The sequence below is a fragment of the Protomyctophum bolini genome (genome assembly GCF_963924005.1).
Source record: "Protomyctophum bolini genome assembly, chromosome: 10".
In the NCBI taxonomy this organism is placed as follows: domain Eukaryota; kingdom Metazoa; phylum Chordata; class Actinopteri; order Myctophiformes; family Myctophidae; genus Protomyctophum; species Protomyctophum bolini.
The window spans coordinates 18814654-18886742 of NC_137871.1; the positions used below are offsets into that span (position 1 = coordinate 18814654).

Genomic DNA, 72089 nt, shown 5'->3' on the forward strand with positions numbered 1-72089 from the left:
CGTCACTGTATTCATTCAGTCATGAACGAGCACCACCGCTATCGAGTATGACCAGCTCCATATGGTATTGTATCGATCGTTCATATGTCTGGCCCCAGCTGCAGTAGTAGCAGTCGATTTGGCTTCAATTGTTCCTCTTGGTTCTGCTTGGGGGCTTGTTGTGAACGCGTGGCCTGATATGGGCCTTGATCTGCCCCAACAAGATGATCATGTTTCATGTTGAAAACGAGAAAGGTCAAGGTCACAATCAAGGTTGTAGTCAAAATTACATAATATGTGCGTCTTTCTCTCCCTGACTTTCCAAACTTTTCAACCTACTGTAAGTCTCTCTCTCTCTCTCTCTCTCTCTCTCTTTCAGTGTTGAGGTGGTGGTGTGGTATCATCCATCATTGATGTGGTCCTGGAGAAAGAGAGATTCAAAGAGCAGTGAATCAAAACGAGAGAGAGAGACTGTTCACTCCTTCCAGAGAGAGAGAGAGACAGAGAGAGACAGACAGATTGTGGGGGATATTGTGTTCTGGACAGAGACAGAAGACAAATGTCAATCAGAGAAGTGGAGTGAAGCAGAGTAAATATTAAGAACATAAGAAGGAGGGAATAGAGAGAGAGAGGTACGTGGCAGGGTGGAGTAATTGAAAAAAGAGGAGCGAGGGAGACAGAGCAAGAAAGGCAATGAAGGGAGATGGATGACTGCAATAGCATGCATGAAGGCCAGGAAGACCACATGACACACTGATAGAGGGAGGGAAGGAAGGAAGGGAGGGAGGGAGGGAGGGAGGGAGGAAGGAAGGAAGGAAGGAAGGAAGGAAGGAAGGAGGAAGGAAGGAAGGAAGGAAGGAGGGAGGGAGGGAGGGAGGGGGGAGGGAGGGAGGGAGGGAGGGAGGGAGGGAGGGAGGGAGGAAGGAAGGGATTGAGAGGAAGAAATTAAAATTAAGTAAAGGTTTGAAATGGAAAAGGAAAACCAGGAGGGAGCTAGTAAGGAAGGAAGGAAAGAAAGAACTTAATAAGATAGATAGACCTTTAACAACTGGGGTGAAATCCAGTCACTGCAGCAGTTCAGATACAGAGTAAGGAAACATACTGTAAGATGCAGGAATAATGTCACAAAAAGCAATAGTGAGTATGCACATGTATATAGTGAGCAAAGTGAGTTTAACGTCGCCACTCAGTATAGTAGGCGTTCCCGCATAACTTCTGGGTTTGATGATGATGTCACGTACCCTCTAATATGCAGTAGCCTAGTACACAGACACCTGTAATGTAAATGTACACTTGTACAATAGCCTGCACTATGCAGTAGTATAAAGCTGTAGTGTCCACCTGTACAATAAGAACATTTTGAGAGTTTCAGATGGGGTCCATTGCCAAGTGCATATTATTTTGGGGGTCCTTGGCATGAAAAAGTTTGAGAACCATTGCAGTGTAGCAGACATGGTACTTTTACTATCCACTCATTTCTCATCTCATCTCCCTCCCTCCTTCACCTGCCTTTATTTCCCATCCATTGTGACCTGTCACTCTGTGTGACCACCTACAATTAAACTCACAAGAGAGAGAGGGAAAGAAAGGATGAGTTCAAAGGCGGTCATATTGAATCCATCTCCCCCCTCCCCTGTGGAGGTGGTGGACAAGTGTGATGGGCTTCTATTCCCCCTATATGGACAAGTGCTCCTGTATGTGTGTGTATGTGTGTTTGCGAGGGTGTATGTGTGCATGTGCGTGCATGAGTGCAGAGATGGCTCACCCACACACGCTCCATTAGCATTGACAGGCCATCCTCAGAAGGACGCTTCAACCATTTTTCAAGCCATTTATTTGTCATAGTGAGCAGTTGTCGATAATGCAGACCCATACTTGAATGTCTTGTCTCTGTATCGCGGTGAAAAATACATAATTTATAGACTCACTCTGGACTCACAGTGATGCATTTGGACGTTGCTGCTGGAGCATGGAGAGGACTGCAAATGCAGCTTGGGCCAGTGCTTACTTGCTTGTCTGTCTGTCTGTCTGTCTGTCAAAAAGGAGGCTAGCAACAAATCCATGTACTTCATGTAAGGCATGTCTGTTTGTTTGATTGATTGATTGAATACTTTATTGGTAGAAATGTATTGTAAACAGTACAGAGTACCCGCGGCGACGACTACGGGGGTGCCTGGTAGCTGGAGCACCCCTGAAGAAAATAGGAACCCAAAATAGCACCCCTGAGCTTCCCTCCCCACATGACTGTGGTTTTGTCACGTAGTCACACAGAACAGGTATTCAAATGCTAATATGGTGGTAAACTGTACGTGAATAAGCGACCGCCACAAATATGCTACAATAAACATTAATTCATTCTTTACTGTTGATCATGCTGAAATGTTGAAACAAGTCATGAGTGAATCATGTGTTCGTTGTGAACTGAAATCGTACCACTGAGTGTATCAGCAAACTGTAAATAAAGGAGTGCAGTACTTAGTTTAGACAGTACTTGGTTTAGACTAGTCATTGGTTAGACAAGTCATTAGTCCTACAACTACAACCTATCTCAAACACTCACCCTAACCCTAAACTCCCACTGGGCAGCACACCTAAACCTAACCTTAACCCATGTCTAACCAATGACTAGTCTAAACTAAGTATGCACCCCAAATAGAGTACCACCCCTGACAGGTACAGTATAAGAACTATTCGCCCCTGCAGAGTACGGTCAAACACACATCCAAAGGGATCACTGGGGAAAAAAAGTCCTGTTTCCATTCAGGTCCCATGGGTATTCAATTCATAATCATGACATGAAAAATAACAAATGTACATGACTTGGGTGCTATACTTGCTGCCTGAGGACACTCTACAGTAGTTGTGTATACTGTTACCGGTGCTGCTGCCTGAGGACACTATACAGTATTGTGTATACTGTTACCGGTGCGTGACAGTGAATAAAGGTTGATTTTTACAACTTAAGCCCTATAATCTATCTATAGGGCTCTAGCCCTGTCAGAATCCCCCAGGAGGCTATACTACTGTATAACCCCCCTCCTTTTCCCCCTCCTTTTCCCAACTCTCTTCATGTTATGATGTGTTTATGAGCTTGTAGATTGGCTATTTTCACCCCAGAATCGGGACGGTATATGGGTTCATGTGGTAACTGTATAACCATGTCATTGTTTGAGCTCTGTGCTGGATTTCGATCAGTGGGTGTGTACAGTATGTGTGTGGTGTAAAGAAAACTCTATTTATCTCTAAGTATAAGAATCTCTACTTTACTGGAGTGTTTCCAAATTGCAATACTTTTACTTCTACTACATTGCATTTGATCTCAGAGGCAAATACGCCATTGAAATTATTTGAAAACTTGAGTTACTAGTTACTTTGTAGGTTTTTATTATCAAAACATACATAACCACTTAAACAATAGCAGATCTACAAGCTATTAGCAGTAGATCTGCTATTTTCAAAGCATGTACATTTGCAAACTTGTGAAATGGGGACGTTCTGCAAAATTAGTAGCCTATTTTTACTTTCAATGAATTCAATTTTCATCCGAATACTTTTTAACTTTTACTCAAGTACATTTCGAATAACGGACTTTTATTATTATAGTATTAGTATATTTAATATGTCTACATTGTGGTATTGGCACTGGCGACGACAGAGCGCCTGTTTTTCTCTGTCAGTGGGATTCACGGAGGTGGTTGACTTTTCAATTGATTGCACACCACCAGCAGTGACCGGGCACCTACTTCACTGGCGCTCAAGTGTCCCTTTTAATGGGGGCGCCCATGTTTTCCATGCTCGTTGTCCAGGTACACCCCTCCACAACCCCCCACTCACCCCACCCCTCGCCAACGGATAATGAACGAGCGAGCCGGGCCAGCCTTATTGCAAAATAAACCAGACACAAAGTGGAGGGCTCTCAAATAACACTGAAGGGGCTTATTTGGCAATAATGACTGGCTCACTGTCCGTTATCTCGCTTTACTGGAAATGGTTGCTAAATAGCACTCAAAGTAGTTGTTTGGATTGTAATCATAGGGAAACTTCTTTCTGTGCTATATTGAACCTATCCGTGCTATCACGTTTAAAGTTGCTGTATAGCACCATTATGTTTGCACGGATGAGGCCGCAATCATTACCGACCCTGGAATGATATTTCCTTAGACATAAGAAACGTGTGAAATAAATACAGTATGTTGGGGGTTGCCATGAATTAGAAATACATGAAATGTAACATGTTAGACAACTAAAATAGCAAATTTCAACATGGGACACTCTAAATGAAACCTGCTACAAGTACTGTCAATGTCACAGAATGTTGTGTCATTGATTGTACCTGCATGGGGACAGGGACTCGGGGAGAGAGAAAACGTGTGGGAAGAAAACTCACCTAATGACAAACTAGTGTCATTGTCCTAACATTTGCTAGCCTGGAAACCAGACTGACTCAGTCTAGATTCCAGATATGCAGTCATCTGACAATGACTGGTGTGTGGTGTGTGGCGTGTGTGTGTGTGCGTGTGCGTGTGGTAAATAGTGTGGATGGAGGAGCCATTTCATGGCTGAATAAATGTTGTCATTCTGTCATCAGATTCCGCCCTCCTCTGTGTCGGGTGCAGAGCTGCATAGTAAAAACAGAGACAGATCAACCCGAACACTGTATACCTCCAAAAATCGTACAAGAGACTGGCCAAAAAATACTTCATGGTCTGCAGTTCTGGCTTGATCAGTGCCAGCAGCGATCGGAGTCGCAACATTTAAGATGGAGTAGAACAAGTAATAGACGTGGATATGTCGGTGTGCTGTCCTTTGACATAAAAGCTGAATGTGAGAAGAAGGCCAAGGAAGAAACATTGGCCTATTCTAGTGCCCCCATCTCCAGAACCCCCTGGGGGTCCCCAGAACCCACTGTGAGAAGAACCACCGTTCCAGAGATGGTTGAACACCATGACCGGGGGAATGCCAGTCTTTTACCCCGGCATGTTAAATATAAACTGGAGATCAGGGCCCGCCGCGTAGGGGGGTATGGCTGGGGTTAGTAATTATTTAGGTATACAAACGTGTTTGTGTGTTTGTGTGAGAGGTCTGACACGGCTTTAAATGGATGTGCTGGGAGCTATAATAGATGGCTAGGAGAGGTGCATGCAAATGAGCCGACCGGCTTATAAAACCCACTCCCCACTTAGTAGTTGGATGGGTGGTACAACATGTTTTATTCATGACTCTCTCTCTCTCTCTCTCTCTCTCCTTCACTGGAAGGTCCTCTTTTTTGACTCTCCCTCTTTGTCTCTCTGGGGCGAGAACATTAACATCTCTCTCTAGAAAACTGCTTTCTTTTAACCCATTCTGACCTGAGATCAGATTCATACGAGGTTTCCACGGGACACACACTGGTCTGATTAACCCATTCTGACCTGAGATCAGATTCTAAAAATGTCAGTCGTTCTTCGAATTTTTCAAAAATAGCAGACCTACAAGCTCGTATCGCGCCACTCGGTGGCGCGATATGAGCTTGTAGATCTGCTATTTTTCAATAGCTAAAGCATAACATGATGCCAACACCAAAATGGGTGCCCGGTCAGAATGGGTTAAAAGTGCCTCTTCTTGTGACACACACACACACACACACACACACACACACACACACACACACACACACACACTAGTCCATCTGCCTCCCACTCTCCTAAATTATATCTGTATGTCTCTCTCTGTTATTTAGGTGTGTGTGTGTGTGTGTGTGTGTGTGTGTGTGTGTGTGTGTGTGTGTGTGTGTGTGTGTGTGTGTGTGTGCATGTGCGTGTGCATGTGCGTGTGCGTGTGTTAGCATGTTCAATGGAATCCACAGATGACCTTGTCTCTTATCATGCGTTGCAGAAACTGAGCATGTACTGTCGAGCATGTGAATGTGAACAGGTATGTCTGGACTACTCTGTGTCTCTCTCTCCTCTTAGACCTGATGTGCTCCGCTGTTACTCTGCTGTCTCACTCTCTCCTCTTACCCTCCGCGACTCTCTCTCTTTCCTTTCATCGACCCCCCCCCCCCACCCTTCCTCCCTCACTCCGTCTCTCCCACGCAGTTTTTCTTTCCCGCTCTTAATCAATTCCCTTACACCTCTTCTTTTCTCTCATCCTTTAGCAGCTCCATCTTGTTCCCTCTCTATCACACACTCACTATGGTGTTTCGCTCCCCTTCGTGTTTCATCTTTCTCACCCCGCATGCCTGCAGACATACTGTCTTTCTGTATCTGTATGGCTGTCCTCTCCTCTCCTCTCCTCTCCTCTCCTCTCCTCTCCTCTCCTCTCCTCTCCTCTCCTCTCCTCTCCTCTCCTCTCCTCTCCTCTGCAGAGAAGATAATTCTGCTGTAGCCGTTTTTTACTGAATTCTGTTGATAATGTGTATGTGAACCACTCTTAGTGGCGGGAAAAAAATAATATATATATGTATATACCGGTATATATATGTGTATAGGGCGCTGCAGGCTGGGAGCGGATCTGGTCGAAGATGTGGCCACAGACCGACAACATTGTGTGGACTTACTTTCCACATCACCTGCACGGTGGTTAAATCAGTGGAGCGCTCGGCATGGATTTTTATTTATATTTGTTCGCTTCTTCCAGTGATCAATGGATACAGTGTCATCACTATGTGGTCCGGAATCTGTCTTTAAGTTAAGCAACTTGCCACTCTGCTTCTTCAATGCAAAAGTCCAACATGGATCATATATGAATAGGATCTATTGGAATCCCCACAAGGAACCATGCGAGTCCCCATGGATCCCACTTTGAGCCGTAATTAGCATAATGTGTAAGACCTTTGTAGAGGGTTATATGCGCATGACATACGCATCATACACAGAAGTTATGCAGCCTTCCGAGTGGCAAAAAAAAATACTTTCTGGCCTTGACCGCCCATGCAGCCCAATGGAAAAGTATTTTCTGATAGCATTAAACAACGTTAAACTCACTGTATGTATGCGCTTACCCTCTATATGGCTTCTGTGCATAGTGTCCTATAACAGAAGTATGCTGTGGTCCTTCTATAGGGGCCTCCCCTCAGGACCCCAAATTAAACATTCATAGATAATAGTAAAACGGAATAACATCCAATCAAAAGGGGCCTGGAGCCAGAAGCTTACAAGTTGCAACCTCAACAGTGTTCTCTCTCTCTCTCTCTCTCTCTCTCTCTCTCTCTCTCTCTCTCTCTCTCTCGTTCTTACAGAACAAAACTGACAATATGCTGAGCCAGCAGGTGGCTAGATTATGAATCCATTCTGATTATCCCATTAAAAATACATGCGCCGCCGTGGTCTTGAGTGTGTGTGTGTGTGTGTGTGTGTGTGTGTGTGTGTGTGTGTGTGTTGTAGAGGTCATGCTGTCCGCCACATTCAGGCGGAGCCTTTGCAAAGATGCTTCCAGTGAGAATATTTTCTGAGGTGGTACTTCAGTATAAAAAGGTTATAAAACCAATGCATGATTACACTACAGCATCAAAAGTAGCAGATCCACAAGCTCAAAATGTGGTCCAAAGCGTCATATTTGGCAAATATACTCTTGACATTTTTTTATTTGAATCCTGACAAGTAATAGACCCGACAAAGAAGAAATGCTGCATTTCAAACATTGGATATACCGTATAGTTCCAACACTAGTATAGGCCAAGCTTGTTGTTAAGCGCATGCCCATTTTACCATGTACAGAGAATTAGTGTGAATTAACTGTTGGTGTATTCCATGCACGTGTGGACTTTCTATTCAATGGAAGGTTTTCCGTAGATCAAGGACAGCGTGTGGGTGTGTGTTTGTGAATGTGTCGTGACCCGGCGGTTAAACTGTCCTGACAGTGTTAAGATGAAGCTGCTGTGCTGCAAATACAGTCTGAAATGCTTTCATAAACAACTCTCGCTCTCTGTCTCTATCGCATACACATGCACACGCATGCACGCACGCGCGCACACACACACACACACACACACACACACACACACACACACACACACACACACACACACACACACACACAGATTTGTTCATTTTGCCAAGAAACAAGCGTTGTGCGATGGATTATAAATATTAGTGTATACATCAAACCTAATCCATTGATTGGAATCTGTAAAATCAACATTTGAAGAACCATTTTAATAATAACCTTGGACAAGACAATAACTTTTTATTGCCCATAAACAGTGTGTTTAGCCTGGAGGTGAGACTCCACGACACCTGTATGTCTCCATGACAACTTTTTTCTCCCCAATGTACGTAGTCCTAATTTATTTCTCCCCACAGACATTATAATTATATTTTTTTGTCATTGCTAACAACTTTGGAAGACTTTGTGTTGGGGTGACGGTTGGTCCCTGGGGCCCCCTGCACCTCCAGGGGGTCTTCAAAAAGCAGTGAAATGTGCAAAAGATTCACGGGGGTCCCTGGCTAATGCAGGGGCCCACCAGAGCACAATGTCACAAGCGTTGTGTTATTAGAACATTGCGTAATGTCATCATCAGTATTCTTCTTTTAAGGGGCCCGGTACTGTAGGGGCCTATTATTTTCATGGGGCGCAGCATTCCCTGCAAAGGGCGTGTGCGTGTACTTGTGCGTGCGTGCGTATACTGTCACACTTAAAGCCAAAATACGTTTCAGTTGGGGGAGAGCATACATTCTCCCCCTATACCTTCACCAATCACCACCAAAGCAAGTGTGGATTTAAAACAAACTTGCGCCTATATGATTACATCTACGGTGTATTGCAGTATACGTACAACATGTACATTCTCCCTTTCCCTCTCTGCTGGGTGTAAGCACTTGTCCTCATGACAGTGTGTTGCATTGGGGTCAAGGGGGTTGGTGGGGGGATAGTGTATCATTTTCCTCCCACACATACAGGATACAAGAAAACAAAACTCAGAAGAATAAAAGATGTATTCTTTTATCCCCCCTTCTTTTCTCCCTGTCGTTTGTCACTGGCAGTATTTATGGTGTGTCACAAATGCATGCACGCACACCTGCATGTGCGCACGCCGCGCACACACACACACACACACACACACACACACACACACACACACACACACACACACACACACACACACACACACACACACACACACACACGCACTGAGAAGCACCAGTAGCTGTTCAGAAAGTTGCAGCATGCACCTTGAATGAACATCTTAATTACAGTATCCACTTGAACTATGGCGACCCTGATTTGCAATGAATAGTCAGCATATATTTCCGATATATGTACAAGCGCCGACAGGGCTTGCAGCAGTGTCGGTGAAGACCTTTGGTGAAGAGGGGCAAAAAGACCAGAAGTAGGGATAAAACACCCCCCAACCAGTCATGATAAACCGGAAATACCAGAGCGTGGGGGGGGGGGGGGGTATCAAAAGGTTGGCTGGTTAAGACATAGTGTGTCAGCATGACCTGAGGAAACCAATGGAAGCCGCCACATCTGGGCCCTTATCCCAACGTACAAATCAGAGAAGTCAAACAACTTAACATAACAGTGGAGAGAGACTCGCGGTGCCAAAGCTTCCGCGCGAAAGCGCCCCGCCCGCCGAGTCTTTCACTCCAGTCACTGGTATACGACCTCAATCACCACAAATATGGCACGGCGAGATAAGCCAGAGCCTCGTCTAGCCTCCGATTGACAGGTCCCCCCCGCAGGGAGGGGTTGGGGGGGGAGGCATACGCAGATCAGCGATAATAAGACGTCAGTCAGTCAGAGAGAGAGAGAGAGTGTCGCGTCAAAAGAAAAATCAAAGGACAATGTGGTCAGGACACAAGCACAAGATTTGCTCTCACTTGCATCATATTGGTCTAGACGTGTGTGTGTGTGTGCGTGTGTGTGCGTGTCTAAGAGAGAGAGAGAGAGAGACAGGGAGTTTGCACGACACACATAATGACATGGCACTCGGCCTGCCCGTGGCAGTGTGTGGGTCATGTGGCTATCCTCTTCGTGGTGCTGCAAACCTGTCAGAAGTTGCATCAGTTTGACTGTGGAGGCGTGTCATGATGAGTGAGGTGACACATAATATGCACACAGTTTAATTTCCTCTCCCTGTCACCTTGTTGCCTGCATGTGGGAACTGGGTTATTTACCCTCTGTGTGGCTGCCTTCCCGTTACCGCAGCCCTGAGCTCTCTCCCCACCGTCTCCAGTGTCAACAAAGAGGTGTGTGTGTGTGCGTGTGCGTGTGCGTGTGTGTGTGTGTGTGTGTGTGTGTGTGTGTGTGTGTGTGTGTGTGTGTGTGTGTGCGTGTGCGCATGCATAGCACTTGGCATAGTAATGACAGCTGTGCACGCATGGTTTTGCTCTCATGTTTTTGTTACTTAGTCTTTCTTGTTGTCTTTCCTCAATGTTGAAATTTAGATAGCAGAATTCTAGGTTCGTCGTCATAGTATAGGCTATAATATATAACAGATGGCTAATATGATAGTATATTGTTTAGACTGCATGATGCTAGCTTCTTGTTTTACCTGTGATCCTATAGTTTAAAGTCAGGGTGGCCTTTTATGTCCTTTTATTTTAAAGTCTGAAACGGAAGCCTGTGTGTTTCTGAACCAATCATAGCGTTGCATCCCTTCAGGCTATGGGATGTAGCTCCACAACATCTGCGACGCGTGGAGCTTGTTTGTTTACAAATGAGATCAAATACGGAGCCACTAAACAACATGACGTGCACACAGTGGCCACGCCAATAGTGATTAGTGAGTGTTAGTGTGGTACGAGGTGTATTTCCGTAGGATTTTTTTGCTAAAAGTGATTTTTTTGCTTTTTTGGCTTTCATATGGACCAAACTGTCAGAAAATGATGGGGTTCAAATTTTCCCGACCCCCACCCCTTATTTGGGGGGTCATATATTTTGGGACCTCCCATAATATTACGCCAGACAATTAATGTCCGATTTTCATAATATTAGGGTTGTTTTATAGGTTTTTAAATATTCTGAGTTGATTTATTATTATTACACTTTGAAAGTAGCCAGAATAATCTTTTCTGACTTTAGGTTGGGGTCTTTCTTCACCGGGACCCCCCGGACTCATCTCAGTACTCATTACATTCCTCGCTCTGCTCCTGTTCCAGAACAATGTCAAATTAGATAATACTTAAAGCATTAAAAGCTTTTGTAGCTGGGCACTGATTACAAAAATAGTAGTAGTTAATACAGGGGGTCTTCCACAGGGGGCCGGGACTAGTTTTTCCCCTATTCTTGCACCCATATATACAGATTTGCAAGTATTTCGAATAGTATTAGAATATCTTGCGTTTATGTAAAGTACTTTGATAGTTTATTAGTATTCTACCATTATTGTTGACAGATGTTACTGCAGGTAATAAAGGTATTGCAACTTCTCACTTTGGGCACGCAGAATGTGTCCATTTATTTCACACACTGCACTCACACTAACAACACCACACACACACACACACACACACACACACACACACACACACACACACACACACACACACACATACACATACACATACACATACACATACACATACACACACACACACACACACACACCTATCCTCTTAAAGAGTCCATGGTCAATTATGCCTACAATACATTATTTGCAGGATCTATTCATCTTCGTCATCATCATCTTGAATGTCCTCCCTAATAGTGTTGGGACCGTACCCAAGTTCCCTCAGCCCTATGTTCCCTCAGGCCTATGTTCCCTCAGCCCTATATGTTCCCTCATCCCTATATGTTCCCTCAGCCCTATGGCCCTCATTTATCAACCGTGCGTACGCCAAAATATGGGTGCACGCCGAAATTGCCGACATTTTTGACATTTACCATTTCCGCCAACGCTTGAAATTGAACGTGACAACGTTCAAAATCCACGTTTGCTCCTCAGCTGGCGTACGCATTTTTTTCTGTCTTACACAAGCGGAGCAGCATTGTCTGAACTGCTGACACTGTCACAGGCATCTAAACATATGTTTTCACTCCTAAAATGTTAATATAAAACGGTATGTGTATGTAAAAAACAAAAGAGAGATTTCCAACTTTACAAGTAATTAAAATCGCGCAATTAAAAACAATATAACATGTTTACAATGTATTAGTTTGTGCTTAATCAAACACTTGTTATGCAAGCGCACTTGTGAGATGATTTTGGAGCGCATGCGGACGCGGTGATGCGGCATATGCGATTAACCGATTATGATATTATTATTTTTTGGCATTTTAATAAAGGCATGAATGGACTGCACGCCTTTATTTCCAAGTGACAATGACAAGCATACAATACAGCTTGCCTATTTGTAGTAAGTACTAGCAGGCTATAGGCGTAAGGGGCTTAATCATTCACCATTTATAAGTGCTTAGACAGTTTTGACAGTTCAGATAAAAGCGAGATCATTTTCGGGGGTCGGGAGGACGGGACCGCGGCGTGCGTCGCCAACACATACCAGCGCAAGCGGCAAGCCTTCATCCATATGTTTATGATTCGTTCATCAATGATCAAATCACTACATAAACGTTGATTGTGAGCTGCCTTGACGACATGATAGCCTATCTCTCATGCAGGCATGTCACCCACAGGACTTTAATATCACAGCAGTGCGCAGTATCACGCCTTCGCCGTGCACTGCGCACGAATGGGTAAAATTAATATAGGCCAGCCTACAAACTAATTCCATTCATGGCGATGCGATGTCGATGTGTCATGTATATGCGTGCATGCGTGGACATGACAGCAAAGCAAGCGAGGTGAGAGGAAAACAGACAGGGTAGGCCTACAACTTTATTTAATTCATGCAGGTGTTCGTTCTTTATTTAACAAGACACCAGTGGGCTTGCAAGTTGCGTGTGCTTCTGCGTGTGTGTGTGTGTGTGTGTGTGTGTGTGTGTGTGTGTGTGTGAGAGAGAGGTGCGTGAGGCGGGCAAGGCACGGGAGAAACCTTTTTTCCATGGTTTCCATGGTTCCCACAGGTCGTAAACATGTGTTCAGTCGCAAAAACGAGGGCGAGGCTTGATTTCATAGGGCGTGCCAGATAGATTTCAGCCGTCACATTTATTAACGTCAGAACGAAATTAAGGAAGGATCAGCTGTTTGCGATCACTTTATAAATGCCGTGGCGACGTGGGTGTACTACGAAACCTGCACTCGAATCTGTGGCAGATTTTACACTCGATTGATAAATGAGGGCCTATGTTCCCTCATTCCAAAACAGAGGGGGGGGGGGGGGGGCTGTAAGGCATCGATTATACTATAATGCTACCCATACAGTAGTTCACCCTGCAGCAACAGAACACATTACAGATACCAAGTTACAGCAATGACACTACATGGGGTCTAGTCTATCTACTTTGTTATAGCAAATGCTCCACAACAACACAGTGAAACAGTGAACAGTGAAACATTCCTTAAACAGTACTTAATTATCTGTTTTGAATCTCAGGTATGTTTCCATTGCATAGTTGTCTCATCAACCTAGAGTACACACCTTAATGAACTGACACCAACTATTTAAGCTACGTTGACAAACACAAAACTAGTTTAGCTTGTAGAACATCCTGTCTCCTCATGTCCCCAAGTAACACTGTCCTCTGAAAGGCCATCTGCAATAACCTAATATTAAGTATACTGCGCACCCATTCACCTTTGCAGCTAAGTGTCCCTTTCTCGGACTGCAACTGTAGCCTACTTACTGTATAAGACGGAAGACCCATTTATTGAAATCCCAAACATGGAATATACTTGGACCATGCATTATGCCACATATAATGCCTGTCTGGACGGCCACCTGCCAGTATACAGTGGATAACTTCCCAGTCTTTCTGGGTAAGTTGGGTGACTATATAGCTATTTTGACCCTGAAATCCCAATTTTGGGCCTGTCATTATAGGCTAAGAAGAAAGGACAATTGCTGATCTACAAGGTCACAACATGCCGTAATGTGTAGATCGGCTTGTAGATCGGCTTTTCCCCAAAAATAAGTTTTGATAAATGACTTATTTTAAAATGTGTAGCGCAGTGGAATAGAGTAGACACTATGACACGTCAAGAGTCAATTAGTACTATAGGCTATACATTTGTGTTCTGGTAATATCATTGATCACTTGTTTTGCATGTCCGTGGCAAAAATAAAATATTAATGGAAATGTCCATCACATTCACAAGCTGGCAAAGTGATTTCCCCGGGTGCAGATAGCTGCTGTACTATCATGGTTATTGGTGGTGGTGGCGGCAATATTAATAATTTTAGTCTGAATATATCAAATCCTGTTTTGAGGATCACACAAGAATAGCATCACTTTATGGACAAAATAACACCCAAAATGGTTCATAATTTCAGTCTGCTTGAGGTGTAATGCAGCTTTAAACAAAATAGCAGACAGTGGCACTGGTACATATCTGAACTCATCTTCTCACAGTGCGTGTCAACCACATAGCCGACATTTCTCAGCTTCAATGATGTTTTTCATACCAATCGTTGCATATAAGCATCATGGTTTTGTTATGCGTACACACCCATGGTACTGTGCCAAGAGAACTCACAAATCAAACGCACGTACAGTACACGCAGTCAAGTTGTCTACATTCTACCGATGTTAACCATCTCAAACCCACACCCTAACCTCCCACGGGGAAGCACACCTAAACTGCGGTCATCCTGTTCAAGAGCGTTCATTTGGGCAAGATAGTCGAGCATATTTAAGGAGATCACGAGCAAAGAAATACTTGATGAGTTCCTCTAAGGATGACAAGTAGCCCTCCCAGTCACCTGACCGACAACAGAAAGACAAAGAGAAAAGAGAAAGACAGCAGCAGCCTGGCTGATCTTGGCTGATCTTTATTTAGCAGCAATATTTGCTACACTTGGGTCTGAGGCACCTTACTTTGAAAATAGCTGATCTACAAGCTCAAACTACAACCTTGTAGATCAGCTATTGTTGGCTAAAGTTCTCCTTGGAAAAGGGATGCTATGGTTCAAGTGGTTTAATGTAAAAAAAAGAAAAAATGATTTGGTGGGCCCCTGTATAGTAACTCTGAGGACCCCCTAGGGGTCATGGGCCCCCTGTGGAAGACCCCTGGTATTGGCTACTACCATTCTTTTTATATCAGAGCCCAGCTACAAATACTTTTATGCTTCATTTATGATCTAATTTGACAATATTCTGGAGCAGGAGCAGAGCGAGGAATGTAATGAGAACTGGAATAGGCCCAGGGGTCAGTCCGGGAGGTCCCAGGTGAGGAAACACCCCTACCAAAAGTAAAAAAAAGATTCTTCTGATCACTTTAAAAGTTTAAGAAATCAACTCAGAATGTTTTAAAACATACAAAATAATTCTAATATTATGAAAATCGGACATTAACTGGCTGGCATACTGTTCTGGGAGGTCCCAAATAGATGACCCCCCCAGAAACGGGGTGGGGGTCGGGAAAAGTTGAACCCCATCATTTTCTCATAGTTTGGACTCTATAGAACCAAGATCTGTAAAAAAATCAATTTTAGCACAAAAATCCTACGGGAGCTGTTTTTTTGACGCCTCGTACCACACTATGTGTGCGTGCGTGCCCATGCATGTGTGCGCGCACGCAGCTACTTCAACATGTCACTCTTTTTGATACAGAGACAGTCATGGCGGCAAGTTTTCTGTAGGACATTACTCTATAAGTAATCTCCAAAACTGGTGGTTCAAACTGAACAACCAATATTTCAATTTGAAGCTATGATTCCCTGCTTTCACATAACATAAAAGAATGACTATGCCAAGCTTGGTCAGAAACTGTCACTGGCCTGACCCTCAGGCCTGGATGTTACACATACATTTTTACTCATCTTGAGTGAAATTGACACTTTACTTTAGTGTATACTCACATTAACCATTAGTGTATCCCAGTTATAAGGTTCTTATAATCACACACAGAGCCCTCCAGTGTCCAGTCCATGGTCAGGCAGCCTTACAGTACCTTAAGTTCCCAGGAGGTCTCTGAGTTCCTCATCCCAGGGCCTGCTGACTGTGCCTCCCACGAGACTTATAAGACCAAAGGTGATGGCGCCTTTGCAAGCTTTGCCCCTAGGCTCTGGAATACTCTCCCCCTGGACCTCAGAACTGTGGCCTCTTCAAAAGACTGTTAAAGACCCACCTGTTCAAACAGGCTTTCACATAGCTCCTTTGTGATTACAGCTCTGTGTGTTGAGACATCTTCCTTATTCTGAGTTTGTTTGTGTTATTTGACTCAGAACCGGCTAGCTATGTTCTGATGATGATTCAGATTTTGGGGGCAAGGGACAATGTGACAAAGTGGGTGAAGTCTCACCATTTGTGTCACATATGGTTTCAACTTCCGTTCCTACAACATATTGTGAACCATAATGTATTGTAAACTAAACTCGCTGTGCAGTACACATGCATGGTTTGTTTTTCTTTTGCTTGGTCAATGCATAGCCTCACATATTGTTTGTTTGTATTGAGAGTGACATTTGACCACTTTAACCAATTAGTATTAGTTGAAAAACAAACAAACACATACACATTGGTTTCATTAAAGATGGAGTGCCGTTCTTTTTTTCCACCCTAAAACAAATATTGTTTTATAAGGAGGTATAACTTATACAGTATTTGTTAAAATGTTGTTTTTATGTGGGCACGCCCACCAGTTCATTAAGTATGCCTGGTTTGCCTGGTAGGTGGTGATGAGTGGTGAAAACTGGTGATGCACCTGAACTGAAGTCATCATATACATTATGTGTGTGCATTGCACGTGTGTGCGTGTAAACGTGTGTGTATGTCACACACAGCTGTAGTTGTATGATAAAGGGGGAGGGGTTAGGGGAGGGGCTGATAGTGTGATGTCACTATATTACTGTTTATTTCATTGGCCCGTGACTGTCAAGGGTTCAGCCATTTCCTGATAGACTCAACCAGTCAATCCGGTACACTTAGCTTCCCTTGAAATTTGAACTCCCTTTCTGTGGAAGTTCTTAACAATGACATCCGACTTCCCAGTAACTGACAACATTGTTGTCATCAATCATACACCACCAGGTCATTTAGTAACTGACAACATTGTTGTCATCAATCATACACCACCAGGTCATTTAGTAACTGACAACATTGTTGTCATCAATCATACACCACCAGGTCATTTAGTAACTGACAACATTGATGTCATCAATCATACACCACCAGGTCATTTAGTAACTGACAACATTGTTGTCATCAATCATACACCACCAGGTCATTTAGTAACTGACAACATTGTTGTCATCAATCATACACCACCAGGTCATTTAGTAACTGACAACATTGTTGTCATCAATCATACACCACCAGGTCATTTAGTAACTGACAACATTGATGTCATCTATCATACACCACCAGGTCATTTAGTAACTGACAACATTGATGTCATCAATCATACACCACCAGGTCATTTAGTAACTGACAACATTGTTGTCATCAATCATACACCACCAGGTCATTTAGTAACTGACAACATTGTTGTCATCAATCATACACCACCAGGTCATTTAGTAACTGACAACATTGTTGTCATCAATCATACACCACCAGGTCATTTAGTAACTGACAACATTGTTGTCATCAATCATACACCACCAGGTCATTTAGTAACTGACAACATTGATGTCATCTATCATACACCACCAGGTCATTTAGTAACTGACAACATTGTTGTCATCAATCATACACCACCAGGTCATTTAGTAACTGACAACATTGTTGTCATCAATCATACACCACCAGGTCATTTAGTAACTGACAACATTGTTGTCATCAATCATACACCACCAGGTCATTTAGTAACTGACAACATTGATGTCATCTATCATACACCACCAGGTCATTTAGTAACTGACAACATTGATGTCATCAATCATACACCACCAGGTCATTTTGACTTCCCAGTAACTGACAACATTGATGTCATCAATCATACACCACCAGGTCATTTTGACTTCCCAGTAACTGACAACATTGATGTCATCTATCATACACCACCAGGTCATTTTGACTTCCCAGTAACTGACAACATTGATGTCATCAATCATACACCACCAGGTCATTTAGTCAAGTAGTTATTTTCCCAACTATTGATGATCGATAAAAACCATACTAAATGTATGGTCAGGGACCACAGGCAATACCTTCACGGACCACCAGTGGTCCACGGACCACCAGTTGAAAACCTCTGCCTTAGAGGCCGTGCTGCTTAAACATGTGCCATTTTAGTGTGGTACGAGGTGTATTTCCGTAGGATTTTTTTGCTAAAAGTGTTTTTTTTGCTTTTTTGGCTTTCATAGGGACCAAACTGTCAGAAAATGATGGGGTTCAAGTTTTCCCGACCCCCACCCCTTATTTGGGGGGTCATATATTTTGGGACCTCCCATAATATTACGCCAGACAATTAATGTCCGATTTTCATAATATTAGGGTTGTTTTATAGGTTTTTAAATATTCTGAGTTGATTTATTATTATTACACTTTGAAAGTAGCCAGAATAATCTTTTCTGACTTTAGGTTGGGGTCTTTCTTCACCGGGACCCCCCGGACTCATCTCAGTACTCATTACATTCCTCGCTCTGCTCCTGTTCCAGAACAATGTCAAATTAGATAATACTTAAAGCATTAAAAGCTTTTGTAGCTGGGCACTGATTACAAAAATGAGTAGTAGTTAATAGTAGTAGTCTTCCACAGGGGGCCGGGACTAGTTTTTCCCCTATTCTTGCACCCATATATACAGATTTGCAAGTATTTCGAATAGTATTAGAATATCTTGCGTTTATGTAAAGTACTTTGATAGTTTATTAGTATTCTACCATTATTGTTGACAGATGTTACTGCAGGTAATAAAGGTATTGCAACTTCTCACTTTGGGCACGCAGAATGTGTCCATTTATTTCACACACTGCACTCACACTAACAACACACACACACACACACACACACACACACACACACACACACACACACACACACACACACACACACCTATCCTCTTAAAGAGCCCATGGTCAATTATGCCTACAATACATTATTTGCAGGATCTATTCTGTTCCCTCAGCCCTATGTTCCCTCCGGCCTATGTTCCCTCAGGCCTATGTTCCCTCAGCCCTATATGTTCCCTCAGCCCTATGTTCCCTCATTCCAAAACAGAGGGGGGGGGGGGGGCTGTAAGGCATCGATTATACTATAATGCTACCCATACAGTAGTTCACCCTGCAGCAACAGAACACATTACAGATACCAAGTTACAGCAATGACACTACTGCATGGGATCTAGTCTATCTACTTTGTTATAGCAAATGCTCCACAACAACACAGTGAAACAGTGAACAGTGAAACATTCCTTAAACAGTACTTAATTATCTGTTTTGAATCTCAGGTATGTTTCCATTGCATAGTTGTCTCATCAACCTAGAGTACACACCTTAATGAACTGACACCAACTATTTAAGCTACGTTGACAAACACAAAACTAGTTTAGCTTGTAGAACATCCTGTCTCCTCATGTCCCCAAGTAACACTGTCCTCTGAAAGGCCATCTGCAATAACCTAATATTATTAAGTATACTGCGCACCCATTCACCTTTGCAGCTAAGTGTCCCTTTCTCGGACTGCAACTGTAGCCTACTTACTGTATAAGACGGAAGACCCATTTATTGAAATCCCAAACATGGAATATACTTGGACCATGCATTATGCCACATATAATGCCTGTCTGGACGGCCACCTGCCAGTATACAGTGGATAACTTCCCAGTCTTTCTGGGTAAGTTGGGTGACTATATAGCTATTTTTACCCTGAAATCCCAATTTTGGGCCTGTCATTATAGGCTAAGAAGAAAGGACAATTGCTGATCTACAAGGTCACAACATGCCGTAATGTGTTGTGAGCTTGTAGATCGGCTTTTCCCCAAAAATAAGTTTTGATAAATGACTTATTTTAAAATGTGTAGCGCAGTGGAATAGAGTAGACACTATGACACGTCAAGAGTCAATTAGTACTGTAGGCTATACATTTGTGTTCTGGTAATATCATTGATCACTTGTTTTGCATGTCAGTGGCAAAAATAAAATATTAATGGAAATGTCCATCACATTCACAAGCTGGCAAAGTGATTTCCCCGGGTGCAGATAGCTGCTGTATTATCATGGTTATTGGTGGTGGTGGCAATATTAATAATTTTAGTCTGAATATATCAAATCCTGTTTTGAGGATCACACAAGAATAGCATCACTTTATGGACAAAATAACACCCAAAAGGGTTCATAATTTCAGTCTGCTTGAGGTGTAATGCAGCTTTAAACAAAATAGCAGACAGTGGCACTGGTACATATCTGAACTCATCTTCTCACAGTGCGTGTCAACCACATAGCCGACATTTCTCAGCTTCAATGATGTTTTTCATACCAATCGTTGCATATAAGCATCATGGTTTTGTTATGTGTACACACCCATGGTACTGTGCCAAGAGAACTCACAAATTAAACGCACGTACAGTACACGCAGTCAAGTTGTCTACAGTCTACCGATGTTAACCATCTCAAACCCACACCCTAACCTCCCACGGGGAAGCACACCTAAACTGCGGTCATCCTGTTCAAGAGCGTTCATTTGGGCAAGATAGTCGAGCATATTTAAGGAGATCACGAGCAAAGAAATACTTGATGAGTTCCTCTAAGGATGACAAGTAGCCCTCCCAGTCACCTGACCAACAACAGAAAGACAAAGAGAAAAGAGAAAGACAGCAGCAGCCTGGCTGATCTTGGCTGATCTTTATTTAGCAGCAATATTTGCTACACTTGGGTCTGAGGCACCTTACTTTGAAAATAGCTGATCTACAAGCTCAAACTACAACCTTGTAGATTGGCTAAAGTTCTCCTTGGAAAAGGGATGCTATGGTTCAAGTGGTTTAATGTAAAAAAAAAGAAAAAATGATTTGGTGGGCCCCTGTATAGTAACTCTGAGGACCCCCTAGGGGTCATGGGCCCCCTGTGGAAGACCCCTGGTATTGGCTACTACCATTTTTTTTATATCAGAGCCCAGCTACAAATACTTTTATGCTTCATTTATGATCTAATTTGACAATATTCTGGAGCAGGAGCAGAGCGAGGAATGTAATGAGAACTGGAATAGGCCCAGGGGTCAGTCCGGGAGGTCCCAGGTGAGGAAACACCCCTACCAAAAGTAAAAAAAGATTCTTCTGATCACTTTAAAAGTTTTTAGAAATCAACTCAGAATGTTTTAAAACATACAAAATAATTATAATATTATGAAAATCGGACATTAACTGGCTGGCATACTGTTCTGGGAGGTCCCAAATAGATGACCCCCCCAGAAACGGGGTGGGGGTCGGGAAAATTTGAACCCCATCATTTTCTCATAGTTTGGACTCTATAGAACCAAGATCTGTAAAAAAATCAATTTTAGCACAAAAATCCTACGGGAGCTGTTTTTTTGACGCCTCGTACCACACTATTTGTTTTGTCAGTTGATGCTTTCTCATCATTGTGTTTGGGCCGAAACTGAAAATTAAAGGACCTCTCTTTGGCGTCCTACAATGCATTCCGAGTCTGCCTTCCTATCACCTTAATTCCTAATAGACTGTTAGTGTTACTTAACGATTTACAATGTAGGCATTTAGCAGACACTTCCTAACAGACTGTTACTAAGCATTTCCACACAATGTGTCTGAGCTTCCAGCACATACAGTATCTGGTCCTCTACCATGCGTCTGCCATTGTTTACAGTTCGATTAGCAACTTGAGGTGCAACAAAATAATTCTAGGAGGTTTCGAATCAAATTGTTCGCTCTCCAAATGGATAGTTTACCTGGATGATAACCTTTCGTCACCAGAGCCCACTCAAACGTGATTGGTCGGACTACAGACTACATGTAACCCAGAACTCTTTAGACAACCAATGTGTGAAAAATAGTATTCCATGCCTATACAGATTGTGCATTTGTATGCAGATGTTTATAGAGATCCACTGTGGCATGACCCCAACATGGGATGTTTTTTCTCGCACTGTATAAAGTGACAATAACAATGAATTAACATTGAGACTGCAAGCTGTTTCTCCAGGTTGTATGCCTGCCAACAGTGCAATGAGCACATGCATGCCAGCGTGTTCTAAAAGCCTAGTGTAGGCTACTGGAATAGGTTTGGCTTTCTGCCCAGAAAGTAATACCCACCCTTAACTGGGCACAAAACATACCTGATAAGTATCTCAGCCATGCTGTGCCAGGCCATGATGGCTGTGCTCATTCCTAATCCCAGTTGAACATGGCTACAGGCTACAGCAGTGGTTTTCAAACTTTTGCTAAAGGCACACAAAAGGGCAAGTAAGGAAAAATCTCCTATAGTACACTGATGTGACTTTTTTCTTCACACTATAATGTATGTGAAATAAAGAAATGAGCAAAGAACTGTCTTTCTGTGAAGTTTATAGCTTGTACTGTACTGTACTGCGTGGCCTAGTGCACAACACAGATATCCACAGCATGAAACAAAACGTGAAAGAGAGAGACAGGGAAAGAGTGGGAGAGATAGACAGGAGGGCAGATGGAGGAGTAGGGGGGGGGGTGCAGTGAGCCAAAACTCATTTTCTCGATGTAAAATAATAACAATGAGCAAGAAGCTAAGCAAAGCCTGGAATCTCCTCACTCCATAGGTCAAAATAACCCCTTGAGGCCTTCTTTACGCGAGTTATTTGTATAAAGTGAAACAAATCAGGGTTTAGATTTTCATACAACCGTCTCTACATTAAAGTCCTGTTAAAAGTCTGAGTCCGTCCACATTTGGGTCCAAAACCAATCCAACAATGCCAACATATCAATTATGTTGTATGAGATCTTATTCATGGCAAAAAAGCATTTGTGACCATGACTACGAAATTACACACTCAAGGCTACAGTAGGCATGTAGATGTGAATAAAATCTGATAAGATGTTCAAACATAGATTGTATTTGTTGCTGGGCTTTTCAGGCGAAATGTTAAAGTTACAGGTGATGATATAGTTGAACCAAATGAAAGAAAAGCTTTCTTTCATTCCTCAAATCTCAGATTTTGCCCGTGGATACACATTAACCTCATTGACTGACAGTTTCTCTACACACACTGTCTCCACACACTGCCAGCATTGTTGAGTGCTTTTTTTTACTAATCTTTCAAAACCCACAAAATATTCCGTTCTATGACTATGTGCTGTAACACCAATTATCTAAAAAGAAGGAAAAGAAGAGTCTCAGAGAAGAAAACGTGTCACAGCGATGTTCCTTCCTTTCTTTAGTTCTTATTATTATTGGCACCAAAAATGCTCTCCGATAATATTAGATTATTAGATCACGTTATTTCCGGGTGTCCTAAAATATTATATTCAGCAGCCACATGAATACTATATAAAAAATATATTTTTAAATATATCTGCCTCAGGTCTTAATGTTTAGGGTTAAGCATGCGCAAATGAACAATGTAGAGATATCTCTACAATGATGTAGAGATCATTTTACTGTATATAAAACACATTTAGCCACAGTGGAGACTAATATACACTACACTACACGGCCAAGTCACTGATGCAAAAAGGCCATGTGGGGTCAGGGAATTTCCTTCCAGGAACATATTGGACATTGCAAATGTCAATTTGTGTAAATGTTTGGTAAATGTTCCTTTATTTTTTCTTTCAGCAATTGCAGAAATTCCATTGAAAACTCAAACATCCTTGTTTGTCTAATGTTGGTCTTTTTTATGGTTTCCCCTCTTCTTTCGCTGTCAAGAGTCACTATAATCAACTGTATTTGGAAGTCAGCTATATTGCTCAGTGGCTTTCTAATCAAACTGCTAGTGCAGTAGCTCTCGCCTACTGTCTTCAGAAGTATTCCGAACATTTGAGTATGTGTAGCTAGTGCATTAAAAATGCTTTTCAGGAAATGGAAAAAAGATGCTCTGTTGAAATGGATCCAGTGTAGTTGAGTGAGCTTGTAGATCTGCTATGTCCCCTACTTCTGTGTGACACTGTGATAAAGTAGGCTATTAAATATACATAACGTATACATAATACTAAAAAAGTTGAAATATGGAGGTTAGTATACTGTATAAGGTTTCTGCCCAACAGTAACGATATCTAAAGGGGCGTGTTCTGAAATACCGCACCGGAGCGCACTCTATTAGTTTGCATTGCACAGTGCGCTCAGTGTGCTATTTTCCGAACGCGGCATCAGTCGTGTGCCTCTCTCAAGATGCAGTGATGCAGCTCACCTTGTCTCCTGACTACTTCTATTCATGCTTTGATGTCATATGGTGAACTTAAAAGGGGATTGAGGGCATGAAAACCACAGAGGAAAGATTTGAACGTTAGTGTGGCTGTGACTACTGGTCGTAATTCTGTGATGTCTCTTGCCTGGGTGTTGGCCTCTCGCAAGTCCCGGATAAGGCCCCAATAAACACCATTGTCTAGGGGAGGTGGTGTGACAGTGGTTCTCGCCAGACATTTAAGTGGCCTGCTGAAGACTCTACTTACAGAAGGTCTTGCTAGTGCTGCAGACACATGGCCGATCGGACCGCTTAGTGGAAAGACTGCCTTTGTGCATACAGTACAAGCAAACTTAAACACAGACACACATGTGAGCATTCATGACTCCCCACACGTGTTCGAAATACAGCGTCATGTGATATTGACGTGTTTTTTGTTGTGAGAGTCACTGTACTGTGTTCTTGTTTTTCATTTCATGGTGACTGAGGACATATACTGTACAAACTATTTCCAAACATGATACCTCCAATCAGCTGTGCGTCTATGACTATCGATGTGGAACATCAATGTGATTCTGAATCACGACACATGAGTTTCCGGTTCCAAGATAGTACAAAGATAGTACAGGGAAGAACATTACACAATTGGAACACACCCTCCCCATGCTGGTGAGCTGGCAGTCTTGGGCTGCAAACACCCTCAGGTGACAGAGGTGTACTCAGTGCGCTCACACACACACACACACACACACACACACACACACACACACACACACACACACAAAGCGTCATTATCAGTGCCAGGCGCATGGGAGCAAGTTTAAACACATCTGTTTGTAAACGCTAGCTGGGTAATTACAATAATTCGGCTGGAGAGAGAGAGAGAGGGAGGGAGGGGGAGAGAGAGAGGGGGAAAAGTGTATAGTGGTCAGTAGTGCGTGTGCACACGCGGCTGCATACTTTCGTGTATGCTTGTGTGTGTGTGAGAGAGTGAGTGAGTCAGCTAGAGAGTCAGACTGAGATGAACTCAGCAGAAACTTCAAAGTGAGACGTGTCAATGACGCAAAGGCAAACAGGGAAACAAGTTTGGCTGAAACATGCAACAGAACAGCGGAGCGTTGCACTGGAGCAGCAACAAGGAGGGAGGAAGAGTGCATGAATGAAGCAGGGCCAGCAAGTGGCAGGTAGGAAGAAAAGGGTGGACATAGCGGGAGAGGGAGGGAAGGAGGGAGAGAGGAGGGGGGGGAGTTTTAAGAGAACAGAAAGGGGGAAGAGACAGCGGGGGAGGGAAGGATTTCCCAGGGATTTGTAGCAACTCTGTGAAGTTTAGTAAGTGAGGCATATAGCAGTCTGTCACACAGGCTGAGTGGGTTGAAGCTTTTCCCAGAGGGACGTATGTAGCTCCGGCTGGCGGAGTGTCTCTGCAAGAGGGTTCACCCTGTCGTACCCAGCGGGTACCCTCCTGGACGTGCATGTGTCACTGCTGTGTGAGTGTTGGTCATTGACACTCAGCGTTGGACTTGGCGCACATGTGTGAAATAGAGACAGAAGCCCAGTTCTTCTAGAAGAGAGACAGTGAGCCCGCGCGCACGTGTGTGTGTGTGTGTGTGTGTGTGTGCGTGCGTGCGTGCGTGTTTGCGTGCGCCCGCGTGTGTGTGCATCCGTGCATGCATGTGCATTGTGCATGTTATAGGAAGTCTGAAAGAAAATGAAAAAGACATTGTTCCCGTCGGGAGGCGATGGAGTCGCGTCCAACGGACAGTCGTGTCCCCAAAATGGAACAGAAGCCGCCGCCGCTAACGGCAAACTGCTGGAGGACGACGGCGCCCCAAAGGCCAAGGTGGAACTGCGCAAGAAGGTGACGCTGCTCCGCGGCATCTCCATCATCATAGGGACCATCATCGGCGCGGGCATCTTCATCTCGCCCAAGGGCATCCTGGCCAACACAGGCAGCGTGGGCATGTCCCTGGTGGTGTGGATCCTGTGTGGCATCCTGTCGCTCTTCGGTGAGTCCTTGTGGGCATGTCCCTGGTGGTGTGGATCCTGTGTGGCATCCTGTCGCTCTTCGGTGAGTCCTTGTGGGCATGTCCCTGGTGGTGTGGATCCTGTGTGGCATCCTGTCGCTCTTCGGTGAGTCCTTGTGGGCATGTCCCTGGTGGTGTGGATCCTGTGTGTCATCCTGTCGCTCTTCGGTGAGTCCTTGTGGGCATGTCCCTGGTGGTGTGGATCCTGTGTGGCATCCTGTCGCTCTTCGGTGAGTCCTTGTGGGCATGTCCCTGGTGGTGTGGATCCTGTGTGGCATCCTGTCGCTCTTCGGTGAGTCCTTGCTGAGCAGAGAGAGCGTGGGATGGTTGCCGAGGCAACCCATGCTTTGATTCAGTGAGAGTTATCTATCTATCTATCTAGTTGCCGTCTGTCTGGTAGAAACCTCTTTGGTCGCTTATTTTAACGTTTTATATATTTGTAAATGATTGCCCTACTACATCATACTACAGTGTCATGCAGAAGTTGCAAAAATAGCCGCTCTACAAGCTTAAATCGCGATTTTTTTCTGGAAATGAGAGAAAGAAAAGGTTTTTAATCAAAGTTAGATGGTGACATTATACATTGTCATGTACATTTATACACGTGTCCTTAAAATATCATCACTTTACCCAAATCAAAGAGTTTTTAGAAGTGTTTTGACCATTCATGTGGAGATAGATGTCTGTCTACTCACTCTGTCTCAGTGGAGGGCAGTGGACAGTTCAGAAAGTAAACCAGGAAGAGAAAGGTTCAGGATTCCAATAGCTTGGGATCCCCATTGATGATTTCATTGCGAGGAAGGTTTTTGAACTGCATTAGTGAGGACCAAATTATATGAACATGAGGTTGAAAATGGATGAAAGTGCTCCTTTTGAAGTTTACCATTGTACAGCATAATAACGATAATAACCCAAAGCTATGAGAGGTTTTTGTTTGCAACCAGAATGTTGTTGCTAAAAGCAGACACCGTGCTATTAAAGCAATAATACACCCAAGGCTGCGATAATAATCACAGTACTCTGCTATCACACCAGACTGAGTACACATGCAGCCTCATTGTTCAATGTGTGTGAGCTGGTTAACAGCAGTTTCTCTAGCAACCAATACTTTGCTGCAATTTTTAGATATATACCATGTGCTGTATATATATACACCCGTATATTGAATAGCAACATCTACAAGCTGACAATGTGTCACAGATCTGCTATTTTCGCTGCTTTTGCATTTTTTGGAAATAATAATAATTTATAATTAAATCAGCATTTTTTTCTCACTTCCTGAAAAGCTATTTGTTGATAACTGACATTGTCATCATCTGTTTGAAATACACACAGATGATCATAAACACATTGCAAATCTGCACAACATTATTTCTTTACATAGTAAAATTGCATCAGCCCTTCACCAGCCACAGTTTACTTCCCTTTTACAGTTTACTTCCCTACTCAGTGCAACGTTTTCACACTGTTCCCATGTCCTAGACTACTAATGGCACTTCTATTCAGGGTTTCTATGCAACATGCTGCTTTCTAGAACAAAGGAATGAGTTCCATGAATTCATATTCAAACAAGAGTGAGCAGGTTACTCCTGTTTATTGAGAAAACGGGACCTTAGGGATTCTTAGGGACTGGATGAAATGAACCCATTAAGACCTGAGAGCGATTCTATTCTACAAATGTCATTCTAAATCCTAACACTTTACTGAAAACAGTATGTTGCTATATCATGGTGCTCAAACCTTTTCATGTCAAGGACCCCCACAATGATATAGTACGTGTATTTGGCCGACCCGAACCTGAAAATATTTAGTGCCATGGACCCCCAGAAGCAAAGATTTGAGTTCAAAATGTTTGCTTAAAAACTAGCCTATCTACAAGCTCACAACTCTATGCAACCTGACGTGTTGTGAGCTTGTAGATCGGCTATTTTTGTATAATTCTAACTGCAGAATAGGTATGTTAGCTATCAAGCAACCCATAAATAAAATAAAAAAATCCTTAGAATTTGCCTGTGGTTCAGCCCTCCTCTTCCGGTGGTGCATCTTTGTTTTCATTCCTACTAACAACAAACTATACGCGTTGTAACTGGAGTTGCCGTTGATAGATTCATAAATCTGTATGTCTGATTCTTCTTATATCATTGTTGAACAAGTTGAACAAGGCCTGGACACTGCCAAATTGTTGAACAAGGCCTGGACACTGCCAGTCAGTCACCATCAGGCTGGCCTGAACACTTCAAGGTTCAAGGTTAGCTTTATTGTCCCTTGCGGGAAATTGGTTTGCCAGATCATAGTAAAAAAAGCACACAACAACAACATTCAATACAAGACTAAGATCTAAGAACAGGGCACTAGAGTCTAGAGACAGAGAATTCATGACAGTAGCAAAGTCAGCAAAAGTGCATTAGTGGGCAATATGTGCAAAGAGGCAAGAATAAAGTGCTATCTGCTGTTCAGCAGTTGAACAGCAGCACTGTCCTCCATTGCGGACTATTTTCCTTTGTGTATGTGCCACATGATTAGTTTTTAGTGACCTTTTAGCCTTATGGACATACCTGATGCTATGTGGATCTCCCTTATGTCTAACCTCATGTACATATACCTGATGCTACAGTATATATGTGGATCTACCATATTGTCATTATGCTGCTATGTGGATCTACTGCTGTGTTGCCACTCTTTTGCACCTCATGTCTAACCTCATGTACATGCTGCTTTTTAAGTGGTGCAACCACTTAAATGTCCGTCCCTGGCTGTGTCCCTAATGTTTAGGGTACCAACAGGGGCTGATGTTGCACCACTTACTTCAGACAGGTCTGATTTTTATGCTTATGCGTAAATATAAGTCTTGGAGTTTCTTTTTCCGTTTTTTTCCTCCTTGCTCTCCCTCTCTCTGACCCCCCTCTTTTCTGTCTTTCCTGAAAACAACAAAAAAATGGAGCTCGCTCGCAAACTAATTTCACCCACTGATTTAAACCTGTACACACATGCGATGATGTGACAATGAGACTGATTGTCCCCTCCCTGTGTCCCTCCATGCAGGGGCCCTGTCCTATGCTGAGCTGGGGACATGCATCACCAAGTCAGGGGGACATTATACTTACATACTGGAAGCGTTTGGACCTCAGATGGCCTTCATACGGCTGTGGGCTGACCTCATCGCTATACGGTACAATAATAATCTGTTGGTCTTCCTGCTGTGTGTGTGTGTGTGTGTGTGTGTGTGTGTGTGTGTGTGTGTGTGTGTGTGTGTGTGTGTGTGTGTGTGTGTGTGTGTGTGTGTGTGTGTGTGTGTGTGTGTGAGTGTGAGTGTGTGTGTGTGTGTGTGTGTGTGAGGCGCCTGCCGGTTTATGCAACTGCTACTACTCCGTTTCAGTGTAACTATAACTGTCTGTGTGTTTGCACGCTCACTTTGTATTTTCTGAATGCATCTGGGGGAGTGCATGCTTTTGCACATGCACGCGTGTGACATGAATGTCTGTGTTTTGAATAAAGCTTAGACAGGCACGTCGTGGCCTTGGTCTGAGCCCACCACACAGTCAACTCTTTAGTGTTGTAAACCCACATTGTCCACTCTCAGAGCTACAGACCCATAAGTGTCCATTTGGTTCCAATTGTGCACTCTCAGAGAATTGTGCACTCTCAGAGAGAACCATAAGGGACCCCCCTTCAAGGACTCCCTTGGTGGGGGAAAGGGTAGGTTTGTGCACCCTTAAGAGTTGACGAGTGCTCAGGATTTTACGGCGTAGAGGGCAGTGGGCTGAGAGAATGCTCACTGAGTCGGTGGGTGCCGTGTGTACACAGCCATGGCCCTGGTAGTAAAAACAGTCTGCTGGCTATCCTCAGATCTCTGTGCATCCCCGCCTCAGGCTACTGGGAACTCTCACTGGGAAGTTGTGGGAACTCTCACTGGGAACCATGGAGGAAAGGAACAGGCCAGGGAGAGTGGGGCTGAGAAAGAAGTGAGGGAAAGAGAAGGTGGGAACCAGAATTAATGACAGGCAGAAAGAGAAAAAGACATGTTGGACACTGTGTTTGTCTTGCTCTCTGTGATCAGTGGATATAGACCTTTTTGTTCAAACACAAACAGCTGTGTAACCTCTCTGGGGCTGCTAAGCTTCTGAAAATGTGCAAAACCCAAACATAAATGGAAGCCGCGTTCCCGATTAGCAATACGCCTAGAGGTCCTTTCAGATGGGTGACGACTGGCGCGCCCAGTAATTCATTTTCAATGAGAGGCCGTGCATTTATTTTGGACGCGCGGAGAAGTTGAGGGGCGAGAGAGTCCCTGAGAATGAGCGAGCACAGTTTGCGCCCGTCGGGTCACGGTGCCAGTGAGCACCGCTGTGGGAACACTAAACAGAATGAGAAGCAGAGTGATACAGCAGGGCAGAGAGCTCTAGCGCGCTGAGACAGAGAGCATCACATAAGACTACAGGTCACCTCAGCTGCCGTGGCTCAGTGGTGGAAATGAAGACGGATATCATGATGAGCTGTGGATGAGCTCCCAGTGCGGACGGTCTTATTTGATTCTTATCGGAACCAGCCCCGTGGAAAACCCACCCTGGATCCCCTCAGCACTGCCGCATAAGGATGTGATTACAGTTATGCTTTGCTCAGACTGTTTGCCATCAGATAACGCATGCACGCACACATACACACACACACACACACACACACACACACACACACACACACACACACACACACACACGCTGAGTGACTAACTTAATACCTGAGTCAATAGGACTGACATAAAGCCTGTACGATGTTGAAAACAAGTGGGCTTATTGTGGTTGGGACAATTGTGCCAATATTCTGATAGTAAATCCAGCTGTTTAATTTTCAGGTGGGTTGCCAATTTTTGACAATCAGGAGAAAGTGCCCATTCATCAGCTTCAATTTATAGTGTTCCGGTTCCAATTTTGTCTGCCAGCTGCGTTATCACTTATCACATCCAATTTCACTTGTGTATCCTGTATGAGTTCTCTCTCCTTATTGGATGAAATTGGTATCCTCAATAGTGCACCGAAGTCACTTCAGCACCCCCCATCCCCAATTGGTAAGCAATTTGAGGCAATTTGAGGCCAAAAATATCACTTACCCTACCTTTAAAGATGGAGTGATGTGGGAGGGGTTAGGGTTATGATGTCACTAAAATGGTGTAATTTCGATTGGGCCTTTTGACTCAAAGGCTTTCAGGAAGAAAACAAAAATACACAGGGAAGACATATTTGAATATTCTATATTCACCACACTTGGGGGTCTATTAGAGTAATGTTAACTCCGTAGACACATGCAAAATAGAAAAAGTACAACAATCACGGCATTCCAATTTTAAAATAAGTGTGTGTGTATGTGTGTGTGTGTGTGTGTGTGTGTGTGTGTGTGTGTGTGTGCGTGCGCGTGCGTGTGTGCGTGCGTGCGTGTGCTCCTCTCTCCCCATACAGGCCAGCAGGATTAGCAGTGATCTCTCTAGCGTTCGGTCAGTACATCCTGCAGCCTCTCTTCATGCCGTGCGGAGTCCCTCTCATCGCCATCAAGCTGGCTACCGCTATAGGCATCAGTACGTATGGATTGCACAGTAAAAACCCCTCACGGCTACAGGCATCAGTATGTGTCGAGTACACATGTTACATGAACCCTAGTGCAGACTGGGCAGTGGTTCTCAAAGTATGGTCCCCCAGGGGTCCTTGAGGGGGTTCAAGACGGTCCCAGGTTAAACGATTGACAGGAAATAACTGTACACTTACTGGTCCATTTGGTTCCATTTGTTTCCCGAGCACCGCCAACTCAGTGTATGAGTAGTATACCGACAAGAAGCCTCTCCCGACCTACTTATATTTCTTGAAATGAAAAGTTTTTAGAACCACTGCCCTATAGCGTCTCCAACCCAACAACTCATTGCAACCTGGCACAATGTTAGCTTTTATGATTTTATTGGTGAAAGGATTTGGTGTCAAGTGGTCAGTGTACAAGTAGAACCAAATTGTGCCGTAAGGGTACATTTGGTTCTGTACTTCCATGTACACTCGCAAAGTTACAATTAGAGGCAGGCAGGCATATACTCTATGAATAAACAATAACACTTATAACACATATCATTTTGTTTCTGTTGTTAGACGATTGCACAACTATAAAAAAACTTTGTTCCACAGTCTGGATTCTAGAATCACAATACAATAGTAATATGTGTTAATTAAATGTCCCCTGAAAGATGCTTTCTCATAGAAGCAGTGTGCATTTCCAGGTAGAACATTGCCACTGTCATTCATTTATTTATGTTATCTCTTGAGTGTGGGTACCCATGGTCTATAGCAGAGGCCCCCAACCACCGGTCCGTGGGACTTGTACCAGAGTGTGGGTACCCATGGTCTATAGCAGAGGCCCCCAACCACCGGTCCATGGGACATGTACCAGAGAGTGGGTACCCATGGTCTATAGCAGAGGCCCCCAACCACCGGTCCGTGGGACTTGTACCAGAGAGTGGGTACCCATGGTCTATAGCAGAGGCCCCCAACCACCGGTCCGTGGGACTTGTACCAGAGAGTGGGTACCCATGGTCTATAGCAGAGGCCCCCAACCACCGGTCGGTGGGACTTGTACCAGAGAGTGGGTACCCATGGTCTATAGCAGAGGCCCCCAACCACCGGTCCGTGGGACTTGTACCAGAAGGCAAATACTAGCAGACCTAGTAGCCTATATTGTCCTGGGAGGCGACAGTCAACTACGTATATTGTATATTGTCGGGTCGAAACCTTGTAATAATAATAATAATAATGGATTTTATTACCATCTAAGAAAAGGGAACACATCAATTTAAAACAAAAGGGCATGCTATAAAAATGCTTTGTTAAATGAGTCAACCGACTGTGGTGCTCTCAGGTGGGCGGGGAGGGAGATCCACAGTTCGGGGGCGGCCGAGCAGAAGGCCCGGTCGCCCATGGTGTGCAGGTTGGTTTTGACGGGTTTGAGGCGGTTTGTGTTTGAGGAGCGGAGGGAGCGAGTGGAGGGTTGGGGGGTGACAAGTTCCTTGAGGTAGGAGGGAGCGTTGCCGTGGATGCACTGGTGGGTGAGCAGGGAGATCTTGTATTCGGTGCGAAATGATAGGAGCCAGTGGAGTGAGCGGAGGATGGGTGTGATGTGCTTGTATTTGCGCACTCTCATCAGGATCCTAGCAGCACTGTTTTGGATGTATTGGAGCCTTTGGAGGCTCTTGCTAGGGATCCTGATGAGAAGTGCGTTGCAGTAGTCCAACCTGGAGGAGACAAAGGCGTGGACTAGCTTTTCGGCGTCGGGTAGAGTGAGGGTGGGACGCAGTTTTGCAATTTCCAAAAGGCTATTTCTAAAACAGTTCCTTTTTTGGTATTATATAATTTCGTAGTGAAAATAGCCTAATCTACAAGCTTTGGGCATTGGTATTTTTTTCCCATTACTTTTGCGTGCTGATGCAATAGGGCAGTCAATTATGACACATTTTTTAAATAGTTGTAATATGGAGATACAAGGTTTTGGCCAGACATCTACGAGATAGGGTTCAAGTGGTTTAACATGATTTGTAGTGTATTTTTTAATGATATCAATCTGTCTTAACTTTGAGAGTAAATTAATGTGATAGAATCAAGCGTGGGAGACTCAACGCTTCACCAATTATCTTCCTCTATTACTGGAGATGTCCACCCACATCTGATATGGAATTCATTATCATTTCACTAAACCTCATTATATAAAATGAGCTATTGATTGATTTAGTCGATTGATTCTATACATCAGTTATTTATTATTTGTTTCTAGACATAGATGTAATATAGAACAGTAGTTCTCAAAATGGGGTTCAGGGACCCCCAGGGGTCCTTCATTGGGTATCAGTTGGTCCCATGTAAAATTAATTAATATAGCATCAAAATCCGTTTAATCACTTGGACAGTGTACATCATCTATTTAAAAAAAAGTGAAAATGTGGAATATCTTTTAAACATCTTAACACAAATCTTGTATGGGTTGGGGACAAAATATTTTCAGTGGAAGTCCACAGCCAAGTGCACAATAATTTATAATTTGGGGGTCCTTGACATGAAGAAACATTTAAAAGTTTTAGAGGAAAAACATAAAAAAACATAAAAAAAAACAATCCAGACAGACTAATCCCCGAGCAGGGATCATCCAGTATGGCAGAGGGATCTCTCCTACTGCGTCCGTTCAGACAACTAAAACAACCATTAAAAGACGGTTTGTATTTGGCACCGGGGGAAAGATGAAAGGAACACTGATCGTATTGGCGAAAAAACAAGTTAAAAAGAAAGAAACAAACAAACAAAACATGAACCTGAATGTCATGAAAAAAAACCTAAAACAATCTGTCCGAAAGCATTATCACAGAATGGATTCTGTCTACTTATGTATGTGTCTCTTGCCCTCGCGCCCATTCCGCTGTCTGTGTTTTGTCGTATCTGTGTTAATCTGTTGTTGTCCCTGTAGCTTGTGTTTTGTACCTGAACAGCATGAGTATTTATGTGGTTCTGTGTTATCTGTTTTTGTCGCTCTCCACGTAGCTTCTTCTCGCAGTTGGGCAGAAACCTTGTATGTCCAAAACAATTACTTTTCAGGATAAATAAATAAATTACTGAATTAATAATAACAGTTCTGTACAATGCATTATGTGTTGTGAAGGTGGTCTGTTTTGTGTTTGTCTTTATGATGCCGCAAGCCATGCACTTGTAGGCCTCACTCACACGTAAGACACAAGCAAGACACATTGGGCTCCATTTTTGTCTCATCTTTCTAAAGCCACTATTTGGGGATTTAGGAGTGGGGAAAGGGTGTTCCCCCACTAAAGTTGATATTTTGGTTACCTGTCTAAATCCCTTAAACACCTCCGTTACCCGTTATATTATGCATTGGTGTGGTTTGGGCGTTACAATAATTAAACCAAATTTAACCAATCACCAGTCCACGTGCCATTGCCTTTAATAGATCCCTTATCCGTTTCCCGTTAGTGCTATATTGCTTCATAGCCTTACGGTCTATAGCCCATGGAAGAATGTTGCGTACTTGCGTTGCTGGCATCCCCCCCCCGCCCCTCCCACATGTCGTTCTTTTTTCTTCTCCAACCCGCACAGAGCCAAGAACACTCGTCTTTTCATTGAGTCACAACTCGCTCAAATTCAAAGTACTATGTAAACTACGAAATTCGGGCTTTCATTTGGTATATAGATCGAGCGTGTAGGCCGTCTCTACGAAACGGTATCAAGCGGAAAGGAAAGGTTGGTCAATTGGATTAAACGCCATTTGCTGCGCTATGGGATGATGAACGAACAAATGGGTGGAATCGCACATAGTCTTTGACTATACAATTATAAACACAATGGACACAAGGAAGGCACTCACTTCTGCTGATTATAGGAAAATTACAAAGACAATAAGGAGAGATGACGCAGCCTTACTCCAAGGATATCTCCATGCAGGCGCGCAGCCCACGTCGCTCTACCAAACTAATAAGTTACGGGTGGTTTTAAACTCCACTATCGTCTTCCCAAATGTGTGTGACCAAAATAGCAATTTAGAGGAAAGCGTGCCAACACGCCCATGACCACACCTCTAGGCGCAATTACCGGTGTCAGCAAAAAAGATAGTGGGTGACGCTGGACGAAAATACCATTATCCCCCATTTAGACATTCACTTTGAATTGGATCTTGGATGTTGCGAGTGTCATGGCCGCCTCAATGCATTTCCAATGGGAGTCACTTGGTTTGAAGACACAACCTTGTTACATGGGGGGGAGGGCAGAAGACAGCCATGCAACAGCCATGTTGCCAGTCATGAAACCATGTGACTCCCATTGGAAATGCATTGAGGTGGCCATAACACACAGAAGACACAGGACACAAGTGTGTCTTGCGTGTGTCTTACATGTGAGTGAGGCCGTAGACAACTCCTCCACCTCTTGTGAAATCTGAGAACTCATCGGCACAAAAAAAAAGGAAAAACACCGCCCTCTGTTGTCACCTCTGGGGGCGGCGCCCAGTAGTATGCGGATAACAGGATGTCGTCCCGTTTGGTCCCTCCTCTTCCGGTCGCACGTGTCGTTGTTTTCATTCCTAACATCTGCTGCGGAGCTCTAGCTCCGTCTTCATGAATTGCATTTTCATAGTGCTCAAATCGCTTTACAGTTTACAATGGTTCATTCACTCGTACATTGGTAGGTGAAGCGGAGAACAGTCGACGTCAACTCCCATATTCACACACCAATGGTACATTGCCTCCAATGAGTCGGTCGGTGTGAGCTTGCCACCATTGGTGTGTGAATGTGGGAAGTGAGGACGCTGGCGTCGACTGTTCTCCGCGTCACCTCCCAACGTATGAATGAATGAACCATTGTAAAGCGATTTGAGCACTTGGAAAAGCGCTATGAAAATGCAATTCATTAAAAATGCAATTCATTGCCCGGGATTCGAACCACCGATCCACGGATCATTGGACGACCTGCTCTACGTCCTGAGCATAGCCGCCCCAAGCCGCCCGTCTTGAGAGATTACCTCTTAACTCTCTTATTGTAGGGGTGGCGGGACTCGAGTCAGTTTGGAGGCGTTGCTGAAAATAGATCTAAAATATTTTCTGCTACTTTTGCGCAACAAAGTAGTAGGGCATTAATGTACAAACAAAACTAAAACAATAGTGTGGTTCAAATACGGAGATACAATGTTTTTGCCTGCCAGTGGTATTCTGTTATGTATCTTAACAGCAAGAGCATTTATGTCTTATCTGTTGTCTCTCTCCGTGTCTTCTGTTATGTTTGAAACAGCATGAGTATTTATATGTGATACTGTGTTATCTGTATTCTGTCTCTACGCTATACTTTTTGTACTTTTACTCAAATTTGAATATGGGACTTTTACTTGTAACGGTAGTTTGCTTTTATGTCGTCTCTGTCGGGTGGAAACCACATACTGTATGTTCAAACGTGTTACTTTACACGATTCAAATTAAAAAAGAGTCAATCAACAATAGCAGATCGACAAGCACAAAACCCGCCAATTCACACTGTGTTTCGAGCTTTCAGATCTGCTATTTTTGCAAGGTCTGTGTGACGCGCTCGCTCTAGTATCACGTCGCAGCCTCGCAGGGCATTCATTTACAAAAAAAACACAAAGATAAAATATAGAGATAAGATGTTTCTGCCCGACAGCAACAATAATATACTGTTATGTTGTGCTTTTCCTTAAGTAAAACAAGTCTGAGTAGTTCTTCCACCACTGGCTATGTACCTGAACAGCAGTATTTCGGGTATTCAGTCTTATCTGTTGTGGTCTCCGCGTAGCTTCTGTTATGAACAGCATGAGTGTTTAACGCATTTAGACCTGAGGACCTGATTCTACAAATGTCTAATAATGTCATGACAGTTTGAGTGTGAGTTGGACGGCCAGGATCCAGATCTTCCTCACCTTCTCTAAGCTGCTGGCCATCGCCATCATCATAGTGCCTGGACTCTATCAGCTCTTCAAAGGTATACCAACGCTCCCCGCAGGACAGGACAGACAGCACACAGAATGTCCCATTTCACAATTTACTCAAATTTAAATAGCAGATCTACGATTACAAGCTCACAATGCACGTGGCCGCATTACGTTTTATATATCTGCAGTATAAAGTGTTGAATATGTTTTGTAATAGTAATCAAAATCTGCAAAGTTCTGGATGTTAAACGGACTGAATGTTTTACAACATGCACTACATTCACAGTTCACACATTAACACACAGATGGCAGATGGCAGGGGAAACCATGCAAGGCACCAACCTGCTCATCAGGAGCAGTTGGGCCGGGGTTCAGTGTCTTGCTCAAGGACAAGCCAGAGAGGCGTTCAGGCGTTCCATGGGGTGTCCCCTGCTAAAGAATTGATAGATCCAAATGGACCCTATGGGTCTGTAACTCTCTGGGGCCTATACATTCCATCTGGTGGAAGGTATAGGGCAGCACAATTGTCATTGCTATCTTCTGACCAACACAGTTTTACACCCCTGCTGTCTAAATAACAAATTATCTTGTGCCTCTTTAGCGCCCATGGGCATATTGGTCTTAAAATTAGCTTTGGTTTGCACTTTGCGTTTACACCAGTTTAGTTATAGTCTCATCTCCAGAGCAGATCAGGTGGTTCGCAATCACAATGCATGCACACTGATTGCAATCAAAATCCATTCGATTTCAACACCCACGTTCAACATGAGACAAACATCGTGCTCAAATTGGAGATGAACTATTTTCAAGCACTTGATTCTTATTCATTAATCCTGTTAATAAGAATTAGACAAGCGGTGCCGGTGAGGAGAGAAAGGGAGAGAGGAAGGAGATGCATTCATTTCAGTAAACAGCTCTAAGCCATCGGTACTTAATTACTAGTGGTAGACGACAGGTTTTGTTCATAGAAATATGTAGAAATTCCTGAGTTGGACAATAGGAGACATTAGACAGTGCACCCACGGCCCAATTAATGAAAATTACTTTTTAAATAATATTCTGCAAACTGGTGCAGCATATAAGAACTTAACTGATTATCATACATCACATTACTGCATTTTAACCATGACTTATTAGTTGCATTAAATGAATAGAGGGAATATCCAATCAACAAGCTCACAATGTGCCACTTTGCATCATCAGAGCTTGTAGATCAGAATTTTTGCTGCGGCTTTATGAGAAAATAAGGCAATTCTATAAATTAAAAATACAATTCCTTTGCACTCCACCAGGGGGTGGGGTGACCCGCGGTTTGAACACCACTACACTAAGGAATCCAGTATGCAATAACACCCTGACATCGTTGTTGCCTTATTTGGTCTGTAATAATCCATCATTCCACAGCTTGTGATGAATCTATCAATCTAGTTTTCTCACTCTCCTGCTTTTGTTAGGCTATATTGTTATATTATCAATGAAATCACACCCATGTGAAGTGAGCGGCACTCTTATCATCTTATACATCATCAAACATTATCTCATTCTGGCCAATCACAATTTGCGTCCTCACTTTTGTCTTCAATGTTTGTGAAAATCGCTGTTATATGCTGTCGTTAATGACTTTATGTGTGGGAATTGTTAAGTCGTGAGTTTAATGTGAGGATGATTTAATGGCAGCCTTGGCTGGCAGCTTCTGTCTCCTGTTCAGCAATACGTAGGCCACTGTACAACAGTCCAGTTGATCTGTTTTATGGTTATGGGTATTTTTACGATTGTTTTATTTAAGATAGCCTTTGATGTTGTTGAAACTGCACAAGAAGTATTGATGCCCACTCTTGCAATTGGTGTCCTTGTCCTTGTGTGTGTGTGTGTGTGTGTGTGTGTGTGTGTGTGTGTGTGTGTGTGTGTGTGTGTGTGTGTGTGTGTGTGTTTACCTAGGGGAAACCAGTAACTTTGAGAATGCCTTTGATATGAGCAAGGTGAAGTTGAGTGGCCTTCCCTTGGCCTTCTACTCAGGGATGTATGCATACGCTGGGTGGTAGGTACACACACACACACACACACACACACACACACACACACACACACACACACACACACACACGAGGCCTTGCTTCTTTCTCTCTACACATAATTGTACAAAACAAAGGAAGAGATAATAGAATAAATATGCAGTTCATGATATTCTTATCGTCCAGTGTAAATGATATGTCTTTCATTTCCTTTACCAGGTTCTATCTGAACTTTGTGACTGAAGAGGTGGACAACCCTGAAAGGTGAGAGAGAGACAGAGAGAGAGAGAGAGAGAGAGAGAGAGAAAACCAATCTACAATGTCACAATGCGTATTAGACCTTGTAGATGTTTTTGGATAGATTTGGTGTATCTATAATACAGACCCCAGTCAGGTATATCCCATGGGAGACCCCATCAGTCAACAAAGTAAACTATACGGCGTCGGTTTTAAATTATTTGATTTTGGAATTGTTTTTAATTGATAAAAAGTTTTTACTTTAAACTAAGTTTAAAGTAAAAACTTATATATATATATATATATATATATATATATATATATATATATATATATATATATATATATATATATGTTTTTCTGTATGAAACGGGTTTGGTCCGCGACCCGAACATGGGTCCCAACCCACTGTTTGTGAAACAGTGATGCAGAGGGTTTCAGTTGTTAAACCAGTAACACGGTAGTGTCTGTGTCTCCGCCCCTCAGGACCGTGCCGTTGGCCATCTGCATCTCCATGGCCATCGTCACCTCCTGCTACGTGTTGACCAACGTAGCATACTACGCCGTCATGTCCGCTGAGGAGCTGCTGGCTTCACCGGCTGTCGCTGTGGTAACAATTCATTTTACTACTACTACTACATAGAGGGTATGCGCGTGGCATCATCTTCATACCTGGAAGTTATGTGGGAACGCCTACTGAGTTGCAAAAACTATATACTTTCTGTTTCTGGCCTTGACAGCCCATACATCCAAACAGAATAGTCCTATCTGATTGCATTAAACGAAGTTAAACTCACTTTGACACTGGATTTGCCACTCACTTTAGGCATGTGCATACCCAGTCTATAGCAACTAGTCCATAGTCTCCATACCCGTCATTTCCAAAGGGTCCCCCCATCTGGAAATATGTGACCATTTCTGACAGACACTATAAGTCATTGAATTACTATTCATTTTAGTTTTTTCATGTCATATGAAAGCTCAAATTGCTCAAATTGACATATTGGTTGTGCAGTTTGAGAGTTGAGAAAACAGGCTTGAAAGGTTCACTTCTGTGGACTCTAACATTACACCTGGCTACATGTTTAAGCATTTAACATGTCGATTTCAGCTCTGACACTTATTTCAGACATGCTCTAGTATGGGAAGAGTCTGCCTGTGCTATTAACTCATTTAAAATGAGAATTTGCGTGATGGCATGCTCTCAGTCAAATCTGGTCACAAATAGTAAGAATAAGATTCAGTTTTGTGATCTGTGACTTCAGGGGGCGCTGTTTTCCCTTAATTCCTCCAGCAGTCCACCAGCAGTGTTGCCATGTCTGCTTATTATTATTATTATTATCTGGGCTTCATGGGACCAAAAAAAAGAACAGGTTTTTAGCTGTCCTGAACAGTAAGTCTCCCTCTGATGTATCTGGGTCAACCAGGGACACATATTTTGTGCCAGGGACATGATTTGTGTTTGTGTTGTTAAACTCAATTGAGTCTCCTACTGGCTAGTCATCAAATGATTGGCTCAGGAACGCAACAACAACAACAACAAAGCATCTCCATGAATTCAAGGCTTCATGGGGTGTGTAATGGATAGAAAATAAGTCTTTTTTGTGGTGAACTACACCTTTAACCACCCAGTCAGTGTAAACAGGGCCTAGACATCACCTCGCCCACACTTTACGATACTTATGAAGGTTGTATTATCCACATTATAGCTCCATTGAGCCCTATTTGGCCGTCCACTTGTCTTGAACGGAACCCGATGCTTCAAAACACACGTCTGGACTCCCACTTATTAGCACTGTTTACTCCTCAAGGAAGGAGGGAAGGTGCTACCACCGCCTTCCTGCACTTAAGGTGTCATCATCAGTGGACGGCGCCCGACACCTCCACTTCCCATCACAAAATAATAAAAGCAGCTATAATGTAATTGTCAGCGCATCCCTGCTAATGCTAATCAGATCACACACGCACACACATTCCCTAATAACAGAACCTTGGCCTATTAGACAGAGGGGGGAGTGCTATGACTGCTACTGTACAAGCCTGCAGGGTTGGTGTGCTAGACCGGTTCACTAAAGAACCCCCCAACACACCCCTCCCCCCCTGGATCGAATCACAGACGTTCTTGTCCTCTAACGCGGTTAGCTTTATTGCGCTGTATGTGGTGAGTGATAAGATCTGCCTTAAGAGAGGCGTTAAGAGCATTTATCAGTCCTTTTATCAGGGAGGAGATTGGAGGGCATTGCTGCATGCTGGTGCTCTTCTCTCGTGTATATAATACATAGGCAGGGAATAAAAGTCAGCCTCTCAAACTGGTTCTGGATTGCAAGAACTTGATTTGAACTGTGAAAGAAGAAAGAAGAACAAAGATGCACATAGAAGGCGTTGGCAAACTTTGGGGGCTGCTGCTGCTCATTATAAAGCAATATGGAAGCATCGTTAGGACACGGAGATACATTATGAATGCATTATACTTGAACATGATGAGATGCAAAAACTTTCACATTATGCAGGCTCCGTGTATAACTAATAACACTATATCACAGGAACGGCAGCCTCACAATGCATACCATTATTGACTTGTAATGGCATTTAGTTCCCTATGTGATATTTGAACTAAAGAAATGCATATTGCATACGCACGCACGCACGCACGCACGCACGCACGCACGCACGCACGCACGGTGCAATTTTGGCCAATGAGTTTGGATAGTGTATGTACCTTAACCACTGGGCCATTGGGCACTCGCTCGACTAGATCATTGGACATTGTCAAATCTGCTTCTGCCGCCGTTCTTGCCTAGTTTTTTTTTACTGGCACGTCTACGCATTCCGATTTTGTGAGAACGTGACGTGACGCGACGTGACATGTGACTACCGGTAACATTGAAAATGTGACTACAAAATGGAAATGTTCTTAATTTCAATACAGCAATGCATTGATATATATATAGAAAATAGAACATTTGACTTTCGTAATTTGCACTGCGTTACTATGTACAGTACTTTGTCCACCACTGGTTTCAGCTGAACTCTGAAACATTGTGTTTACGTCTCTCTCTCTCTCTCTCTCTCTCTCTCTCTCTCTCTCTCTGTGATTTCATTGTCTCTCTCTCCTCACAGACGTTTGCAGAGAAGGTGTTGGGGAACTTCTCCTACGCTGTGCCCGTCTTCGTGGCCATGTCGTGTTACGGCTCCATGAACGGAGGTCTCTTCGCCTTCTCCAGGTCAGTGCTTCTGAAACAGACCCCAGGTCAGTGCTTCTGAAACAGACCCCAGGTCAGTTCTTCTGAAACATTCTCCAGGTCAGTGCTTCTGAAACATTGTCACGTCAAGGACCCTCCATATTGCTATGCATTTGGCCCACGGACGCCCATCTGAATAGACACCAAAACTTTGTATATTCTAAAATATTCTTTCACAGATTAAAAACAGAAACGAGCGAGATTTAAGAAACAATTATAGAGTAATTAAACTAAACAGGCAACATGAAGCAATTAAACGGATGCGACAAATGAGAATTCAAAGGACTAAAAACAACTGTGAGAAACACGAAATAGCTTGCTGGAAAGAAAAGCACATGACATAATAGTTAAAGAAGTACAAGTGATTTAACTCCCTGTACTGCAAAGCAATAACGCTAAGCCTTCTGTTGACAATCCCATATATTATGAGATTAATTTCCAGCAGGCAGGGTGGTGGTAATAACTCTGTTTCAATCATACAGGTTAAGGATGAAGGAACCTAATAGTGTAGCATATTCATTTTCATGTTCATTCGCTTGCGCCTCACTCACTTATTTGTGTGTGTGTGTGTGTGTGTGTGTGTGTGTGTGTGTGTGTGTGTGTGTGTCTCCTGGCAGAATGTTCTTTGTGGCATCACGAGAGGGCCATCTACCCGAGGTTCTGTCCATGATTCATGTTCGCAGAAACACTCCACTGCCGGCTGTCATCGTCCTGGTCAGTATTTGGCAAACACACACACACACACACACACACACACACACACACACACACACACACACACACACACAAAGGTGTAAAGTACATACTCAAGTACAACTCTGAGTTACTTTTACTGTACTTGAGTATTATTGTGTGTGTGTGTGTGTGTGTCTGTCTGTGTGTCATCATTGCCTGCACCAATCACTCCCACTTTTCACACAGGCATTGACCATATGAATATGGAGGTCTTAACGGAGCCCTTTTTTCGATTTGACACATTAATGATTAATAATGAATTTATTAGTGAATTAAAATGCACCCGGGAGCAGTACCCCCCGTGGCCACAAATATCTCACAACGGGTAAGGGCTAGTAATAATAATTGTAATAATAATGGATTGCATTTTTATAGCGCTTTTCTATGCACTACGTGCTTACTCAAAGCTCTTACAATGGTCCATTCATTCATACTGTATGTAATAACTTTTGTACTTTTGAATAAATTAATGCAGGAGTTTGACTTGAAACAGTATTTCTACATTGCGGTATTTATTGACACTTGTACTTGTACTAAGTCAATAAATGTAGTACTTTTTACACCACTGCACGCACTGCAGCACCATGCAACCAATATCAGACTTATAGTTGCTAATCCTGTACCACCAGCCTTGACATTAGGATATGATGGGTCGTGTCACCATGTGTGAAATGCTGGAGAGCTTTTCAGCTTTTCAAGAATCTTAAGAATCAAGAAGGGTATTATTTGTCACATAAACTGTTGGTGGGTCTTTGTTCCGCTTCCACAGAACCGTGCTAACATAATAACACACTGCACGGTAACAGTAATACAAATATAAGTAAGAATGTAAAAAAAACAATAGACAGACAGACAGACAAATAGCTGCTCTGGTTATTGTATTATCTTAACTGTGTGTGTGTGTGTGTGTGTGTGTGTGTGTGTGTGTGTGTGTGTGTGTGTGTGTGTGTGTGTGTGTGTGTGTGTGTGTGTGTGTGTGTGTGTGTGTGTGTGTGTGTGTGTGTGTGTGTGTGTGTGTGTGTGTGTGTGCGTGCGCGTGCGTGTGTGTGTGTGTGTGTGTGTGCACGTGCGTGCATGTGTGCGTGTGTACAGTACCCTATGACGATACTACAGGTTTTCGTGGGGGACATCTACAGCTTGTTGAACTTCATGAGCTTCCTGCGCTGGCTGTTCATCGGCGTGGCCGTGATGGGACTCATGTACCTACGCTACACCCAGCCTGACCTGCACCGCCCCTTTAAGGTCAGCATACACCCAGCCTGACCTGCACCGCCCCTTTAAGGTCAGCATACACCCAGCCTGACCTGCACCGCCCCTTTAAGGTCAGCATACACCCAGCCTGACCTGCACCGCCCCTTTAAGGTCAGCATACACCCAGCCTGACCTGCACCGCCCCTTTAAGGTCAGCATACACCCAGCCTGACTTGCACCGCCCCTTTAAGGTCAGCATACACCCAGCCTGACCTGCACCGCCCCTTTAAGGTCAGCATACACCCAGCCTGACCTGCACCGCCCCTTTAAGGTCAGTTTACACCCAGCCTGACCTGCACCGCCCCTTTAAGGTCAGTTTACACCCAGCCTGACCTGTACCGCCCCTTTAAGGTGTGCACGAAAAAGGCAGTGAAGAAGACCTGTGAACAGGCTGCATTAATCAGAAGTAGTAATGAATTCGTGCCACCATGGATCACCTAATCTAACTAGAAACGCTAATATGCTAACCGGGAAGTCGCGATCATTTTTTATTAAGGTCAGTATACACCACACCTACACCAGCCTGACCAGCACCGCTCCTTTAAGGTCATTAACACCATAGACATAAAAAGGTAGATAAAATTTGTCATAAAAAGTCCATAGACTTGGCCACACACATGACACAGGCGGAACACACAAAGCCAGATGTTGGAGGGGCCCTATAACCCCTCAAATAATGTGACACCAGCGTTGTATGATATGTAAAATATGACTAAACCATTTTATTATGCACTATCAATAAAGGCATAAAAAGCCACAAATTAAATCTAAAAAATTCCGTATCGATTTGTTGCAGCCCTAACTGTCTGTCTGTCTGTCTGTCTGTCTGTCTGTCTGTCTGTCTGTCTGTCTGTCTGTCTGTCTGTCTGTCTGTCTGTCTGTCTGTCTGTCTGTCTGTCTGTCTGCCTGCCTGCTTGCCTGCCTGCTTGCCTGCCTGCCTGTCTGCCTGCCTGCCTGCCTGCCTGCCTGCCTGCCTGCCTGCCTGCCTGCCTGCCTGCCTGCCTGTCTGCCTGCCTGCTGCCTGCCTGCCTGCCTGCCTGCCTGCCTGCCTGCCTGCCTGCCTGCCTGCGCCTGCCTGTGCCTGCCTGCCTGCCTGCCTGCCTGCCTGCCTCCTTCGTCCACAGGTACCGCTCTTTGTCCCGGCCATATTCTCTCTCACCTGCTTCTTCATGGTCTTCCTGTCGCTCTACTCGGACCCGGTCAACACGGGCATCGGGTTCGCTATCTCCCTGACGGGCGTTCCGGCCTACTACATCTTCATTGTGTTCGACCGCAGGCCCAAGTGTGTTCAGAGAGCTTTAGGTGAGTACTTCTCAAATGTCTTCATGTTAAGGACACTCACATGTATTTGGCCACGGACCTCCATTATTTTGCAAAATTGTGTGCTCATTTTGTGACCCCCATTTGGAGCTGTGTTTTTAGTATGTGGGTGCATTCCCACTGGAAAAATGACTGAAGATAGTTGTAGGTTAAGATCAAGGTCAAGTTTATTTATATGTCCCAAGCTGGGCAATTCAATTTACAACCTGCCTTGTTGTAAATAGTGTTTTCCATCCTCAGATTCCATCAACAGATTCTTGCAGATCTTACTGGAGGTGGTTCCAGCTGAACATTAACACCCGTCATCCCTTCCTGTTCCTCCAACCATGCGTCAGATGATATTTAATGAGATTTTGCTCTCACAGACAAAAGATTATGCTCACTTTCAGAATACAAAAAATAAGAGCTGTCGCTTATTTATCATTATGAGTATGAGTATGACTCCAGACCGCCTCGGACCCATCCAGTGCAGCACGGAGACGCAGACATCCTGACGGTGTGTGTTTCCCAATTGTGTTAAACTGCCTGTCATTAACCACATACAGTATGTTGGAGTCCCTCAGGGCTCTATACTAGTGTGTTTTCTGTTTTCCATCCACAGTAAATATCTTCGATGTAAATAGCCAATCTACAAACTCACAATGCGTTAAGTTGCGTCACTTTGTGAGCTTGTAGATTGGCTACATTACAACTGGTGTTTAAGTGGTTAAATGCAGTTAAACCCTGTGCACTTCATTGACTGGAGTCCACCATGGATGGTTCTATCCTTGGACCACTGCGTTCCCCCCCTATAGTCTACACACCAATGGGTTTGCTAGATTGGCTATTTGTGCCAAATATTTGGTCATAATATTGTACATAAACTTTTCTCATTAAATGCCTTCATTTTTAGTATGTTTACATTTTTTCATCATTAAAACGTTGCCAAACTCACCTGAATAATTCAGTTCATGTTGGCTAAACGTCACTGCCCTTTTCACATTTGAATTTCAGGCTTATGGTATCTAACCCTAAGCCTATATATGATCTGTTTGGTCTATGCTTTGAAGTGCAGAGAAAAGCAATAACTTGGAACAAAAAACAAAAAGTAGCAGTGTGTTGAAATCAATCAGGTTTCAATTCACTGCAAGTAGATTTTCATACTGGACTAAAATTAATGAAAACTAATCGCTTCCTTGAATGAATGAATGAATGAATGTGTGTGTGTGTGTGTGTGTGTGTGTGTGTGTGTGTGTGTGTGTGTGTGTGTGTGTGTGTGTGTGTGTGTGTGTGTGTGTGTGTGTGTGTGTGTGTGTGTGTGTGTGTGTGTGTGTGTGTGTGTGTGCACGTGCACGTGCACGTGCGTGCATGTGTGCAATGTGCATGCTGCACAAGCGTGAGACATTAAATGTGATTGTATCCAATTTTAGTTTTCAGCTTCAATTTAGATTTTAGTATTGCAATGTACAGGAGGTGTTATACAATTTAGGCATTTAGCAGATTTCTTGGTACTGTCAGTATAATGGAGATAGCAAATCTGTGCAGTTTATTCATACTCACTGTCTACATGCTGAAGCAGCAGGTTGTATTATATCCATTGACTGTAAATAAGAAAAATGGTCGTGACTCGTGAGTACGACCGCAAGTCTGCAACCAGTGTGCTCATCATGCTGACTTGATACTATAGTATAGTGTTTGAAAACAAAGTCTTTATGAAAAGGTTTAAGGTAATTAAACCAAGTATAAAGTCCCCCACTGACATCAATGGAATGGAAATACAATGGAAAGAGGAGAATCAGCGCCACCTGCGCGGTCATTGATGAGAAGTCCAGTGTTTTTTTTTTTTACCTTCTATCTGCCTACTCCTGTATAGAGCGTCGCAGTCCCGCCCCCTCGAGAGACCCGGAAAATAAATCCCTGTTAATTTTCCTCATAGACTTTTCAGAAAGTATTTATTTAAAGACGTTGGACAAAGCCAACTCTTGTTGTGAGAAATCATGACAATAAACACAATGTTTTGGGCCAAACAAAGAATTAGAAAGTAGAAAAAGCGGCAGGTTACAACACTTTTATTGTTGTTTTTCTTCTTTGTAATTATTTGTTTGGTCCAAAATATTGTTTGTTGTCATGATTTGTCACGACTCGAGTTGGCTTCGTACGACGCTGGTCTTTAAATACATACTTTTTGAAATGTCTATGGGAAAAATGCATTGGGATTAATTTACTGGGCCTGGCATCGTCATGAAAGGGGGCAGGACTGTGACACTCTATACTCTATAGCTATGCTAGCATAATGCTACAGCATCTATCTGCCTCTGCTTGTAGCCATATAGCATAGCGCTACAGCATAGGCCTACTGTATACTACCTCCGCTTTTAGTCATGCTAGCATATCTCTGCCTCTGCCTGTATATATAGACAAGACCTGCTAGCGTAGCACGACAGAATTGAGGTTTCACATTAGACATTCAGACTGCATCAACAGCAGGTCCCCACTCCTGAATTTATAATGAAGACACTTAGTCTGGCCTGACATGGTGTGGCTCGAGGTGTGTGTGCGCGCGTGTGTGTGTGTGTGTGTGTGTGTGTGTGTGTGTGTGTGTGTGTGTAGGGGGGGGGGGGGGGGTCTAGTCTGTGCAGACTGCTGATGCAGATTCCTCTGTATCTAGGCTCCCAGGTGGAGTTTTTTGGTAATCTGCCTGCCTGTCTGGGTGCTCACTGTTCCCTCTGTCCCCCCTCTCACCTCACTGCCCTCAGATGGAGGCTCCATCTATCTACTGCTGATGAGTGCACCATGAGGACAAGCCCTGACTTTTAGTTTACTGGACAGTACTAAAGTACATTTACTTGAGTACTGTACATCCTTTCTTTGTATCTGCACTTTACTTGAGTATTGGCCCTTTCGGTCGAGGTCGCTTCTCGCCCTTAGGCGTCTTACTGGTCTTAGTTGCTATTTATTTATAAAAGGTGTGCATGCTTGCTTATCATCTGTTCTTATATGTTGCAATCTAAGATGTATCAATGGGATGTTCCCAGGGGAAGAGGAAGTGACATCAAGACGTTGGTACTCTATTGAGAGATAGTTATTGTTATTGTCAGACAGTCCCTAGAAGCAAGCACGGAGCAGCGCATGTTTGCCATCCTTAATCCGGTCATTTTCCGCATGTCGGTCTATTGACATTAAACGGACTGAAAAGCGTACGCACCCCGGTTATTGTCAGACACGCCCTAGCCTCGGTAGCCAGGCTTTCATTTTCGTCTGCGCTAAAATTGAAAGCCTGGGGGAACACATTGGCCGCTCTGGTCTAGAAGTGGGAGTCTACTCTTCTGGGTGGGCGTCGCTCTAAATGAGGTGACGTAGCGCTGCACTAGGGGGGAGAGGAGGGGCCCGGGCTGACGGACAGATCGGTGAGATCCAATCAGGGCGTGCGCAAATCTCAGCCCTCTAGACCAGAAACACGTTAGCTCAGGCTAGACATGCCCTGGGCCTAGAAGGAGGTAGAGACTGTGAATTCATGTTATTGCTACACACAACCCACAAGCATCCTTAAATCCTCACCACCACCACCAGGCAGATAGGTGCTTGACACAAGTTCATTATCTTCATGACAAACTGCTTTGGTTTATTATGTTATCGATTTTATTATCCAGGTGAGTTAATTGAACTACATATAGTTAGCCGCTTAGCATTAACATTAGCATAGTGTGTGTGTGTGTGTGTGTGTGTGTGTGTGTGTGTGTGTGTGTGTGTGTGCACGTGCGTGTGTGTGTGTGGGAGTGACGTGTGTCAGTGTTGGTTAAATCTGTACGAGCGACGGCTCCAGAATGTTTGGACTTGGGGGACTATGGGGAGGCTGGCTATTTAGAGCGGGGTCTAATGAAGTTTTGGTTTACATATAAGTCAGTCAATTGGGTTGGTGGGGAGGGGGGGCTAAAGCCACCCCCCATCTGTACAGCTACTATTGAAATGAACACTGATCATATGGTTGAAGGTGCTGTGTGCATACGTAGGTATAATGATATAAATGAACACTGATCATATGGTTGAAGGTGCTGTGTGCATACGTAGGTATAGAACAGTGATCATATGGTTGAAGGTGCTGTGTGCATACGTAGGTATAGCCTACAAGTTGTGTTGGGGTGTCACAGCGCCTATAGTAATATACTGTAGGTGGAATCAGTCAGGGTGATGCAGGGGTTAACTCAAAGATTGTAACGGTCATTTTCACAGCTCCATTTTCTTTATTCTTTTTGCAATGAACTCGTGTGGACTGTGGGGAGATATATTTGGGGATTGTAAATATATTACTTTATGTTTGTGTGTGTGTGTGTGTGTGTGTGTGTGTGTGTGTGTGTGTGTGTGTGTGTGCCGATCTGTATCTTCTACATGCTTACATCCGCTTGCATGCGCACACATACACTACACATGTGTGTGCCACAGCATGTCCCTATCATCAGTATGTGTGTGTACATATATGTGCCGAGTGTGCATGTGTGTCATTGCGTGAGTGCATGTGTGCGTTTCCCCATAGCCATAATGCACTAGTTGGCGGAGAGGTCTCTGCTATAATAACATACATCCGCACGCTGATATGGAATCCATGGTAACCAATAAGTACAGAGCTATACGGTGTGACACACTGGGGGTTGGGGGTTAAGGTTGGGGGGGGCAGGCCTGACAAACACAGCCCCCCGAATCCCCCGTCACCTCCATCTTTATTATCAACATCATCAGGAGAATATTGCGCGGGATGGATGCACACGCTTGCGCGTGCACACACACACACACACACACACACACACACACACACACACAGAGCATATAGAAGCAATTCGGAGGCTTGTGCGCTCGTACAGTAGGCCTATGCGCACATACAGCACACACGGGAGCATTCATTTGTACTAAATGTCCACAAGAGCAAGTTGCCGTGCACGAGCAGCACGATACAGTCGTCGATACACATGCACAAGTTCATATGAGCGTAGCAACAATTCAACTACCGCACATGAAGGACACAAACACTTACAGTATGTCCGCCCCCTCACCCACACACTGCACGTTTACTTGTGAGGAGTGAGGACACCAGCATTTCATTGGAAATGTATGTCCTAAAATAGCAGATCTGAAAGCTTTTACATCGTCCATTTTCCAGGAGCACAACACTGGTGTATAGCCAAGTATAAATCAGGCATAACTCTAATTCTAACCCAGAGATCTGACCTCTCCTCTTAATGCTAGAGCTAGTGTTTTTATAATTCTATGGAAGTGGCCAATGTTAATTCCTGGCTTATATAATAAGTTATCTTGACTTTAGACAGAATCAATTCTGTTTGGCTCAAAAATCAAATTAGGAAGAAGCACAGACAAGATCAAAATAAATTCGGAACACATAGCGGCAAAATCATCAGTGAAATACCTGGGTTGTATTTTGGATGGTAACTTAGAGTCTAAGTTCTCTAAGTTAGAGTCTTAGAGGGCCGAAGTATGGCCAGCAAGTTGCTAAACAAGGTCTCCGGACTGACTAAGTTTCTTGCTCAAACAGCAAGATACTTGGATAGGGAGACGAAATTAGTGTGGCCAACTCCCTTATCCTGTGCCACTTTGATTTCGCATTGTCGCACTTTGATCACAAACCAAGACACAGAGGCAGTGCTACTGGGTATTTGTAGCCTTGATTTATTTAGAAGTGAGTTGACAACGGAAAGATGAACTTAAGTTAGGCGTTCACATAGATGCACTCAGGCAACAGAAACAGTCTATCCTCTTCCTCTCCTTCCAGGTTCCCGAGGTCCCCGGTAGGCTTGAGGTGGGTATTTAGTATAACAGTTCTTTCCCTTCGTTTTCCGACAGGGAGATAGAGGCATGTGACGTCACATAGCTAAGTCAACTTATCCTCCGGCTATTACGTATAGGGGGGGGAATGGGGGGGCTCCTCTTGTCCTCCCGATCCTGTCCCGGGTTTATTCACAGTTCGGAATTTCCGAATGACTCGCTTGAGTCGTAGTTTGCCTGTGGGTGAGAGACATGTAATTACTATATTGTATTTGACAAGTGGCATATTCAGTGAGCGAATGAGGTGTGTGTCTTACCACCAGGCGCCCGATAGCGTGTGCACACCAGAGAGACCAGACCTTGACTGGGAGGGAGGCTGCGCTATTTGTAGGCTGTAGGTGAGGGACGCAGGTGGGAAGCAATCGCTCTGATAGAGGATGACAGCCGGTACGTACCGCCCCTCTATGATGCGTCCGAGAGGTTGACGCGGCGTGCCACCTCCCTCTGCCTGTCTCTCTCCGGCGTGGAGGTGCCTACCTGGCCGGCGGTCCCTTAGCGAGACACCACAGCATGTACAGTAAATCTTGGTTCGAGGGCTTGATTAAGTCCTTTAAAACAAAGCTATACAGTCAGCTCAAAATAAACTGATCAGGGTTATACTTAGCCCAAGATTTTTTCCCCTGCATTCCTAAGCCAATAATTTGATGACCAGCTGTGGTTATCTATGGAGACACAAAGGAGACTCTTTGTGTGTCCATTAGGGATGTCTGGATCAATACTTGATTGTTTTATTATTATTAGTTTTTTAATGTTTTTTTTGTGGCTTTCGCTTTTATTTATATATATTTTTATAGAGGGATAAACAGCAGGCTTAAAGGAAATGGGGAAAGAGATGGGGGGGTGACATGCAGTAAGACTCCATGCAGTAAAGGCACTTCACCATGCTAGTCTGCCTCCAATACTTTTCTCACATACATTTTCTGCACATGGAGGGATGTGTTTCAGTATAAAAGGGGCCATTAGGGATTGTTTGTTTGGGTCAGCCTCGACAGAGCAGGGCGGTAGAGTATATATTTATCTAGCCGGTTGTGGTGTGTCGGTCTGTATGGGGAAGAAACAAAAATCACACTTGTGTGAAGTGACGGGCGCCGAGTACGGCTGCCACATGACACTCACATGCTGCTTTCGGGGGGAGGGGGGGGTTGCCCTAAAATAAGGTGCCAATTGCACCTGTCTAAATTCCTTAAAACACCTCCATTTACCCGTGACATTATGCATAGGTTTGGGCGTTACAATAATGAAACCAATCACCGTGCCACATGCCATTGCCTTTAAGAGATCCCTTATCCGTTGCCCGGTATGCCCAGTTCTATATTGCTTCATAGCCTTGCGGTCTATGCTCATAGCCCATGGAAGAGTCATGCGTTGCTGCCTTGACGTCTCACTTGTGCTGCCAACACGCCCATGACCAAAATCGAGCCCTAAAAGTCCATAGACTTGGCTGCCACATGACATCATGTCTGAAAGCCAGACAAAACAGTCAACCTATACTCAGTACTCTACAGCCTTTCTAGAAGTTTACTAGAGTAAAAGTAAAATTATTTGTCTTGGAAATGTAAGTATCAAAAAAATCTCATACTCAAGTAAAGTACAAATCCTCAGAATCAGTACTTACAGTAAGTACAGTACTTAAGTAAACTGACCTCCCAGTCGGTGTTGTGAGCTTGTAGATGCCCACAATAGGTTCATGTTGTTTCCTGATGAAATAGGGCTACTTGCACAGATTGTGTCCATTTCATTTATAAATGGGGTTCAGCGCTACAGTTGAGTGACGGAGTGAGGTTTATGAATGCAAACTTTTTACGTTGACAGCCTTCATACAAAACCCCTCAAAGTCACAAGACATTATGCTCTTAAAATAACTGCTTTGATGTTGTGTTGTGAGTCAATTGCTTTGACCTTTTTATTTTACCTTCAAGCAGGAATGTGAGATAATGAAAACACTAGAGAATTCATCTCTTCCAGCAGGTGCACGGTGGAAACACTGTGTAGATCTATCTACCAAAGTATTTACTGTAAAGTATGAAACCGTTTCACTGCGCAGTGTGTGCACATGTGTGTGCGCGCGCGCACGTGTGCACTTGTATTACTATACTTGTGAGGGCCACATTCTACCTACAGTACAAGTAGCCTACATTAGAATGTGTGAAATTGTGAGGTAGATTTTTGACGAGAAGTGGTTTAATAGTTATTCTGAAATTCTGAAATACAAATAGGGAAAGATTCAGGTTTGGGTCAGGGTTAGGATTAAACATTAATAGGTTAGGTTTAGGGGTCAGGGTAATAGAGTATTCCTTATATTTATTGTGTGCCAATCTACGATTCACAAGCTTGTAGATTGGGTATTTTTCAGCAACATTTCGGCAATTGTGTATGTGTGTGTGTTCAGTACATGTTTGGATTTCTTACGCCCAAACCACACCAAAGGGTCGCCAATGTCACCATCCAACTCCTTGGGTCCAAACGTTTGCAAGGAGTTGCATGGTGACCCTTTGGTGTGGTTTGGGCCATTGAATTGAACCAGTTGAATCACTTGGGACGCCGTGCGTCAACGTACAACAGGACATATCGATATCACACCGCTGGGACAACGCTAAAAAACACCTCCACCCTTTGGTGGGGTTAGGGCTTTACACTACACTGTCCCGCCTTTACAACAGGCATGGGCAAAATGGCTCTATTATCAAAATGTATTCACACATATATTTATGCTGGGAGCCAAGACATCACACACACACACACACACACACACACACACACACACACACACACACACACACACACACACGTACGTGAGCGAAAACACACAGCCAGCATCCTGGCTGCAAGCCTGGAATAGAGAGAGCGAGTGAGAGCATTTCACTGTGACTGCATAGTCGGGATTAGGCATGCTGCCCAACTGTGTGTGTGTGTGTGTGTGTGTGTGTGTGTGTGTGTGTGTGTGTGTGTGTGTGTTTGTGTGTGCGTGTGCGTGCGTGTGTGCGTGCGACAAGAGGGCTTGGGGGGGGGGGGGGGGGGAGTGTATTGGAATGAGTATAGTCCCCATTGGTTTAGCTGCTGCATGCTTCCATATTCCTTACTGGTGAGAGTGTCTCTCTCTCCTATTTTAACACTTCAATGCTCACTCATGTGGGCGTGTTAATCTCCTCTCCAGTGCTCTCTCTCTCTCTCTCTCTCTCTCTCTCTCTCTCGTTATGTGTATGCTGGTTGGTTTCATTTTGACTCCCTGGTAGGCTACTGTCTCTCACACACACACACACACACACACACACACACACACACACACACACACACACACACACACACACACACACACACACACTTGTGCGGTTCCCCAAGTAGGCACATGGGGGCGGTAGAGTGCAGTGTAACGGCCCCAGAACCCCTCAGATGATAAAGGAAGTGATGGGGGTAGTTTTTCACCCCTTCTCCTAACCCAGTGTTGATAGGAGAATGTGTGCAAGTTCAACTATGTAGCTTCTTAAAGTGCATCCAGTGAACATGGTTACTATTGTCTGTCTGTCTGTCTGTCTGTCTGTCTGTCTGTCTGTCTGTCTGTCTGTCTGTCTGTCTGTCTGTCTGTCTTGATTGAATGCTGTACTTAGTACGGTTAGTCAAAAAATGCAGACAGCAGTTGTTTCCATTGTGGTCATATCTATGTAGCCTATTCAATTCATCAACAGAGCATAGAATATGAACAAAATAACACATGTCATCAACAAATACCCTTGTTGCTCTCTCTCTCTCTCTCTCTCTCTCTCTCTCTCTGTCTCTCTCTCTCTCACACTCACTCACTCACTCACTCACTCTACTCTACCTTACTCTATTGTCCTGGGCTGTTTAGATAATGTTATGTAAAGATTGTCTTCATCGACTTACCACTACTCTTATGTCTGTGTTAATAGTGTCATTCACACACAGTCACACACACTGGATGGATGGATGGATTTTATTTTGTCATTGGACACAAGTGTACAACAAAATTAATCTGTTGGCATCAATCCAAATGCAGAGACCCTCTCTCTGGGAATCTTGTACAAATCTAAGCATCCATCAAATCTGGTACCATAGAATCCAAAGAATGAACCTTGATAACTGTTTCATTACAGTTGAACATCTTCACAAATGTCCACACAGTTTCACACACTTTTAGAATCAGAATCAGTTTTATTGTGGTGGAAAGTAACTAGTTGCATGAGTTCTGTACTTAGGCAGTGGCTCAGGAGGTAGAGCGGCCGTCTTGGAATCTGAAGGTGCCAAGTTCGATCCCCGGCTCCTTCTGGCTAGGTTCGAGGAGTTTTATTGTCATTCCATACAGTACAGAACGGAATGTGAACGTGTCGGAGAGCCCCAACTGAGCTCATGCTTGATGCTTCCTTCAATGCATGAGGAGTGAGCAGGCCGCTTATCATCTGACAGGGGGAGGCAGTATAGAAACCAGGATTAAGGTTTGTTGTGAGGGTACCTATACCCTGGGGGACATGTGGAGAACATACAAACTCCACACAGAAAGGCCCTTTCGCCAGTCCCACCTTTGGTATGGCCGCTAATGACACGCCCACAGCTCCCCCGGCGAGAATCGAACCTTGAGCAAGACACTGAACGCCTAATTGCTTGCATGGTTTCCTCACCGTTGGTGTGTGCTTTGTGTGTGTGGATGGGTGAATGTGAAGTACATTGTAAAGCGCTTTGGAGAAATACGCTATAAATGCAGTCCATTTACCATTTACAATTTTGAGTTTGCAACTGGGGTATTTCCAATGTTGTTCATAGTACTTTTACTTTTGTGGGTGAAATGTGATTTTGTTCGATCTCCATCAGTATGTTTACAGGAAGGAAAGTGAAAGGGGGGACAGGCAGAGAGACAAGGAGAAAAATAAACTTGTCAAATACAAAGTACACATTGCTATTTGCCTTGGTCTGTACTCTGTAGGATAAAAGACAAATCAATGAACAATGCTGCAGCTCAACATGTGTGTTTGTCTGTGCGCGGGTGCTGTCAGACAAATCAATGGCCAAGCAGGAAGTGCTGGAAGGAATACTCCTAGCTATTGATTGTCTCTGAGTTTTCCAACCATCAGGTCAAAGGTCAGATTAGTGGAGGATATTGTGTGTGTGAGTGTGTGTGTGTGTGTGAGTGTGTGTGTGTGTGTGTGTGTGTGTGTGTGTGTGTGTGTGTGTGTGTGTGTGTGTGTGTGTGTGTGTGTGTGTGTGTGTGTGTGTGTGTGTGTGTGTGTGTGTGTGTGTGTGTGTGTGTGTGTGTGCGTGCGTGCGTGCGTGCGTGCGTGCGTGCGTGCGTGCGTGCGTGCGTGCGTGCGTGCGTGAATGTGTCACTGGGTGACCGACTTCTCGTAAAGGAGAGCAGTGACTCAACTGTCTACAAGGGGGGTTCTTTTGGCAATACCTGACTAATGGGCTGTGTGTGTGTGTGTGTGTTTGTAAGGGCAGTGGACCTTGAGGTTCCTGGGCCAGGCTCCATTAGAAAGCGCAGGAGGCCCCCCAGGTAAATTGGCAGTGGCTGTAGGGTCACTCATGACCCAAATGGATGTGACAAGAGGATGTACACACCTCTGTGTGCGTGTGTGTGTGTGTGTGTGTGTGTGTGTGTGTGTGTGTGTGTGTGTGTGTGTGTGTGTGTGTGTGTGTGTGTGTGTGTGTGTGTGTGTGTGTGTGTGTGTGTGTGTGTGTGTGTGTGTGTGTGTGTGTGTGTGTGTGTGTGTGTGTGTGTGTGTGTGTGTGTGTGTGTGTGTGTGTGTGAGAGAGAGAGAGAGAGAGAGACACACTGCACGTGCATGCGCCTCAGTGCATCGGTGCAACCTACTTCTCTGAAGCGACTAGTGGGAGTGCACGTGTAGGCCAGAAGTATGCCCTTTTGCTGTTTGTGTCTGCATGTAAGTGCTGCGCGTGTGCGGCGGCGTCTGACACACACACACACACACACACACACACACACACACACACACATCCACACACAAGCACACATTGACAGACAGACAGTGAGAGTGTGTGTGACACAGGTCTGTGGAGAACTGAGGTGTACAGAGAAACAGGTCTGACAGAACAAAGTCTCTAATTCAAACCGACCGCACCGCTGCTCCACCGTGGCTGTCTGCCCTGGCTGCCTTAATTACTGCTGAATGAACATATGCAGCACACACATACTCACACGCACGTACAGACACACATGCAGCCACGCACGCACTTCCGCAAACACACATACACAAACATATTTCCACGCTTTATTTGAATCCACACATTTAATTGACTTTACCAGTAGACAAATACCGGTATAACGGGGATTAGACACTTGATGAACACTTCGTTCATACTTTGTCGTGCACCAGTGGTGACCTCTTGTAGGTTGACTATTCTTGGCCCATTCTCGCCATGCGACAGGCCATACATTTAACTTAAGAGTTAAGGTAACACCTTCCCCTTGCTATAACCAAGCCTGCCTATAATGACAGTATTTGTCTCTTTGTATTGATTTTTTTGTGCAATGATGGCGTGTGGCGAAAATAGACAAACCTACAACCCGATGATGTTAGCTTTCACCAACCTGTATTTCACTTACCTACCGGTACACAGTATGCCCAGAGTCCAATTTGACTCATATTATGTAGGCAAATAGGAAGTGACTCGAGTCGGAGTGTTCAGGCAGATGAAGTCTGGCTGCGCGAGACTTGTGCCACACAGAGTGTGGCACTCTGCATCAAGGGTTGGATTGGGGCTAGCCCCAGTATGTTCCCTGTAGTCTACTATGGGGTTCTGTGTGTGTGTGTGTGTGTGTGTGTGTGTGTGTGTGTGTGTGTGTGTGTGTGTGTGGCTGTGCCTTTAATGGAGGGCGGAGCCAGAGATGATTAGTGGAAGGGGAGACACCTGGCCATTGTCTCTCCAAACACTATTTAAGAGAAGTGCTCTCACAGCACTACAGATTTGCTTTTCTCCACATAACAGGCTGCAGGAGCGGCCACAGGAGAACACCTTGTTCTTTTGTTTCGGTTCTAGACTTTGGGCAGCATGTTTCCCTGCCAATTTAAGCTGGAAACTTTAATTTAATTGCTTGAATTACTTATCCCTTCACAAGTATGTAATAAAATACTTATTTTTGGATTGTCCTCCGGTGTGGTTTCCCCTTCTTCGTTATGGCCCCAGAGCCAGCCATAACATCAGCACTATGCTCATTCTGTAGCTCCGAGATGAGGTCACACCCTGGACCCCTCCCACCGCGGTTCAGAAACGGCGCATGTTTCCACAAGGAACGCTTCTTACCCTTTTCTGCACAATTAATCCAAAAAGTGAAGGGCACATTTTTTTTTACACTAATTCAAACTTAGCATCGGCCAAGAAAAGCCAAGTTTAAACGTTTACACGAGTGTTTACAGTGGTTGTTTAGCATGTTTTTTCCAACTAACTTCAGTTCACCCGACATGCACGAGCACACGCACGACTTCCTCGATAAACATGGAAGCGGCTGACTAAACAACCGCTGTATACTGGGAACTGGGTTTTATGCTAACAGCTAGCGGTAGAGATAGAGTAAATAAGTCATTGGCCACAGCCCATCGTTTACTGTACTCATGCACACATTAAAGTTATTGGTGGAAGTATTCAAGAAATTGTTAAGGTTCTTTATTTTCGGAGAGCTCAGCTGGCAGAGGCTTTCAACACATTTTCACAAATGTTCCAATCTCAGCATGAGCTAGTCTCGCTAAAAGGTCAAACCAAGCCAATTAGCCCAGCATGACTGTTTGGACTTTATTTGCATCCATTACTGGTTTCACTGTAATTAACTGATGGAAAAAGAAAAATCTAATTCAGAATTTCAAATAAGCTATTTAACATTTTCTCTTTCGCTACCCGTTGATTAATATATTTATACTTTTGTTTAATATTTATATATTAGGAGTTACCTGTGTGTGTGTGTGTGTGTGTGTGTGTGTGTGTGTGTGTGTGTGTGTGTGTGTGTGTGTGTGTGTGTGTGAGAGAGTGTTTCCCTACTAAGGAATAAATTATATTGCTTATTATATCTAAACTTTTTACCATCAATATGTATATTGAAAGAACACAGCCAGAGGTGAAATTTGACATCTGTCAAGACAACAACATTGTTTAAATCTTTACTTTAAACTTGAAATTAAATTTATATTTTATGGTAGAGTCCACTTGAAAATCTTGAAAGCACCCATCAGAGCATATTAATTGTAATGATTTATCAATCAACATTTCTCATAAAAATATATTAAAGTACATACAAAATAGACATCATGGGGAACGTGGGGAGCGGGGGGGGGGGGGGGGTTGAATAAAATAAAAGTAATACTGCCCATCACTGTTCCCAATATCACTAAACACCTGCCTGTAGAAAGAAAACAGGGACGTGGGCAGGGAAACAAACCTACTTCTATGACGTCACTGAGCATCAAGAAGCTACCCAAAGACCCACCTCAAACATCAGCAACCTTATGAATATAATATTATATTATGTCAAAAACATTATACAAAAATGACAAGCTCAAAACTCTGGATCTGCTATATACTTTTATGATCAAGTAGGTCGTTAATTTACGGAAACACAAAAGTTTAGAATAGGGTTTCTGACAAACAGCAATGATATTTTTATGTCATCAATAAAATCTCAATGGTTTACTAATTATTTGGGGGCCCACTTGCAGTATCCTGTCAGGATACAGGTTGGGAATCGCTGCTAGTACGTGTAGCTCAAAGTGTATTACAATATGATATGTGTAAAATGACCCAAGGCACTGTATTTAGTCTTTGTAATTATTTGCATGCAAATAATGCAACATGTGTCATACATGTTGCATGGGGGGGGGGGGGGGGGGGGGGGTTGGTTTTGAGTTCAGTGTGTGGCTGAGAGCCTGGTAACTTTCTACTGGGGGTTCCCTTGATTAGTTATTGCACTCACCTGGCTGCTCAGAATCAGAAGGAAATGTTTGAGGCAAGCAGCAGCAACAGTTTTATCTTAGCACCCAGCTAGAACAGGAACAAGTTCTTACGGTGTCTGTCCAGAAAAGAGGTGTTTCACACCAAGGAAAGGACTTTTACTTTAGGCTATGTTCAAAACAAGGTCTAAGGCTGGGCATAAATAAAACCTTCTGGAAACATCAGTACGCTTCACCATTCTCTGGCTTGGGTTCGCTACAATATGAATCAACAAAACAACAAAAAATGTACAAAATGATTGACTATTCTCTGCTCCTTCATATAGCAGCATGCTGGACTGTTACACGCTCAGGATTATTAGCATTCTGGGTCCATTTCTCCAGCATTGCTGTCGGGCAGAAACCTCTTATCTCCTTATTCTAACTCTTTGTATCTGTTCATAAATGAATGCCCTATACTTGATCATACTGAACTACACTGTCACACAAAAGCATCAAAAGTAGCAGATCCACATGCGGAAGCGACACGTTTCGAGCTTGTAGAGCTGCTACTTTTGGATTTGAATCCTGGAAAGTAACAGTTTTGGACAGATGAGGTTTCCACCCGACAGGGACAATATTCTCCGTGTGTGTGAAGGTGGCACCCATCCTGATCCCCCTTGAGAATATTCTACAAGCCCGCCATAAAGGTAGTGGTTGTAAGTAGTGCATCTGTCTTGCCTAGCGTGACAGGCCACACTATTAATAGTGAGCCCTGACAGTTCAGCTGGATCCAGAGAGCCTCCAAGGCTGATCAGTAAATCATTTTATCGACTCATCAACTTTCCACGCTAATTTGGTTAGGCTCGGTCAAAGGGATGGATCACATCTTCAGAATGTTTATTAAAAGAAAAAACATTCTGAATTTAATTGATTTGACTGAAAATTAAATGGCCATCTTCAATTTGTCTATTATTGCAGTAGTTTTTTTCCTTCTTCTTCTGCAGCCTGTGGTGTGGGACAACATGCCAATTAAGGCTTAGCTCTGCAGACTGCAGTTTGTGAGATTAAATTTAGTCCTTTGTTGTACTATTTCCAAACATGCTCTCTAAACAAGCCGCTGGTATCATGCATGGTGACGGAGTCATTTTGTGTGGATGGCAGTCACAGTGTAGTGAACTAATGTTAGTGAGCTTCCACCTACTTAACCCATTTAAAACGCTTAGTTTTCTGAAATCCTTCAACTATTTATTCAAAAATGACAACATGTATGTTGCTATATACTCATGTACATAGCAACAACTACCCCAGGGTTCCTAGCTGTCCTGAAAGCTATAGTAACAAAAAGTAGGACAAGTAATATTATTTTATTAAAAATATGTGTTAAATGGCTCTATATTCTGATCATTGCTATAGTGTGTTTGTTCGGTAACAGAGTTTCCTCTCCAACTCTTTGGTTAACAGATCACCAATCATTTTCAGATGGGGGGGAGGGGTCCTTGGCCAAAATACATTGGAGGGGCCATGACAGGCAGCCCTTGTCTGGTGCTATGCATGAAACCATCAAACCAAACAAAAAAGTGAGACATCAGATTCATGTTAGTTTGATTCAAGGAAACAGACTATGTTCTCTCCATCTGTAACTGACACACGCGTGCGAGTGCACACGCACACACACACATGCACGCACGCACGCACGCACGCACAGGTGACGGGGGATTCGGGGGACTGTTTGTCAGGCCTGCCCCCCCAACCTTACCACTCTCTCTCTCTCGCTCTCTCTCTCTCTCTCTCTTTCACTCTCTCTCTCTCAGGTGCTCACCAGCTAATATGAGCCGCTCCTTGTTGCCTGGCAAAAACTGCCCCCTTTTTTTCCGAGAGGACCCTCCACTCTAACCAGCATTTCCATTGGCTGCATCAGTTCCTGAATATGACTCACTGTTGCCATAGCGAGAGAGGGGCGATACCGGCGACTGGAGGGCTAGGGGGAGACCTGAGAGAGAGAGAGGGGGAGAGAGAGATAGGGGTCAAGTAGAGAGAGTTAGGGTGGCGGAGAGACAGACAGACAGACAGACAGACAGACAAGCAGACAAGCTGTGATTAGGACTCAGGGCAGAGAGAGGTGAGACAGGTATGGGCCCATGCTTTCCATCCAGTCTGAGGTGTATGGGGACGGGGGAGGTTTGGGCTGAGCAGGGCTCCTTCTGCACACACGGGGGGGAGACGGGGGGGAGTCTGCCCCAAGTCTGCCCCAAGTACTGGAGACAGAATGTTAAAACTCAATTCGCGCCAGCATTAATTAATCCCTCGATAGCGCATTGCCAAGGTTTTATCACGCGTAACACTTACTTTGAAGAGCATAATATCCGTAATCGCATGTTACAATGACAAACTGCTATGTGTGGTCTCATGCCCGGATGTTGCTGTGTCAGCCCGCCTGCTACAGCCCGTTGAAAACCCTTGTATTCACCAGAAACGGCCCCCTCAATGTCGTTTCTGAGATACAGAGCTGTGAATGGTGGGCTTAGACTGGAAGTGGATGCGTGCGCATGTTCAAAATGGCCATGGCCAGTGTCCCACTTTGTGTTGATACGGGTAGCAACATCAGATAGCATTACGATCGGATAAAAAAATTGATCATTTCATTTCATTTCATTTCATTTCATATTTATTTATTTCATTTCAGTTATGGTTTTTACATACTTATATTCATTTTACATATATATCAAACAATACAAACCCGAGAATCTCGGGTTTGGTGGGCCAAGGTACTAATTTAAATCTCCGTGTTCCTCGTTTCTGGCGGACTCCGTGTTAATAGTCCTGAGCAAACAGTTGTCAAACAGTTTTTGTTGATTCATAAATGTAATGCACCTTGAGCTACACGTACTACCTCCACCAGCTGTGAGGATTTTAAATTTGGCAAACACAAAGATTATTGCTTTATAACATTTAATATTTAACAATGGTTTACAAAAATATACAAGTCAATAAATGTAGGAATGTAAAGTAGCCAGGCTATAATATGTTAGTTCCATAGAAGCCAGACAACAATCGATTGGCTGATCATTAAAACCAATGTTCTGAAACGCCACGCAGCTCACCCATCTGACCACGGCCACGTGAGCTGCGGAGTGGGCCCTAATCCAGAAAAGGTTAGGAACAACTGAACTGTATCATGGTGTGATACAAATAGGCCAATAGTTTATTAGCCATTATTAAGCCATTATCGTCCACCCTAAGCCATTTCAGCCTATCAAAATGGGCAAGTAGTGGTGGTGTATAGGGTTGTGTAGTGCGATTGTAATGTAACAGAGTAGCCATGCCTTTTATCCAGGGGCCTAACCTGCCTACATCAGGGGAGGGGATTCCACTTTGGAAGAGAGCGGTGGATACTTGGTTTCCCGTGCGAGACTGCTGGCTTTGAATACGGTGTTTATATACAGTATACTCACACAGTATTACTATGCTGATGAAATATTTTCATCATGAAAACTAACAGAGACACATGAGGATATAGTAGTGAGTGGAACTAACCCGGTGCTTGCCGTGTAGATTTTAAAGTATTTAAACACATCATCACTGCCGGGTGGAAACCTTCAACAACAACAACCACCCTGTTTCCAATGGATCCATTGTAGTTATTATTTACTGATACGCTCTTTTTAATAGTTTTGATTGGTTCCATTTTTATAAAAACAGACAGAATACAGTCACTTAAAACCTGGCATGTTATTATGGATGAATATTATATGTTTGTTTGTTTCCAAAGTTTGTAGAGCTGCAATCTTTTGCTATTTTTGAATTTTAATTTGGAAAAGTATAACCCGACAGCAACAATATGGGAGCTAGGCTTATACAGTAGGCTAATAAAAAAGGAACGGTAGACACGGCAAGGTGAAACATACCTCCTGGGCGAGTGCTCTCCCCTATCTGCCCTGCCTACTGCAGAGAGATGATATTTGGTTATTGATTTATGGCCAGAGCATCTATCCTGCTTAGTGAGCTAATAAAGGGAGAATCATGGCTGGACACACAGGGGAATAGATAGTCTCTGAATGATTAAATACAGGGCTCTTATGTGGTCCCCGCTTGTTTAAGTGTGCGCGTGTGTGTGTGTGTGTGTGTGTGTGTGTGTGTGTGTGTGTGTGTGTGTGTGTGTGTGTGTGTGCGCGCGCTTGTGAGGGTCAGATGTCCAAGAATAGTGTACTCCATTGTTTTACTTAATTAAAAGTTGAAGAAAAGAGTAGATACATTATACTTAGTTCCTTTTCACCACTGGTGGAATTACTATAGACACTGTTGGTTGTCAAAGAGACGTTGTTGTTTTATGGTTAAAAAGGATCTGGGGAATCAGGCGCACAGTCAGGTCAGGACTATATCTAGCATTAGATATTGACAGGTTAGATTTAGGGTTTAGATTGGAGTTATGCCTGATTTATACCTAACTACACACCAGTGTTGTGCCTCTGGAAAAATTGCAGTTATTGTGAATGTGCCCGCGTGTATGTGCATCCTGTATGTGCACATATACTGCATGTACGAGCGCACACACATTTCTGAAAGGCTGTGTGTGTGCATGCGTGCGTGCGTGCGTGCCTGTGTGGGTGCGTGTGTGTGTGTGTGCGCCCATGATGATGTTGATAATAAAGATGGAGGTGACGGGGGGCTGTGTTTGTCAGGCCTGCCCCCCCAACCTTAACCCCCAACCCCCAGTGTGTCACACCGTATAGCTCTGTAGTTATTGGTTACCATGGATTCCATATCAGCGTGCGGATGTATGTTATTATAGCAGAGACCTCTCCGCCAACTAGGGCATTATGGGGAAACGTACACGTGCACTCACGCATGCACACACGCACGGCACGTATGTACACACACATACAGCTGATAAGGGATATGCTGTGGCACGCACACATTTGCACATCAGATACAGTGACACACACACACGCACACGCATACACACACATCCCTTAGGAGTGGTAATTCAAATGTTGACATAGCTAGATGTAGGTTGTGGACTACGAAAGCTTAAATTAATATATTCACAATCCCCGAAGATCTCTCCCTGCATGAGTTCAATAAAAAAAGGGGAAAAAAAGCCCGGAACGGTAATTTAGCCAGTGTATAAATGGAGCTGTGTAAATGACCGTTACAGTTGTGTTTACACACTCTCAGAGCTAATGCATTGCATCACCCAGACAAATTCCACTTATGTGCAAACCACAAAATAATTGTTATTCTGCCTCATACATGCTGGGGCGGGGGGATTTTCATTTCCATCCGTCGCCATTTTCATTTTGTGGCCCCAAATTGTTGTATTTGGCTGCAGACCCCTGTCGGAAAAGTATTTGTGCAAGGGACCCCTGCATGAGAGAAGATATATTATATATTGTTAAACTTTTTCAAAATGTACTGTGCAATGTTACAGTTGTATGTAACAGCGGGAGACCTTAGAGACCAACGGCGAGCGTCGCTTGAATTTCATTGGCTATCGCCCAACTGCCCACTATCGCCGGGCGACATCGCCCAAAAGATGAATTATTTTGATCTTTTCGTGCCGACATTCCTCCGCCCACTTTTCGACCATCGCCTGTTTGCCTGTTATCGCCTCTATCGCCAGTAGTTGCCGGGTCCCATTGACAAATAATGCACTTCCGGAAAATTTGTCTGGCTGTCACCCGCTGTTAAAACGTATACTGTTAGGGGCTCCTTGCCTAACTGTATAGTACTTGTGAGAAAGTGGCACTGCATTTTCTTGTTCGGTTTTGTTTTCCCTTAACTTCATTTGAATGGCTTGAGCCATAACTACATTTTTGGACAAACTATTTGTGTATCCCAAAGGTCAAATTAGCCTTCGTGAATTTGGGGGATAAACAATTACCTCAAGAATATATTTACAATTTGCAAATGGGTGTAATACCACTTATTTGCCGATATCTCATCAGTTGAAACACTTTTATTAGGCTATATGCACACAGAATAACTCTTCCTACTTCTCTATTTCCGTCGCAGGCGTTACCAATGATACTAATTAAGACTCTGTTCCATTCTGGTGAAAAACAGATTTTTCAGGGCCTTCAAGGTATTCAGAGAAGGCCCTGTGAGCCTCAGAAGAAAGAAAATATTAATTTTAAAAATTACTTTTTTATTTATATTTTTTATATTTTTTAATCAAATTTATTAAAATAGTTTGTGTCGCTAATCTGTTAAAACCGCACTGTTTCACTCGCCATAGTTGTGTTCGCCCCATTCACTGCGCATTAGAGCATTTTTGTACAGGAGAAAATAACAGCCAATCGGAGATTTCTTTTCACAAGTCACTGGGCAGACTTTCCTCAATCGAGGGTACTCTAGCATGGCCGGGCAATACACTTTAACGGGAGCCCAGGTGTGGAGTGACAGTTTGATCAGCCAATCACATTTGGAGCTGTAGTCAATGGGCGTAGTCTTTTAGATGCCAAGGTATGCTAGAGGGATCTTGCCACTCGGCTACCGTAGCGAACTATCAAGCAAGACAACAGCAAGAAAAACCCGTAGTAAACAAACCAATGAAACATGGCAGAAGCAAATGATACCATCGATGTTGTTGCGGATTTATTAACAGTTCCCTTTTCAAGAAGAACATTTAATGAAAAGATGGACATTATCAAAAAAGGCCGCCCAACCCCAGAAGGACTGGAAATCAGTTTCATCATTTATCATACTTGAGCACCTTTGAATTTAGCTTTTTTATTTCAACATTTTACGAAATGTTTTCCCATGCAGATGTTCTTTTCGACATTTTGCAGAGCAAGTCATTTGACATGCAGTTTTGTTTGGCTCGGGTGGACGAGTTTTGCATTCGCATTGAGGAGCAGATGCCACGTTTTGATCAGCTCTATGACGAGACAGTGAACACCAGCGGTGTGCCACCATGGCGCAGGGCGTGCGGAGATCCACGTACATACTACAAGAAAGTGCACGATGGCATTATTGACAATATTCTAGATCAAATGACAACTCGTTTTAAAGATCACGAAAAGCTTTCATTCCTTTCCCTTCTGGATCCCACGCATGCAGTTCACCATCTATAAGAAAACGTTCCCTGAAACTGCTTTCACAAGCCTGACTGACAGCTACGGGCCGCGTTTTGACTTGCCACGGCTGAAAACTGAACTCTGTGTCATGTATTCTATGGCAGATTTTCAGGGAAAGGACCCATCTGACCTTCTATTTCTTCAACAACAAAAAACTCAGTGAAAGCATGAAGCAGCTATATAAACTGACGTGTGTAGTTGTAACTATCCCTGTCACCACTTCAACCGTGGAAAGGACATTTTCTGCCCTCAAGCGAATTAAAACATATGCGAGGAATACAACCGGACAATCCCGACTCTCTGCATTATCCTCTATGTCAATTGAAAAACAAATTCTCCTGGATCTGAAAAGGACTGATCAGCTTTATGACCGGGCCATTGAAAAGTTCACCCAAACGGACAGGAGGATGGATTTTGTCTTCAGGTGAACCACGTCAAAATGGTGAGTGAAACAAATTAATTTATATTGATGGATCTGCCGCTGCGCATTTTATTTCCACACAAATATCTTGAAATATTGTCTGGGCTGCTGTGCGTTTAATTTGGTAATTCTTGACTTGATATTTCTTTGCATACCGTAACTGCTGTTATGAGGTTGATTGTGTGGCACAATGCTGTGCCACACAGCTTGGCTGGGCTGCTGTGCGTTTAATTTGGTAATTCTTGACTTGATCTTTCTTTGCATACCGTAACTGCTGTTACGAGGTTGATTGGGTGGCACCAGTGGCAGCTGGCATCGATTTAGGCCGATGTGCCTTAATTGTGAATGAAGTTATTAGCGCAAATATTAATTTAGCAATGGCATTGGTATTGGTTTCTCTATAGGCAGGGGGCACGGGGAGCTCACACTGTGTGTGTGTGTGTCCAGCCTGCTCGTGCACTGTCTGCAGCTCATTAATAGGCTGGCCGTTATGTGATAAAAAATCAAATCAAATTTCAAATCCGCCTCTTAAATATCACAGTAAAGATGATAATAATCTAATAGTTCTTTATAGATTTTGCTCTCAAAGTGCACCAAATTGAAGCATTTCCTTTGCAAAAAAAAAGAAAAATCTGCGGTGGGGGGGGGGGGGGGGGGGGGGGGGGGTAAGGCGCCCCCCCCGGGACCCCCCCCCGCGTCGTGGCAAAGATATATATGAAGGCCCAGTTCACTACGGTATGCATCGCCACAAAGTGTCCTTGAGTGGGTTCCAAATGGCCCCTGGTGTAACAGAGTGTACAAATAGAACCAAATAATTGCTTCCATTAATTTGTACACTCGAGTTATGGGGGGGTCTTTGAAATTTAAAAAAGTTTGAGAACCACTGTACACTAAATGAAACAGACCCTTAATTAGTATCATCAGTAACACCTGTGAAGTGTTAGTGTGTATGCATGCTGTCGGTGGAAACCTCATACTGTATGTCCAAAACTTTCAGGATTCAAATACAAAACTAGATTCTCTCTACAAGCTCTAAACACGTGGCTTCGCACCATGTTTGCGGATCTGCTACTTTTGTTAATTTTGAGTGACGCTGTAGTATAATCAAGTAGGGCATTAACTTACAAAAAAACCCACAAAAAGGTTTCTCCCTGACAACAGCGACATGCCCATGTGCATTGCATATTCGTGCATGTGCGTGCGTGTGGCGTGCGTGTGTGCGTGTTGCATACACGCATGTGTGTGTGTGTGTGTGTGTGTGTGTGTTTGCACGTGCAGCAGAGTTGCAGTAGTGTGTGTGTGTGTGTGTGTGTGTGTGTGGGGATCAGCAGGGATCTTCAGTGGGATCGTGGGATGGATGAGCCACACAATCCAGCTCTTCCTCTGGGGGATCAGCTCACAAAGCCCCCACTCAAAGGGCCAAATAGCCCCAAATACCCCGGCCAGGGCCTCTGGCAGGGACCCGCTCCCTGCTTATAGCTCAGACCAGCACTGCACAGCATGGCACATTAGAGGCACCGGGACCCAGGATTTGTCTTTCTCCGCTTCATTTTCTACGGTTCTGATGGTGCTTACTTATAACAGGCTGCAGGACTGGAGAAAATGCTAAGTTTGAGAGTTAACAAATACAACCAAATTGTTCACTCTGACTCCCAGAGTTATACATAATGAACAACACTCATTCATTCATCATTTTTGCTGGGTGTAGAGTTGAATCCTTCATTTCTCTATGGAGTCTAGAGGGAAGATCTGTCTTTATACCCCTTTCAAACTGTGATGGTTCCCTTTGCGGCTTTGTGTGCCATTTACCATGAAAGTTGGGGTAGGCCTACCCGTAACCTACAGTATGTGTAAATAATAATAATCTACATGTATAATATCTATAAATGCACCTAGTCTCTGTACATGAGTGTGTACGTCTGTAATCCACGTAACTCGAGAACTGTTTGCTCCGCCAACGTCAAATTTGGTATTATTTCACTATAATCGCATAGAATGAGATGTGAAATAAAGTGGTTCTCGACTCACCGCCCAACATGCCCGTCGTGTCTCCGCCTCACCCCCGGAGAATGGATCTAGCACTGAGGCAGATAGAGCTGGCTTTTATACTGTTTGTTCCACCTGGGCAGGTGAACACAGGTGCTGCGCGGAACGGGTACTCTGACACCGGTATTGCATAGCCGGGTGGGGCATGGATCTCCTACTTCCACCGTTACCAACTTGGTGCTCTACAGCCGGGCACTGGTCTAGTATTTGTTCAGTCAATAACTCACGAATAGATTTAACCAATATTTATTATAGAATGATAATACAAGTGTGCATATCATATTTTATCTTGGCGTTTGGCTCTGCTACATTTTTCTCCCTGCTCGGCATAATCAAACACCATCATTAAACATTAAGAGCAGGGAGATAGATATACAATAACCCCCCCCCCATGGGGAACATAAAATAATAACAGAGCCCACCGGTGGTGCTGGGGTGGTGGTAGGAGCAAACATCACATAACAACCAGGAAACATAAGCAGAAGGAAGGCAGGAAGAGCATGCAGTCTAGTGAGCTTAAGTAGACCGCCCAATTGGTCAGCTGCCACATCAGCGATGGACATGTGGGTCTTGCACACACTGAAAACACCCACATAGTAATGCCTTGCATATTAATCCCTTGAGTATATACGTATGCGCCCTTGAGCACGGCATGAAACCGCTCGAGTATATCTGACTGAACTAACTCCGCAAGCTACGTATCATTAGTAGTACTAGCATAGCCTGATTAGTTGAGCCTCAATTGGCTAATTGGCTGAGGCTGGAAATTGCACAGGCGAAAGGAGTTGGCCTCATTAGGCCCTTCACTGGCAGAGCCTGGCCCAGGTGAAAGGAGTTGGCCTCATTAAGCCCACTGGCAGAGCCTGACCAGAGCCTTTTGTGGTGGTTCTGGAGAACTGTGGGTCCGACCGACTCTATACCGGGCACTGCACTCTCTGCAGGGGTGTGGATCACGTGTGTCGAATGTGAAGTAGGTTGGTCAAACGGTTCTCGAGTTACGTGCATTACACACACACACGCACACATGCACGCAGACAGACGTGGCACATTTATAGTTAGACCTGTACGTGCCTGACGGAACCTAATAATACCCGTTGTCAACTTGTCATAGCACTATCTGTCTGTGTCCCTTGTGTTGCTGTGTTGTTGTTAAAGTTCAACTGCTTTTACAAAATGAATCAGATGCCTGTGAACATCTTCAACACTGTGTCTTTAAGCTTGAAGACGTTGCCCCTAGTGATGAATGAAAGAAGTGAACGTTCCTGTGAGGGGCTCAGAGTGTGTCCACTAAGGAAAGTAGGCTTTCTAATTACACAACCCGTCTTTGTATTGGTGAGTAGGTAAAAC

General features: G+C 43.9%; 1 protein-coding gene across 1 annotated transcript; it reads left to right on the top strand.

The window, feature by feature from the left end:
- The first annotated feature begins 25498 nt into the window (after positions 1 to 25498).
- Positions 25499 to 47567, top strand: slc7a11 (solute carrier family 7 member 11). The gene is made up of 13 exons (XM_080774077.1): positions 25499 to 26231; positions 29292 to 29418; positions 31700 to 31815; positions 34728 to 34751; positions 37652 to 37753; positions 39642 to 39741; positions 39935 to 39979; positions 40439 to 40562; positions 43073 to 43176; positions 43812 to 43908; positions 45022 to 45171; positions 46305 to 46482; positions 46741 to 47567. The coding sequence occupies exons 1-13, from the start codon at positions 25934 to 25936 to the stop codon at positions 46794 to 46796; spliced, it is 1521 nt and encodes a 506-aa protein (XP_080630203.1). The 5' UTR covers positions 25499 to 25933; the 3' UTR covers positions 46797 to 47567.
- Positions 47568 to 72089: the final 24522 nt, after the last annotated feature.

Coding starts and splice junctions, on each gene's coding strand:
- slc7a11 (XM_080774077.1), top strand. CDS start 25,934: ATGAAAAAGACATTGTTCCCGTCGGGAGGCGATGGAGTCGCGTCCAAC. Junction 26,232..29,291: donor TGGCATCCTGTCGCTCTTCG/GTGAGTCCTTGT, acceptor CCCTCCATGCAG/GGGCCCTGTCCTATGCTGAG. Junction 31,816..34,727: donor GGCTACCGCTATAGGCATCA/GTACGTATGGAT, acceptor TTGTCCCTGTAG/CTTGTGTTTTGTACCTGAAC.